Source organism: Orbicella faveolata, unplaced genomic scaffold (genome assembly GCF_042242905.1).
Source record: "Orbicella faveolata isolate gen_17 unplaced genomic scaffold, um_ofav_v1 contig_36, whole genome shotgun sequence".
Classification (NCBI taxonomy): Eukaryota; Metazoa; Cnidaria; class Anthozoa; order Scleractinia; family Merulinidae; genus Orbicella; species Orbicella faveolata.
Genome location: NW_028301565.1, coordinates 2,688,127 through 2,752,500, shown reverse-complemented (window position 1 = coordinate 2,752,500; position 64,374 = coordinate 2,688,127). Strand labels below are relative to the sequence as shown.

The 64,374-nt window shown below is 39.4% G+C and overlaps 2 protein-coding genes and 1 non-coding gene across 6 annotated transcripts in view; 2 read left to right on the top strand and 1 right to left on the bottom strand.

The window, feature by feature from the left end:
* Positions 1 to 596: 596 nt before the first annotated feature.
* On the top strand, positions 597 to 668 carry Trnaw-cca (transfer RNA tryptophan (anticodon CCA)). The gene has a single exon. It is a non-coding gene; the product is annotated as a tRNA-Trp (tRNA).
* A 7,705-nt stretch (positions 669 to 8,373) lies between these two features.
* On the bottom strand, positions 8,374 to 48,525 carry LOC110062004 (uncharacterized). 2 transcript variants are annotated; one of them, XM_020768880.2, is made up of 8 exons: positions 48,374 to 48,525; positions 48,215 to 48,274; positions 35,189 to 35,944; positions 29,421 to 29,627; positions 22,559 to 23,183; positions 18,246 to 18,666; positions 17,610 to 17,657; positions 8,374 to 11,250 (listed from the first exon to the last, which is right to left on the bottom strand). In XM_020768880.2, exons 3-8 carry the CDS (start codon positions 35,879 to 35,881, stop codon positions 11,229 to 11,231), a joined length of 2,016 nt encoding a protein of 671 aa, XP_020624539.2. In that variant the 5' UTR covers positions 35,882 to 35,944; positions 48,215 to 48,274; positions 48,374 to 48,525; the 3' UTR covers positions 8,374 to 11,228. The 2 variants fall into 2 exon arrangements, with proteins under 2 accessions (XP_020624539.2, XP_089131095.1); XM_089274969.1 differs by lacking the exon at positions 8,374 to 11,250 and having other exon boundaries at positions 17,416 to 17,657.
* Positions 48,526 to 58,622: 10,097 nt separating this feature from the next.
* LOC110061980 (A disintegrin and metalloproteinase with thrombospondin motifs 6-like) overlaps positions 58,623 to 64,374 on the top strand; it is a 25,770-nt gene continuing 20,018 nt past the window's right edge. For 2 of the 3 annotated variants that reach the window (XM_089275087.1, XM_089275085.1), the window contains exons 1-8: positions 58,623 to 58,775; positions 59,199 to 59,319; positions 59,912 to 59,990; positions 60,761 to 61,092; positions 62,054 to 62,243; positions 62,495 to 62,673; positions 63,713 to 63,799; positions 64,266 to 64,374. The exon at positions 64,266 to 64,374 is cut by the window's right edge and continues 16 nt beyond it. In XM_089275087.1, coding sequence (XP_089131213.1) covers positions 59,230 to 59,319; positions 59,912 to 59,990; positions 60,761 to 61,092; positions 62,054 to 62,243; positions 62,495 to 62,673; positions 63,713 to 63,799; positions 64,266 to 64,374 — 1,066 coding nt within the window. In that variant the 5' untranslated portion in view covers positions 58,623 to 58,775; positions 59,199 to 59,229. Of the gene's footprint in view, positions 58,776 to 58,860; positions 59,078 to 59,198; positions 59,320 to 59,911; positions 59,991 to 60,760; positions 61,093 to 62,053; positions 62,244 to 62,494; positions 62,674 to 63,712; positions 63,800 to 64,265 lie in introns of those variants that run through there. The other variant, XM_089275086.1, reaches the window with a different exon arrangement.

The window sequence follows — 64,374 nt, the reverse complement described above, 5'->3', positions numbered from 1 at the left end:
GTTGTCTTTCCGCCGGATGTTTAATGTTCTTAGAAGTCGGAACCCGGGTGGGGAATGAAGTTAGCTTCCGCATTAGTCTGAGTAAGCAGCCAGTGGCCTATACGGCACCTGGAACGATGGGCCAGAGAAGTTTGGCAAGGAATTCCTCTGGAGTAAATGAGGGCCTGGAGGGTACTCCATATAATGCACAATATGGGGAGACTCCGCTCAAAAAGCGAAAACGTAAGGATATAGGTAAAGAAAAGGGTAGGGACAACTGCTACGCTTTTTGAGCGGAGTTCTCCCCATATTGTGCATTCTATGGAGTACCCTCCAGGCCCTCACTTGTTCCAGGGGAATTCCTTGCAAGGGAAAACCCTTTTGAAACATCTCGAACAGGCGAACCTAATGACTTACTCATACAAGCACTTTTCCAGGAGCGGTGGCATCACTTTTGCCTAAAAAAAGTCTTTATTTTCTTTTCTCGGACACTTGTTTCACTTTTGCCGCACTAGACTTACATTCATTTTATGATCTATCACACCATCCCTACCATAAATCAGATTAAAACACTCCTACAATTTAAATTTAAAATCGTATACATCCAAAACAGACTTGACTCCGTGGCGCAATGGTAGCGCGTCTGACTCCAGATCAGAAGGCTGCGTGTTCGAATCACGTCGGGGTCAGCTTTCAATTTTTGCTATTATTTTGGTAACCATTTGCATTGAGATAAACGTAAAAGCAGTACTGAAAGGCGTAAAAATAAACTACTCGTCAAAATAGATGGAAAATGCAGTTGTGTTGAAAGCTTCTGTCTTTCCCCACTGTATGCTCAATGTTTTTAGAGGTCGGAACCAGATGGAATAAGTTACTCAGGGAGCTTGCGTTCTTTTATGCTGAAAAGGCTACGGGTTTTAGCCCAGACGAAAAGATTGCTTTAGCCTTATATAATGGTTAACTTGAGAATTCTAGTTTTAACTTAATGAGGAACTACATATTTTGTTCAGGATAACACAACTATCATCCTACCTGGCGACACTCGATTTACCGGCTGTTGGCGCCAAATTAGAAACTTGGAGACACAAAATGTTTTCTAATTTTCACTCTTTACAGTCTGATATTGTTTTTGGAATTATAAATTCTTTTTCGTGAGCATTTGATGCCGTCTCCGGTAAAAAAAAGTTGCACGACTTCAATGCTGGATTGAGCAAGCAGTCTAAGCGTGTAAACAACCTTAAAGTTGGTGGGTGTCTCTTAGAGGACAATGAAAAAATTGCTTCTGAGTTTAATGCTCATTTTACGTCTATTGCGGATCAGCTTAGGTCACTACTTCCTCAATTGAATTTTGACATATCTAAACTTCAAAACTTTGTCATCTCAAGAAAGGATGCTAACATCACTTTCTCCATTACAGAGAGCAAGATCATCGATTGTCTCAAGAACATTAGCTCAAACAAGGCCAGTGGTATTGATAATATCAGTGCGCGAATGCTGAAATTAGCAGCTCCTATTGTTGCTCCGTCCATTGCTAAATTAATTAATTATTCCTTCGTCACATCAGTTTTTCCTCAGCGCTGGAAGACTGCAAAAGTCACTCCGTTATTTAAAGGTGGGGATCCAGAAAACGTAAACAACTATCGTCCGATATCAGTGTTGCCGGTACTTTCCAAGGTAATAGAGAGGCATGTACACGACTCACTTTATAGTTATTTGTGTGTCAATAACTTAATTCATTCTAAGCAGTCTGGTTCTCGCAAGCGTCACAGTACAGAAACTGCTCTTATTGGAATTATCGACGAACTGCTGTTCAACCTTGACAGTGATCGCGTGAGTGGTATGATTTTAATTGATTATTGCAAGGCTTTCGACATGGTTGATCACTCGATTCTATTGCAAAAACTTCAAGCATATGGGCTTGACAACAAATCGTTAATCTGGTTTCGATCATATCTGAATGAAAGGCGCCAGTTGGTATCTATGGGTAACATAGAATCCCCTACTGCTTGTGTTCGCCATGGTGTACCTCAAGGCTCAATTCTGGGTCCCTTGCTTTTCATCGCGTTTATTAACGATCTTCCGCTACATGTGAGCTCAGCTCAAATTGACCTATACGCAGACGACACGACGTTAACCTCCGCTGCTAACTTTGATTCCGTTGATGTTTTACAAAGTTCACTGACTACAGCAATTTCTGAGGTCGACCAATGGGCAACAGCTAATAAACTTCCTCTCAATGAGAGCAAGATAAAAGTGCTTACCATTACTGGCAAGCGACTTTCTACCAGAATTAACCATGACCTTGCTGTAGTTGTTAATGGAAAACAACTGGAGAATGTTCGTTGTGCAAAGCTTTTGGGACTAGAAATCGACCAAGAACTAACATTTATCCCTCATATCAGGTGGAGAAGTTGAGTACAAAGCTCTCGCAGCGGATAGGTATTTTAAAGAGAATTAAATATTGCCTACCTCTAAAACATTGACTTATTTTCTATAACACTATGATAAGACCGGTAATTGATCATGTAAATGTGGTTTGGACGAGCTGTGATAAACATTGCCTTAACCGTGTTCTAGAGTTGCAGAAGAGGGCTGTTAGAGTTATTCTAGACGCCGATTGTCAAGCCTCCTCCGTCAAACTGTTCGATAAACTAAACTGGATACCATTTTTCGAACAGGCTAAACGAACTAAATGCTGTATTATATACAAGCGTTTACAGGGGCATGTACCAACCTATCTTAAAAGTTTACTTAAGCTTACTAGCGACACTCATTCACGGCAGACTAGGTCTGCCAACTTCAATATTGCTCGCCCTGTTATCAAACGTAAAACTGAAGGAGGAAGGACATTTACTGTGACTGCCTGTCAGGCGTGGAACAGCTTGCCGCTATCAATGCGGAAAATAGCGTCGCTTAATTCTTTTAGGAACTCTCTTTAAAAAAAATTTTTGAAGAACAGCAGCTTTTAAATCATTTTATTCTGTGATTTAGTTATACTTTTTGTATTTTAAATTGATTTTATCTCTTATCTATTGTATTTTTATTCGTTATATTATCTCATAATTATGCCATAGTTTTAACATCCGTATTGTACATAATTTTTAGAGGGCCACTGGTTTGTTAGTATTTTTACACTATTTTAGTGCTACCCTCTTTAAATAAAGTCTTTACTTACTTAATTACTTACTTACTAATGCTTTTCCTGTTATCATACCTTGAATCTACGACAGTAGAGATTTCCCGCCTGATTACACTGATTGTTTAAGGTGATTCCCTAGTAAAAGAACCCGCCATAGATTTCCGATGAAACTTGGTATGCTGTTGTCACAGGACAAGGAGATATTAAAAACGCAGTAAAAAGAGGGGGTCACCGTGCTTGTTTTCACGCCACAATGCTGACAAATACGGTTATTTAGGTGACTTTTGGTAATCTCCGTGCGCAACAAATAAGCTCGATTAGTTTTCAATGCAGCGCGTTATATCACACAGAGTTTGACTTTCTTTGATTGTTTATTCATCTTACGAATTTTTAACGCGGAATTTTAAGAGCCTGCTGAGGCGTTAACAAGCACGGTGACCCCATCTTTTTATTGCGCTTTTTTAATGGTCATATCATGAATGTTAATTATGCCAAGTTGCAAAAAAAGTTTGATAGTAGAACAATTTCAAGGGTCGGAATTACCTTAACTAAATTTATGGCTCCAATTGCAGAAGCGATCTTTTTACACAGTCGATGTGGGAATGCCGCGTCAGATTTTCATTGACATTTACTCCAAGTGATTTCGCAGAGGAAACTTGTTCAATCGGAACATTATTAATGGAGAGTTCGAGTGTATTAGATAGAGTACTGAATCTTTGCCTGGAGCCGATCAATATAAATTCCGTTTTTGTAGCGTTCAAGGTAAGTCTGTTAGACACAAGCCATTTGCTTAGTTTTTCAAGGTCGTGAGATAGACTAGACTGAATCGGATGGAAATCAGAACCAGCGTAATTAATGTGGGTGTCATCAGCATACATTCTAGGTATGCTAAATGATAGACAGTCAGGCGAATCGTTAATATAAATTCATATAAATAAAAGAGGACCAAGGATCGTTCCCTGTCGCACACCACATTTAAGAGTGGTGAAGTCAGAGAGACAGCCATTGACGGAGCACCATTGTGTGTACTTAGTCAAATACGATTTAAACCAATCCAGAATTTTCTCTTGAATTCCGCACCGAAATTAGTTATATCCCGTTAAGCCAGACTTAAGCAAATCACTTCAATAGCCAACATAGATCCATCCTTTGTCTCGGCCTCGATTTGATGCAAAGCCCCAATATGACATTGTGCATGCCGAAACACAAGTTTCTAAGTTTGAATATCTTATTACTCTATATTGTAATGTTCAAACTAATTACTTCTTTTTATTTGCGAGGAAAAACGAGAAAGAAGAGGAGAAAAACAATTATTAATCGTATTAATGCAATATTCGGTATTTTTTTTGTTTATTGAAAATGATGGTCACGTGACTAATCACGTGACGAATTTTTCTACTCCCAGATACTTTATAAGTTGCTTTTATATTAAAAAGCAAGAAATCTAGGCAAAGTACTCCGGAAAAGGCTTAGAAATAAGCATTTTAAGTCAGCCTCGCTCCCATGTAGGGGCCTAATATGTCATTTTTTGACATGCGTGTAGCGTGCTTCTGGGTGGAAATTTGGGATGGCTCCATATCAGAAAATGTTTACCTTATAGAGGTTAGTCATCCTGGGAAGTTTCATGCTTTTATCACAAAATGAACAATTCTGGTTATTTTTGGCTCTTAACAGCAGGACTACCAAGGCGATGAGCAGCAATAAACCAAGGAAATGTTATAAAATGTGTTTTTTTTTTTTCAGATCGTCCAAATACTAGTTTCAGACTTTGAAGAGAGGCCTGCCGGATTTATCACATCGTGATGTTTAAATGCCTGTCAGGCTTAAAGAGAAAAAGAAAGACGACCGGATGCTCACTTTGCAGTGCCGACGAGAAGACATTGAGGTCCGGAGAAGCAGCGTAGCTCACAAGTCCACAATCAGCCTCTTCTAGTTCTGAAGGTTGTCTTCACCTTCGAAAATGGAAATGCCTTCAGTAAGAAGAAGCAATCTATGCAACCTGAGTTAGCCGAGAAGAAACGCGATGCCACCGGTCCTAAACTGCTACTTCCTATTATTATAGTACTTGGGAGATCCGAATGCCAGACAAGATGTCCACAAGGGAAAGAAACTGAACATTAAAGTTGTTTTTGGTTGATTTTTATGTACACTCTTCGTATGAAAGAAGACTTTGCTGCTGTTGTTATTGTTTTTGCCATCATTGCAAACTCTCTGTGTTTACATCATATAAACAGAGAATTAATTTCCTTTAGCTTGTTGCCAAAATGTTACGAAGGATAAAATTTGTATCTTGTAGAATAAGATTTTAGCGACAACTAAATTTCCCTATTTGGTAAAGGAAACATTTTGCCCGATAGCCGGACTTAAATCAAATCCACACTCGAGTTTTGAATCGAGTTGGGATTGGAATGGATTCGTTTTAAGGGAGACCTTCTGATAAAGCTACTTCCTATGCGCCTTCCAGATGAAAGCCTATATGTGCTCCTCCAAAGTCAAATGTTTGCAACAGCTCAAATTACCGCTGAAAACAAATTAGCTTTGAAAAAATGTAAACATAACTTTTCTGTGTCTGACCAAGTTTCCAGATACTAAACAATTTTTTGTACGTTACGTATACAGGACAATCAAATACACAACGAATAGAAAAAAGATCAACGGATTCTTCTTTTGTATTCATCTTCTGTTTGATATTAGTAACTTCGTGGATGGTATTTCAATTTTCGTTGAATTTAAACCAGCAGTAAAACTAAAATAGGATCTGTATTCTGGCTGCGTTTTATATAAAGGTCCATAACGTCATCAAGAGTGTTCCTCTCATAATTGAGCTTCTTAGCCTTGGAAAACTTTCCAGAAAGAGAGCTACTCAAAGGTTGGTGATAAATCAAGAGAAAGAGCAAGCGAAACAAATAATGTAGAGTCAAGTTTTAAATAATAACATGGCTAGGAATCCTTGAGGCAAGATACACACCAATGCTATAACGTACAGTCGAACCTCGATTAAGCGGCCACCCCACAGGGGACCCGAACTCTATATCAGCAGTAACAATACATGTGCTATTATTTACCTGTGTTCCTGTGTCGTTTTGAGTCTCTTAGAAGGGATTTGAATGAAGAGAAGGCAGTTTATATTTTCGAATATTATCTCGTCTGCCGCTTTGTAATTATGACGCTCCGATTTTGTCTCAAGTTTCTATTATCGTCGTTAACTATTTACTCTCATCAAGGGGAGTAACGGCCGCGCGTTGAAAGAGAGAAGAGACAAGTCTTTTCTCCTTCTCTTCCCCGATGAGAGTTAAACGACGTTAATCGAAACTTGAGACGTAATCGGAGCGCCAGGCGAGATAATATTCGGAAATGTAAACCGCCTTCGCTTCATTCAAATCCCTTCTAAACGACTCAAAAAGATACAGGAACACCGATTCCCTTCAAGCAGAGGCTCTTTTCCTGGTGTTCGCTGACGGGAGAAAAGAGACCTCTGCATGGGTCGAAAATGGCTGAAGACTTGTGACTACTGTTGCGCATAATTAAGTCTACGTATTACTGTTTTCATGATTTACTTGTCACGAAAATACTATGTCCTTTAAAAATGACTCGCTCTCACCGATTGAAGTTACATTTTTTACCGTCGGGTTAGTTGCTTAGTGAGCAAGAAATCACGTCAAAACAGTTATAATAAAGGGTGTCTAGATTTTTCCAGGGCCGTAGCCATAAAAAAGCTATGGCTGAGGCAATGCCTTTGATTAAACTCTCTTCCTAGGTGTTTAGGGTGTTAATGATGACCCAAAACAACAAAAACGAAAAAAAAAAAAAAAAAAAAGAAAAAAAAATGACTGGGGCGAGTGCCTCGGTTTGCCTGTCACTGGCTACGGCCCTGGTTTTTATCAGTCGCCACTTTCAATTTCAGACTCATATCTGTCATCACTTTTCCCAAAACAAAGCCAAACTACGTGTATTAAATTTTGGATGACCACTTAAAGGGAGAAAGAACTCATCGGGACGATCAAAAGCTGGCCGCGCCCACTTAGTAGAGGTGACCGGTTGACAGGGTTTTATTTCCAGTATTTTAATGACAATAAAGTCTGCATACAAGCCAAGTGGCCCATCAGGCCGGCCCTTATACCTGGTTTCTGTAGCATGAAGCGACTAGGAGTATTTCCACGCCCGCCAGGATGGGATGCTATTCTAGCGCAGGGTTACCCCTAGTATTAAGTTCGCCGGTACCCCATTTATATACCTATGTGGAGAGAGGCACTGTGACTGTTAAGTGTCATGCAAACAACCACATACGATGTCTGGCTGCCCGTCATTTTTCTTTAAAGGGAATAAAAAAGGCTTATTTACGTCATGGATGAGTCCCGGTGTGAGATATGGAAGCCTAAAATCACCTGATGTTACGTGCAAAAACCGTTCTTTTTTACATAAATTTCTTTTCAATGGAGTCTTTTCGTTGTTAATCGTATCTATACCGAAATTCTCGATCGTGATTGGTTCTTTGCGCCCCTATTTGTCACGTAATCGGCACGCGATCACGTGGGCATCCAATTACAACTTTTTGTAATTTGATACCTGTAATTGGAAACGTGCTAAACGTCAATTACATGTCTGTTAGTGGCTTCCTTTCTAATGTTTCCTACAGCCTTAAAACTCATGACTTTTCCGTGCAAAAGTAAGTTCTTAAAAGACTTCTTTAATCTCGAAATTTGCGAGCTCGTCTGAATTTGAAATTACTCACACGACTACTCCCTGAATTGTACTCCAATCGGTCCGTTTATACATTTAATTATTAATCAACGATAAATAGTTCAAAGATTTGGAACAGGTCCTCACTTACTGTTTTCATATGTAGTGCTCCTCGGGGAACAATAGCTTCTAAAACCCAATACTTAAGATTTATTTATCAGGATAATCAAATTGTCAAACAATTCCTATGCTTGTCTGGGGGAGATTTGTACGAGTTTTCGAATGCCTACAAAACGTTTGCGAAATCTTTGCGTGTTTCCCTTGACAACCTATCTCATAATGTGGAAAGCGATTGTAGCGTTAGGCTTCAGCAAGAGATATGTGTGGCAGGTTTTCCCGTAAGCCTGCAAGTCTGCCGTTTAGACCTTCTGTTTTCTGTAAGATTGCGATAGCGCGTGTAAAACAAAAACCACTCGGTGATCAGATCTACACCCCAAAGGCTCTAAATCCAATATTAAAATGGTCATTTTTGAAACAAGAATAATACAATGTAATGGACATCCTGATCATAAATATTCAATTAAGCAACTGTGATCTTTATTGGCCATTACTAGATCTTGGGTTACATTTGATGTTGCGATTTTGCTAAACAACACTTGCATCAAAGACTACAAGATTTTACAATTACGAAACTATTAAACAATGACAATCATCCTAACTATAACAAACTACTCGAGCAGTCACAATAAGGATACATTAAACTTGGTACAAAAAGAAGAAACAAAGAAAATAGTTCAAAATCTACCATTCACAAACCACAAACGTGACCTTTTGAAGCCATTGAAGCGACCATCCGTTAAGATGACACTAAGATGAACGACGACAGGGAAAATACAACTATAAATTGAGCAGAATTGGTGTCTTATTCCAGGACGCAGTAATATTTCGTTGTTTCCTCTTTTCCAAAGTTGTGTTTGTTATAGTTATGACTGAGAACCAGTTACAGTACTTTTCGTGGTACAATTCGCTCTTTATTTGTGATTGGCAAATCAAACTTATGGCTGCTTTCCTATCGCCTGATTTGGCTAATTACTCGTATTATTATACATTGAACTCACTATCTCTTTTCTAATTGGCCGAAAGCGAACAGTGAATTTTCGATAATAGCGCCTGTGACGTCATCTAGCTGCAGATTATACAATAATCACGTCAAGGACACTCAAGGTCACGGGTAATCATGTCATAGATGACCGCGGTGCATGATTTCTAAGGGTAATCATGTCAAGTTCGCGCGCTTTGTGTTGCTTGCCGTCAGTGAATAAGCAAAAATATGACTTCCATTTTGTTTTTCGTTCAATGCATGATAAAACAATTATTAGCTACGGTTTTTGTTATATCCAGAATAATCAAGGTCTCGGTAAGGGTTATCAGCCTCAGCCTTCTGCTTCGGCTGATAACCCCTACCTCGACGTTGATCATTCTGGATATCACAAAAACCTCATCCAATAATTGTTTATAAAAATACAGACCGATTATTGTTGTTATTAATTGCGGAACAAATATAACTTTCGTACCGTCCCCAACTTCGCCGTTAGCCAATCAAATAGCTTGTCTACTGTCCTGAAGTCTCTAACCTGAAATTTCCGGATTTTTGGCCGACTTTGCGCATGGTAAAAAAGTTCGATTAAGTGTAATAACCAGCAATAGAAAACTGTTGAAGGCTGTTCTATCAGATTTAAAAAAAATAAACAGGAAGCAAAACAGCTAAAAAAATAAATCACCGACTGACCGAGAATGGAGCCTGCAAGACAATAATGAAATTTTGAAGCCAAGGACTTTGCACGCAATAATCAATAAAATAGTAATTCAAGGTGTTTTACATTGGACCAAAAATTCCGCAACAGTAGGAACGGGGCGAATGGTGGGGAAATTTCCTCGAAAAGGTTCTAAGAGATCCGTGAAATGCTAAGTTTCCGATGTGGGAACCATTCAATCGCTACATCCTTAAACTGGTATGACATTGGTCAAATTGAGGTACCATACCTCGCGTGGTTGTCATCGGAAAACGCTATTCTATGCACCACTGGAATTAAAGTTCCAGAAATTCAAACCGGAATTTTTTGTTAAATGTAAGACCTCCAGTATGTTGTAATCCTCCACCATGCACTTTCGACAAAAGAATGGTTCCATTTAAAGTAATTATAAATCATCGTGAGTCTTGAACATGCCCTTTTAGCGTCTATCTGTCATCCAATGTTGGCGATTATCATCAGTCCATGACCAGTGACCAGCAAGCGTCGTGTACATAAATGTATTCAAACGTGTTAGTTAATTAAGGCTTACCTAAATAAATGTGTAAAAATACAGGAAACCATGTATGGTTAAACAAAGCAATACATGTATATAGGTTTATGTTTGATTTTAACCAGTGGTTACGTTTAAAGCTTGGATAAACAAGGTAATATAGATATAGGAATATAATTTAATTGTAACTACTGCTAGCTCTCTAGCAATTAACTAGTAGTTTCCTAGGGTTGAAACTACCAGAACATGTCTAGCTAGCACGTTAACCCTAAATATTCCTTAATAATTAATACATGCCATAAACGCAGTGGCCAAGGAGTCTTTAAATCGAGGAACTTTCTAACTTTGAAGAGTTGTCATTCCCCCTGCTAACACTAAAATAATCAAGACGTGTGATCACTCTAGTCTGCGCATCCTGATCTAAATGTTCCCACGTTCCCATAGTACAACTGGAGACGAATTCTACGGTGACCTCTTCCTTAACACTGCAAGTGTTACTGATTACATACGCGAGCATTAACACTAAAGGAAAAAAATTCCTTCCTGCTAACGAAATCAATTCTGTTCTGAATATGCACCTGACTTGAATTATTGACCAACTAATCATAGTAACAGTGAAGTGTTTTTTATATACAGGAGCACCCAACGAAAACATTTGCTAAAAATCATTATCCTCTTCATTACAGACAAATATGACGCATTTAAGGTATTTTTGTTCGTTTTTCTCAGCGTCATGGTTACGACTGTTAAAAAAAACATTTAACTTTTCCCAGCCAGAGAAGCATAACCGTCTACAGACATGAGTTTTTTGTTGCAGATATTGCACCAAACCATCCGTCCTATGCGTTTAAACTGACACTCTAAACGTCCGTGGCAGATACTCTTTGGATCTTGCCCCAGCAAGCACCGAATTTCCATGTGTCAAATTTCAAGAAAAGAAAGTTTTCTCAGCGATGATTTCCCAGGAAAAAAAAGCCTACTTACAAAAGGTTAAACAGCCAACAAAAGTGTATCAGGGAAACAGATGTTTAAAGGAACATATTCGCTGGGTGCCCCTTTATGTACATGTACTGAGTAAGTGTAACTTAACTTCAACAGACTGTGGGTTCATCCAGCAGCGAAGCAGTTAACCACACAAAATCGCTTCGCTGGTCAAAGAAATAGATAAATATAAGCGCCTAGAAATACAATATGGAAGCTTGTAAATCACCAACCGTTGGGCGAGTGATTTACAAGCTTTTCGAGTGTTCTCCCAACATCCCAAGTGGTTTATTGCGCCGGTAAACACATAGAGAGAGTGGTCAATTGCTTAATTATAGTTCATCACTAAATTTTCTCCGATTCTTATCGGTTTAAATCGATAACTTGACGTGATAGTGTTCATCCGCGGAGAGACACTATCAACCCATAGTGCTTGTCCGATGAAAATACCCGGCTGGTTAGTACTCGTCCGTGAAAATTTTTCTGTAAACAAGCGGACTTAAGAAAACAGACGAAAACTCACTTAATACAATTTCATAAAAAAATTGAAATTGTGTTAAGTGAGTTTTCGTCTGTTTTCTTTTTCATACTTTACATTTGCCTTTCACGCCTTTCATCCAAAAAAGGTTAAGATGTATGAGTTATTGACCAAGTGTGAGGTCAAGATGGCTGGATATTGGCCAAGTTTTTTTTTTTTTGCGTGTTTATGGACCGAGAGGGAGTCGAGGTCCATAAACTCGCGAAAAAAGAACGAGGCCAATATCCAGCCATCTTGAACGAACAAGCTTGGTCAATAAAGGATTTATTATATGGCTTTCAGGGAAATTTTTCTTGCGGGACACGGCGGGTAGTACCGAGCGGGCAAGATAGCTCCATTTTGCCCGCTCGTGTAGCCAATCACAGCGCAGGAATTGATTCATCTTGTCCGCTCGCGGAGCTAGCCATATAATAAAATTTAATATGATTTTTGAACGGGTGGGCGGGAGAAAATTTATTAATGAACACTAAAGACAACAGAGTGTTTATGTCTCGGAATCATTGGTCTGATAGTTACCCCTTGGAAATTTGATGCTCTTAAAACTAGCATATTTGTCCTTGAAGCTGCTTCGCTTCTCGGGTAAATATTTGTTTCAAGAACACCAAATCTCCGCGGGGCTACCATCAGCCGACCCTTCCTCGAGAGAAACACCCCACTGTTTGGTTATTGAGCAGTGGCTGGCGGTCGCCTACATAATGGCGAAGTTTTCTCGTTTGCCAATGTTTCGGAGAAAGACTTAGCAATATCACTGGACATAAGTCAATTCCCAAAACACTAAACAAAGGAAATTGACCGTTGCGCGACTTAGTTGGTCCGACTTTATAACCTCAAAATTGTTCAATGAACTGATGGGCGCGCGTCAACGGCTGCATGCAAGTTTCAATTCAATCCCAGCTCGATTTTACTGGCAAAATCGCGAATTTTATCACGACTTTTAATGTGTAATAAAAAAAAATAGTAAACGTTATTTGATGGAAATTTAGTTGGAATTCTACTTAAACAATTCAAAATTATTCGCCCTCGATTGCTATGAGGTGATAGTCGGCCTCATCAAGTAGATTTCTAAGTAACCTTCGAAAATTGATGAAACATTATTTTGTGCACCTGCGCTGGATACGAGGTGATAGATAACAAACGAGGCGCGTAGGGCCGAATTTTTTAGAAACATCTCGTATCCAATGAGGTCGGATGGAAAAATTATTTTCTCAATCGACTGAATGATGTGGTACATTTTACAATGAGGTTGTGATGTGAAAGGGCAGGAAATTTGTTGCGCGCTTTTCACTTTTTGAGTTGGATAAAGCATTTCCTGAAAGCGAGTCAAGAGTTTACTTGTTTATCGGGCTGTCACTATCGATATACTACAATTTAGAATGGATCACGTTCACTGAGGTGTAATAGCACTCAGTCAGGTATTATGGCTGGTAACTATTGGCTAAATTGCGCGCGGACTGAATTGTCACTTGCAGCTTACAACCGGATCCCAGCAAAAAGGTGTGAATCATTAGACTGGAGTTAACTAAAACGAGCAGATTCCGCTTACTCACAATCTGGAACTTAGATTTCTAAAGAAATTCCGCGAAATTTAACTGAATAAGCGTCCGTTTGTTATTGTTCTGAAACAATGGGAAAAAAGTAAATTTTTCAGGGTTGAAATTTAGGGTTGCAAACAGGACATCAATTTCGTGCTTCGATTAAGATCTGCTCGCGTAGTTGTACGCTTAAGCTTTTGCATTTCCTCTGACTTATGAATAAAGCTTATAGGTAAGGTTTCGAGTTAATTTGAGAGTTTCTCAGAACAATACTTAATCAAATCTGTTTTCTATGGTTCCTTATTGTTTCTGATTGTTTGGCGTCCTTACGGAAGTTTTATGGATGAAGTGTTTTCAATTGTCAACAAATCTCGCTCGCTAACTTTTGTGCTGAGATGCTGCGACGATTTTCGCCAACGCCAAAAGGCCAATAAAATCATGTGCGTTTCTTCACTGACAGTGAGATTGCATACTGCGAAAACGAAATGGTCAAGGAATTTTGAGAACTCGAACAATTAAATCGAAATCGTTATTCCGGTTGATTACAGAAAGCGATACCTTAACTTTGTTGATTATCTCTGCTGTCTTCAAATATTTCCCTTGAGCTAACCCTTTAATATGTTCTCAAACATTTATCAATCTTAAACACATTTAAAAACTAGAGATATTGTATGAGTTCGATGTACGGATTTACATGAAAGTCCAATTTGTCATGTTTAGCTACAAAACACGCATCGGCGGGCGCTCTTTTTCATCGACAACCGCCAATGTTATATTTAGATTTTTTACACAAACAAAACTGAACGGTTTTTACAGACGTAAAATTATTGTTCCTTGATGAAATATCAAGTTTTGCTTTAAATTCAGGTGAAACTCCATCTTGCAAAATTTTATTACTTTTCGGCCGCGACAGACTCTACAGCTAAAGCCTCGCAAGCTTGTGGCAATAGCGGGGAAACTTTGAAGTTCTCAAACGCTGCTTTATCGAATGTATCCAGCTTTATTTTTACGTTATGAAAAATCTGTTGATCTTCAACGTATGTAAAGTTTAGAGTGGTGTAATGCAGAGCTCTCGTAAAAGAACTAGCGGAACACAACTTGGCCATGGTAAGCGGGACATACCTGAATTCGCCATTTCCACATCCCCCCATAATACACCTTGTTTCCCCCCCCCCCCCCCCCCCAAATTTTGCATAAGCAATGTCTTCAGTTTCTCTTGGGACGACTGTAATACCCAGGAGAAATGGGAAAAAAAGGTTATGCAGAATTTTGGGAGGCAAACAAGGTGTATTATGGGGGATGTGGCAATGGCGAATTCGACACTGTCTTATTTCACGACAAAAATTTGAGCAGCTAACAGGACGAAGATTCTTAAGCGAAATTTCAACAGACAAACGTGTTGCGTTGTGGGCCAAAAGCATCAAAAAAGTCTTCAAAATTGCGTCAGTGGTGGGTCAAAAATAAGGAAAGAAACCATGATTTCCGGACCGTTTTTTTGTCAGCCATTATCACACCGGAACCGCGGATGGAACGCTCGTGTCAGAGCGGACTGCCCGTTTCACCACCTCATCTTTTTACGCCCTGTTACAGCTGTATACGCGCGCTCATCAGCTCATTCAACAAGTTTGAGGTTTTTTTTTTTAAACATTTATTCCATGAGCCCGCGTTGGATACGAGGTGATGAATTAAATAGGAAACAAGACGCGTAGCACCCAGTTTGAAATAATCATCCTGTATCTAGCAAGTGTAAATAGAATACTAACTCTTCGAATTGTTAATCGACTAGATGTTGTGGACATTTCAGTTTGATCTCAACGAGTGATGGTGTGAAAAGGCAACAAAAGTTTTGAATAGTATTCACTTTTTGCGTAAAATCAGTAGAACATGAGAGGAAAACGAACGTGACAGAGTTTTGTTTTGAAATATTCTCCTACAAACTCCTTTAAAGTCGCCTATATTCCGTAAAATTTTGACAAAATGTTTACGAGAAGGTCCGAAGTAACAACGTTGCTGAGAATCTGGTGCATTTTGAAATATGCATAAAAGAGTTTACTTCAGTTTGCAGCTGTACATCATCAATACTTATAGACCTTTTGTTTGGGCGGTTGTTTTTCCATTTCAGACCACGTGATATTCACTAGAGAAATGTTTTTTTATCAGGAGCCATAATCGGGGACGGAGACCGTAAGTCTCGAGATTCGCGCGCACCTATGATATGGGACAATTTTTCTATTTTTAGAACAAATTGCAAATTGCGCCATCCTGACGTCATATATCCGCGCGTATTCACGCACATGTCAGGGGCTCTCGCGTGGATTTTGTCACGTTGCGTGATCAAATGGTGAGAGTTGAGATTCTCTTGCGTATTTTTCACAGCGATGGTAGGGAATAAGGCAGGGAATACGAACTAGGGCGCTTATATGTAGTTTAATGCTCTGAGCTAACGGAAAAGGTGGGTTTTTCAGGGTCGAAAACAAGACTTCAATCTCGCGCTGGGAATGAATAATAAGATCTGCTCACGCTAGTTGTAAGCTCACGCGTATGCTTAAGAATATAGCAAGAAAACTCTCTACTCTGGTATCGAGTTAATTTGTGAGTTTCTCAGACAATGTTTAATCATAACCAAAACCTGTTTTGATGGTTTCTTATTGTCTCTGCTTGTTTGGTGAGTTTGCAAAGGTTTTTGAAAGGAAAGTCTGACGCGTACAATTAGCTCATTTGCATAGTGCAGCTCGTGCACTTTCAAGTCCGAGTCGGTGTTTTCAATTGTCAACAAATCTTGACAAAGATTTCTTTCGTTATCTTTTGTGTTGAGATGCTGCAACAAATTTCACGAATGCAAAAAAGGCTACTAACATCATGTGTGTTTCTTCAAGATAAGCATAGTGAAGTTTTACACTGCGAAAATGAAAATAGATACGGAGTTTTTATAACTCGATCAACAAAATCGAAATCGTTATTCCGAGTTGATTAAAGAAAGCGTCATCGTAACTTTGCTGATTGTTTCTGCTTTATTCACATATTTTCAGCTTAGCTTTTCATATGTTCTCAAACATTTACCAATCTTAAACATATTTAAAAACTATAGAGCTATTGTTTGAGTTCGATGTACGCTTTCACACGTACGAAAGTGCGGCTGAAGTACAATTTGTCATGTTTTACTGACTGTACAAAACACGCATCGGCGGGCGCTCTCATTCATCGACAACAGAGAATTTACTGGATTTTTACACGAATAAAACTGAGCAGTATCTACGGACGTAAAGTTATGAAGCCTCGATGAAACATCAAGCGTTGCTTACAATTCAAGCGAAACTCAAACTAGCAATTATTTTGTTTTACTTTTCGGTCGCGATAGACTGACAAATTCCTCGCGAGCGTGTGGCAAGAGGAGCTATGAAACTATGAAGTCCTGAAGCTCTGCTATATCTAAATATATCCAGCTAGTTTTTTGCTGTGTAATGGAAAAGCTGTTAATCTTCAACATATGTGAAATTTAAAGTGGAGTAATGTACAGCTCATGTAAAAGAAGCATCAGTCGGAACACAACTTGGTCAGCGATATATATAAGCTTACAGCGGAACATACCTAAATTCGACACTGTCTTACTTCACTCAAACTGGAGCAGCTTACGACGAAAATACTTAAGCAAAACTTCAACAGACGTAAACGCGTTGAGTTGTGGGGCAAAAACATGAAAAATTTCGGGAATTTCGGACGCCATTTCCCCCGCGCGACATCCGCAAAAATCCTCGCAGCATGCACGCGCGTGTGCCGCAGGTGATGGCGCAATTTGTTCTAAAAATAGAATTATTGTCCCATATCATGGGGACAACCCCAATACTTGAAATGGCTCGCGCTTACGGTCTCCGTCCCCGATTATGGCTCCTGTTTTTTTATCCATCTTAAAATTATTCATTCACATACACGCGACAAACTGAAAAAAGAAAGCAAGAATTCTCGAGAGTATCATCACGTACATGGCATGAAATGGGACAACAAACCGTCCAAGCTAAAAAGGTGTATTGTATTGAACTCGTTGTACACGATGAGACTGGGGACTTGGGATCGAGACTCGTTTTAGGTCGTTGCCCCGACCATGGCAACAAATCGCAACTATGTAAACGAGTCTCGAGGGTGGAAATGCTGATGTAGCGAGAATTGATTGCAAAAACGAGTCTTTTGCAAGGCCGGGGGTCTCCCGGAAGCCTTGAGGGATCCAAATGTATCAAACCGGATATCGTCAACAAAGTAAGCAAATGTATAGCTGAGAATTGAAACGTATATTTACCTTTCACGCATTTTTCATGTATCAAATTTGTCTGTAAGATTTTGGGGACGAAAAATATATATTAATTTCCTTTATAGATCAAACTATGATAAGCCGTTTGTTTCCCGTTTTCCATGGACCAAAGACTAGGTGAACTGAAATTGTATGTATGTAATTTTGCCTCACCATGTAGCTGCTTTCCCGGCGCGTGATTCCTCGTCAGCTTTCAGCAATCTGTGAAGAAAAGTTTAAATCAAGTGTGCTAGAGCAACAAACATTTTATATTATTAAGTTATTTACTTCCAACGGCAGTTTATTACCATTTGAGCTCACTTTCTTTTTGTACTTAGTTTATATACCATGGAGACGATTGGGCTTTTACAAAGCATTTTGGTAAGGAGACCGAGTCAGATCAATTGATGCAATTGATGCATGAAATTAGAAGAAAAAAATAATCAAGTGTAAAGAGTTAATGTAGTAGGCTCTTGTGTAAGAAATAGAACGAGAGGTGACTTGTTAATGCAAATGAAACATGTGGATGTATTTGAGTAAAATTCCTATGTCCTCAATCCCAAATCACCGCATTTATATGCATCATTTGTTTTTATAATTATTCCTCACATTACACAAAAACATTAATAAGAGGCATCATAGCTCACTTGGCAGAGCATCGTTCAAGTGACGCCAAAGTCATAATAAGTATCAGTTTTCCCGGAACGCTTATTTGTGATCTTTTGCACGTTTATTTTTTCTTTTTCAGATTGGTTAACTTATAAACGCCACATTACAAATGATTTACAACTGTTACGAGTGAATGCTTACTCAGCCAGCAGCTCATCAAATTCTGTGTTTGTTTCCATGAGGTGCGTGTGACTCTCCTGCATTTCTAAAGCCCGAGTGGTTAAGTTGTGCTTCTTCTCGCGAAGTTTATTGATTTTTTCCATCTTCTTGGCCTCGGCATCTTTCAGCTTCTTGGAGGCTTCCTTTTCAAACCGTTTGATTTCCTTGTTGATTAGACCTCTGCAATCTGTGTGAAGTTTTAGCACATTGCCTCGCAGTTTTTTCCTCCAGCAGTCTACCTTGTAATCACTGATTGGAAAAGACTGTTTAATTCGGTCTCCCAGACGAAAGAAGCCTAAAAGCGTTCCGCCTAATCCTCCAGTACCGCCGAGAGCCGAAACTCCAGCTGTTCCGCCTGCCACAAATGGTATAGAATCTGCTGCAATCGCCCCTACCACACCTGCTGTAAATTGAGAGATAATCTTAAATTAGCGGGATCTACTTTAACACGTAACTTTCTTTTTTCATTTAAGTCGCTTCCTTGTCGCGTCGCAACGCCGGATTTTCTTAATTATCTGCTCTTGTATCCCAAAACGTCGACTTGATGTTTCGCAAAGCTTTGCATGGATTCCTAGCTTTAGGCGCCAGCTTCTGCTCAGAAATGACTAAGTGTGCTTTGTATCTTTTCTTTGCCTTTTCGTTAGAAAAAGGATTACTCTAGTTTCTCTAGCCCCATGGCGATCTTGTTTTCGGCAAATACCGACGATAATTGAACAATTCATTTGATTTGAAGGTCGTCTGAACTTTTGGCCACTACGTGGTTTTGTGCTAACCAATATTAGTAGTTTTAGCTTAAGGTTACAATATACCCTCAGGTCGGCAATTTTCTTCAAATTTGGAATTTTGGGTCAAAGTGGTGGTCGAAAAATAATCTCTAATTTCTGAAAAAAAAAATTGAAAAAGATTAAATATTGGCGGAGAAAGGGTGGTTTTACGTTTTCGCCGGAAGTAAAAGTTTACCTCTTGACTGACAGCCCTATGGCGCGTATGCAATCAACCGAGACGATTTTCGCGGGAATTTCCTGTACGGGTGTCACGAATTGACTACTCAGTTGATCAGCATTGTTGCTCTGACTACCAAGCATTTTTGGCCTCAGGTGTAATTCTATTAAGTTATAAGTAAACATAGACCACGTTAAAAACATGGACCAGTTCGAAAAAGCGAAAACAGCGAAGAACGAATGAAAATACATTAATGAATGAAAAACCGAAAGTTCGCCACGCAAATGAAGCTATAGCTATCGTATAAGGCGGGCAAAAAATTCGAGGTAAGAGAAATAAAGGTTCTGTAAAAATTTGGGACCTCTTCTTATGAGTCCGATATCGACGAATCGTTGGACTCATTGAGATCCATTGAAATATTATCCATGCACAGTTGTTCCGCCGCGCATTCTCTTATTTGTTTTCTTCGCTCAGCCACTCTGGCGTTCGTCTCCTTTTTCGTCTTCCCCATTTTGCCAGAGTGACCAGCTTCGAGAAAAACCGAGCTACAGAGAAATAATCTCTCCACCTTCGGCGCCTTGAGCGCATTGCGAAACACAAGGGTTTTTGGAGCTTCGCGCGTAAATTTCACCAGGAGGTTAACGGTAGTAAACTTTCCCTGAACTGATTGGCTTAGTTATCTGAGAACCCAGTTGAAGGCGTTTGTGGGCGGAGTTTGTTTGCGAAACAGATTTTTCTTAACGCTGTTTTCGCGAATAAATTTTTTGGCTTGAAGCAGACACTTTAAAGAGTTCTAACTCAAAGGGAATTTGTTCAACTGCCCTCAAATTTGGACAGTAGCTAGTTTAACATATAAACTACCAAAACGTGTCTGCGAATTGTTAATTTCGAAATATTTTTTCTTCGAGAGCGATTTTTGTACGATCACTCCACATTTTTTTAATACTATTTCGATAATGTTCTGTAACTTTTTACTGCGATTGAATATGGCAAAACGCAGACACGTTTTTTTTTTAGCGCATTGGGCCCTGAAACCGAGGAAAAAATTAACTTAGCGAAAAACAAAATCCGCTTTGACTTGTAGCTTTCGAAAGGTGATTCGGGCGCTCGCATTTAGTGGTCGTGAAAAATTCGACAATTCATTTTATTTTAAAATTATTGGTATAGTTTGATAGCCAGCTCTATAAGCTTTAATTTGATATAGGGGTTTAGATATCTACCGCTTAAACTGCACTCGCTACATCGCTCGCACGCGAGACACCTCTGAAGGTATACTATAACCTTAATATTCTAAAGCTAGAAGGAAGTCCCTCACTCATTCCTGCATGAAGATTTTAGTCTGATTTTGACAGCTTAGTTATTTTATTAGTTAGTTTATTTTACTCATAATTTAGATATTTCTACGTTTTTTATTAATTTGCCGTGAAACTGGACAATTGTCTTTTCACGCATTCTACCAAATCTTAGCGCGATCAAAAAGAGGAATTTTTGCGAATTTTTTTTTTTTTTAATTTTTCCGTCGAATTTGACTGGCAACAATAGCACCGGGCTTGAATGGGTTGTATAGCAATATCGAAATTAGAAGCGAAAATTTGAGGAAAGCGAACTTGCGTGAGCTTCGCAATATGCACGCATGGTGTTCAAATGCGACTTAATTCGCTACGGATCGCCGTTTTTATTTTTAGAATCTCGATTAGTTATTGAATTGCGTGTATTGAATAGATTTTGGAAGCGTAAAGCTCAGAACATTTTGACTAAAGCTTCGTTTCGCTGAGACAATAGGAAGCGTACGTTAATCTTAGTTGACAACCGGCGGTCGCCATGGTAACACAAATGCGATTCCTCTGGGCGCGTTCCATTCGACCAAAATTTCCGGAAATTCCGGTTTAAAATCGAATGGAACAGAAAGTTTCCGGAAATTCGTTTCGAAAATTTTGGTCAACCTCTCGAGGTTGTCCTTTTTTTCTGGAAATTTGGAAGTTCCGGAAATTTCTTGTTCCATTTAATTTGGCATTTCTATCCGGCATGAGTCGGCCCTAGTTGTTCTAGTCGCGAATTTTGCCTCGACCAAAGCTACAAGATGGCAGCGAGTCGACACTAGTCTGGATGCAAAACGATCTGTCACAGTTCGAGCCTGTTCCTGATTGCCTATCATCCACAAAAACGTTAGGATCTGATTTTGTGGAAAATTGTGGATTGGTCGTTCCGAATTTTCTCTGGGTATTCGCCCGCTTTGCATAATCTCCCGTGAGAAAAGTTCGCAAGTTTCTCTCATCACACGAAAATGAAGTTTGAATCGGTCAGGTAAATATCAAGGAAGAGTTTGCTTAAAATAAATGTGAATGCGTGTTAAACTTCTTTGCATGAGGCAGCGTACGGCATTTAGGACAGCCACTTCATCATGATCCTCCAGCAGTTTGTCGAGTAAATCTTGGCGGGAAATGTTCCCAAGCGGGAATGGAACGAGATCGGCCCTGCCTGGTGGAAAATACCGTTCCATTCGACATACGAAATAACGGAAATTTAAACCGGAATTTTTGGTCGAATGGAACGCATCCTCTGTTTACTTGTTGAAAAAAAAATTCGTAGGAAGTCCCAGTTTCGATCGTTTTTGTTCTGTTTTAATTTAAGAGACTTAATATATATTTCGCAATGAAATCATAACGCCAGCGTAGCAAAACTGTTCTGGTGACAATCATTTTTTATTAAATTTATATGAACAGAATGAGAAGGCTTTCCCTGTTCGAACTAGAGCTTTTTTTTTTACCGTTAAGCCCCTCTACGATCAAAAATACGACCACAGGACCCGAATAGTAGAAAGGCTTTCTCGATAGTTTTCTAGACGTCTTTTGCATTTTTTTTTTTCCAGTTTCCCCTGCGCAAGAACCTTTTTTGATCAAAGCCTCTCCTCCCCCGCCCCATTAAAGATATAATGTTCTACCTCCTAAAGATATCTTACTTGTTACTGAGAAATGAAAATTTCTGGTTTTCACCAGGCACATGATTTATCACTCCAAAGAGGCTGGTAGGGGATATGTAATGGGAATGGGATTGGGTGGCATGCACTCAATTCGTTCTGTAATCATTCGGGCGACTAACAAAGTATGATTACAAACCAAATTACACGACACTGGACCCTGTGCCAATTAATCATTACTATATATTGGGTACATACTCATTGACAACACTGATGTAGGCGCCTAATAGGTCTTACGCGTATCATATACGTTTCAGACACATTATTCGTCTTCCTAGGTAACTATAACCATATGACTGTGGAAAATCTACACAAAATATTACCATTACATATCCCCCCTCCCATCACAATATGTTCATATCAGAGAAACACTTACCAACACCTGCACCTGCAACGAATACTCCACCAAAAACTGCTCCAGCCAATGCGGCTGCACTAAGGTAGTTGTTTGTGAGATACGCATTTGGATCCCGTTTCCAATCGTACTCCTTTTGTGATAATCCCTGTTTTTCCCACGGTGGAATCTTATCCGACACAAACTCATTCATGTTTAAGTCCCACTTATGATCTTCTGCCCATTTTTTGAAAGCACTTCTTATTTTATTTCTTTGCTTGGCCATAGTGTCTCCGGTGTATTCGTCTACCTTGGCAATAAATTCCGCGTGAACCTCATCTTCTGGTTTACCTTTTCTAACTCCGTCTCCAAAATCTTTCAAAAGCTCGTTTTGTGTGTCTTCTTTAAAAGCACCCTCGTTCAATTCGTCTGCGCTTTTGAAACTACGATTCATCTCTTCCAAAGAATTCTTGCATTCTTGCACGGAATCTGCTTTCTTCTTTATACTAGCTGCCGTTTGTTCTTTTCTGGCGTCAACGATGCCTTTTAACTTTCCAGCGATCTCGATTGATTTGTTATTTACGGACTTTGCCTGCTTTATTAGAGATTCACCTTTTAATTTAGTTGCACTAGCTGCTAGTTCACTCTCAAACTTTTTAAACCCCTCCTAAAAAGAAAAGACACAGAACATGTTTACCATGTTTTACCAGTTTGTAACGTGTTCCCTCCTAACGGAACTTTGTCATCTAGCACCGAAAAGTAAATTGCACATGAGTCAATGCTGCAATAATCACAGTATGAATGAACCGTTCATTCATACAAGTAAAACTAGAGCATTTTCAAGATCATGCAGTTTGGTAAACCTTATCCAGGATCAACGGCTTAGAAAAATGTTTAGAACAAAACTGAGCTTAATACCTCTTCTTTAAATGCCCTAGTGTACCTAAGCGATCAGATCAGTGTGCTGCATAGAATGAAAAAATGGCAAGGAGCAGTCGATGATGTTACACCGTTTTCGGCCATTTTCATTACTGTTTTGCGTCTTTTGACTCACGGGATTTCAAATTTAGCGCTACAAGCGATGGAAAAGGTCCCGGATGTGTCGCGGAATTCTGCGCGATGCTCGAAGGTGGTTCTGATTGTGTTGCAGGTTCAATTTATAAGCGTTTGGATGAAAACCAACGGTTTTAGTTTATATGGTATGAATTTCGCTGGAATGCCTTGTGAATAAACTGCCTAAAATGCCCGGGGGGAGGGATAATCCCTATAATAGCCTATAGGGGGGGTGGCGCCGCCCGAAAGGGGTACCTTTTACAGGCTTCAGGTATGAAAATGGGCACGATTATACAAGTACAAGTATGGGCACATGAAAGGGTAGGGAACTCTCTCATTTAGTTAGTTTAAAGGGCCTTTAATTCACATGTTTCGAACAGACGCACCATATGGCCCTGTCATTTATTGCAGGTTTACACTGTCACGCAATGAAAATAAAATTAGTAACCATTCAAAAAATTAAGTCAAGAATCTGGGATATGATAAATGATTGATATATAAACAACCTCGCCCAGATTTAGATCTGTGTGGTTTTCATTCGCGCGTTATTCAGAAAAGTGTTTTACTCAAATTTATAGAGCTTTGTATGGAGACGCCAGCTTGGTGCCCTTCCGAGGGGCCCTAACATGGCGGCCGTAAAATAACAGAAATATCTAGGATTGAGTTTTGGCATTGAAACAAAAAAATTATACTCTAGAGTTCCGAAACATTGAAAGTAATAATTCTTCTAGTGCAAGAACTGTTCAGTTAGCTAAAACTTCAGCATTAATTCCCCTTTTGACCTACGCAAGAGCCCTCTCGGGAAGCCATTTTAAAGTGACGCAACACAAAAACTTGGAAATTTAAACGTCCTCTATTAGAGGTTCTTCCATCTGATCAAAGCAAAACTTTAGAAGAATTGGTTATTATCAATTTTGGAAAATGATAACGTCACATGAAAACCGGCAATTAGGCAGGACATGAAGATGACAAGAAGACTTCCTTTTTTGGCGACTTATTCTTAAAACGGGCCAGTTATTAAAGTATTTGAAAGGGGCACCTTTTTTTCAATGAAAGGTATACGAAAAGGGTACCGTTTCTGTCAAAATGGTATTCAAAAGGGTAAGGGGTTGGACCTCAGGGCGGAGCCTCCCCGCTTAAACCTTTGTAGAGTTGTTGCGTTCCCTAGGACTCTTTGTAGCACAATGCATGCACCTCTCACAAGAGCGTACAAGAGAACAGAGGGTAAAAAAGAAGTGAAATTCAAAAAAGCCGTTTTGATGTGAGTATATGATGCGTCGCAGTGTTTGGCATTGTGCCCAAGTTTTAGCAAGATTGTGATAGGATAAAATCCGCGGCGAGGACTCGATGAAGGCTCGGCGCCAAGTAAGACGTCGCTGGTCTCTCAGGAACTCAAGCCGGTTTGTATGAAAATTATTTTAATTGCATAGCAGATAATGCTATGAGCTAAACAGACCAAATGCTATGTTAGAAGATTCAAAAAGTTAAGAAAATGTCCCAAATTAAGCCTTACAGATGACAAATTGTTTGCTTGCTTACGTTTCTTTTGAATTATGGTAGACGTTACGTGTAGATACTTGTGGCGCTTTTATTCTACGAACTTGACAGAACTTGGCATGGACCCACGATGGCAGTCCCATGGCTTCCCGTTCTTAGTGGGCAGACCAAAATAGCTAAGGAGCTATATTATCCATCTAAAAGTTTGATCTCGATGCACATCGGGGCCAAATAATGTAAACAGGATTATTGCCCAGCAATGTGAGTCACGAGCGCTTTCTTAATCACTGTGGCAGGCTGCAAAATTCTGTTGCAAAATACTTCAAACAACAGTTCCGCCTCGCTTAGTCCAGGACTGTTTGTTAACTTTCACATACAAATGTCATCTTCTGACGAGAATTCATCTGAAATTTAATCATGGTTTCCTCGATCTCGTGGTAGCATGAAAAACGTTTTTCTTGTTGGCCTTCGCATCTCACACAAAAAAAATCACTTGCAACATGAGGTATCAGTTCTTTCCGTTGATCTTTACTTTTAACGACGTGTTCTTCGATTCCAGCGCAGTTTCGCTTCAGTTCAAGAAAGAAAACATGTTTCAAATGCCAGTCGTTTAATTTCACATAAAGAGATCACGGGTTTTGGCTGTTTCAGTGCAGTTCTGGGCCAATTTTTGGTAGGAAAAATTCGATTTTTCCTGCTGTTTTCTACAAATTCTTGGTTTCCATCGCGTGTCAAATGCAAGGGTTGAATTCATTGTTGAAGAAAAGGAATTTATAATTGCAATAACATATCAGATTAACAGAAGGGAAAATTTGAACGTTTTGTGTCTCCAAGCTTTAAAAGGGAGGGTTTCACGGCTTGGTGCATGTCTGTATTATTTATTCGCTTGTGCACGCTTTTGACATAGGACCAGCGTCAGTAAAATCCACTGAAATCTTCTTAAAAGTTTGGTCATACGTCATTCTGCCACGACTAACTATGGCATGTGATTACTGAACTACATCTGAGTTGGATTTTTAAAGCGATAACACTGATAAGAAGCGAACAAAAGCATTCTGATTTAGAGACATGCGCCGAACCATGAAATCCTCCCTTTAATTTGGCGCCAAAAATGGGTCGCCCGCTTTCGGCAACTCGCTCTTCCATCGCTGTCGGAGTCTGCAGCGATATCAGACTCATTATTTCGTCATGTACTTAATGCGGATAGATCTATGTAGGTAGGGATAAGATAGGATAGGTATTTGTACGTATTTGGACCGAGTTTTCCCCCTTCAATTTATAGCCCAAGCTTGAAGCACGCAGGCCATGAATCAAAGGGAAAAAAAACGAGGATCCGTAACTTACAGTACGTACCGACAAGACGAACTTAGTAGGAGATTTATTGTATTTCTATGGTGGGTCGGACGGGTGCTATAGACCATTTCTAGTCACTTGTAACGGCTCTAATGACTGACTTACGTCAATGCAAAACGACTGATTCAATTCAAAATCGTTGCTATAGTCGAGGAGGAGAAGCCAGAAAACGTCGACCACGTAGCACCCCCACTACACAAAAGGTTTGACCCTTGATTATGATAGCCTGATACCTATTGCTGGTTTTCAGTGTCACGCAGTTCAAAATAGATCAAAATAAAAGTCAAAACCGGTCAATAGATAAAGTCCAGAATCTGGGAAATGAAAGAAGGTAAATATGCAAAGACTCTCGCCAAAATTCTGGTCACAGCAATTTTTCTTATGCGAGATATGCGGAGAAATTTTTTACCCAAATTTATAGAGATTTGTATGGAGACGCCACGCTGGTGCCCGTCCGTATGGGCACCAACATGGTGGCCGGAAACCAACAGAAACATCTGTCACTGAGTTTTGCTACAAAAGCGTGAATGTATCCCTCGAGGAACTCAAAAACATTAAAATAATACTTTTTCTAAGACATGAACTTTTCAGATAGCCAAGTTCCCCGAAATAAGTCACTTTTTTAACCATCATGACAGGTCTCTTGGCCGTCATGCAAATGCCGCGTCACGTAAAAGCTTAGAAATTCAAGCTTAGTGTATCACAAAACCACTCAAGAACCCATTCGGGGCGAAAATTTGTATGAATATTAGTTTTCAGCTGCTCTTGTACATCATTTAAGTAACATCTCAGGGAGATCAATAGTTTTGTAGTTCGAATTTTGGTGACGTCATGTGAAAACCAGCTATAGACATTGATAGGTCAGTCAAACCCACAAATTGTGGAGTCAGTGGTTTGCTACACGTCGATTTTCTAGAGCGTGGGAGTGCTTTTCATTCCACCGAAATGAGCATGCTCAGAAAGGTTTTCAGCGATATCTCCAGTACTATCAGACCAAATGATATGGAATTTGGAGAGGACTTCGGGAGAGAAATCGTTTGCAACTGTATTTGCTGTGGAAACCGTTACCGTGGTAACGGTTGTTAAGGGATAAAAGAAAAACACCTGAATTTTCTTAAATAGTCACAAAATGGATAAAAAAGTTTTAGGTCTAAAATTATAATTATGCAGAAGGACCATGTTAGGTTTAGGTAGGCTTTCGACGTGTTATCCCTAAAATACAAAATAGAGGCAAAGAATGATAAATGATGACTGTTGTGACAGCAAGAAACTATGAGAACTGTCCTTGATGGTCCATGCAGAGTGACCTATTATTTTTTTCCCATAGTTTTGAAACATTACATTGCAATTTAAGGCTCTATCTCACTCACTCTCACACACTAAGACACCAGTGGTATTATAGTTCCGTGAATTGTGGAACTCAGAGCGATTAGCAACCTACAATTCGTTGGGGGAGGTGTGGGTATGGTATACTTTTATGGCAAACAAACGACTTGATCTAAAACCGTTATATGTATTTATGTAATTAGCCTCAGGCATCATACAAAAGGTTCCCACAGACCAAAATAATTTACATAACGTCAACAACATGAGATAAACATCATTTTACAAGCCTAATGGTGTTGGTTGCCACTACATAGGTTGATTCGGAAACTGGAATCAGGACGTTTTAGAATTACTCTAAATAATGACACAAAGAGCTGTCATGTCATTATTACCATTATATTTCTGACCTTTTGCCAAGAGGAGGCCATGGCCTCAGTTTCTTACAATGATGTGATGATGTGAAGTCGAATACTTTCCTATGCAGGGGGAAGACCCTCATTGGGCTGTTTCTTCTGGCAAAACACCCAGTACCTATTTTAGAATTCAATTTTTCGTTAATATCACGATATGAATCTCACTTGCGAAGCAATCCATCCTGTGTGTTGAGTGGCATATTTACTGGGGTTAGACGCAATTGTAGATCTGAATATATAAATGACAAAAAATGAGGATAAATACACTATCTAATGATATCATCTTGCCTTACGTCATCTGTTGTTGTTCCTCCTCTTGATGAGGGAGCGTACAATGATCTTATAAAGGATTCTGCACGTTTTGCAGCCTCTGGTTGTTGAGGTACCTGCTCTCTTAGGCCTGAAGTTACATCTCTCCTCCAAATTTCACATCATTTGGTTTGATAGTACCGCAGATATAGGTGGAACGAAAAGCACCCCAATCGACGTGTAGCAAACCACTGAACCCACAATTTGTGGGTTTGACTGACCTCCACAATGTTTATAGGTATCAGGCTATCATAATCAGGAGTCAAACCTTTCGCGTAGTGGGGTTGCTACGTAAGGCATTTTCTAGGTCCATTTTGGGAATCTCCTCCTCGACTACTAAGTCGTTCGCACAAACGTTTTAACATTTGTCGTCAAAATTTTACGAAAACGGAAAGTAAAACGGTTTATTTGCTACGAACATCAAGAAAACTTGGCGATAAATTATGAGACATTTTGACGTCAAAAACAGCGTCCAATTTTAGCGGACCGTACAGCAGAATATGACCCGCTAAACTAATTTGACGAATCGTAGCGCGCGTAGTAACTGAGAGATAAAATAATGGTCTTAATTGCGCTTAGAAACCAGCCGACATGGTCCCAGCAATGAAAATTTTGTGTACAAAGGAAACGCCAGCCTTATAGTACTGTATATGGCATTCACTTAGACTTACTTTGACTGGATAACCTAAAGCAAGGATACACAAACATTGTTGTGCTTTGTCCACTCCTGATTGGGTTGTTCCTTTACGGCTTACTAGTAAAATAAGTAGGGAAATTCTTGCTATAATAGTCGACATTATTCTTTTTTTTATCCTACCCCAGTATGTCTGCCTGTTTTCTTTATAAGAGAAGTCTGGAGAATCGGATCAAATTTGGCTGTTGGCTTTTATTCAGGCGTAGTAACATTCAGTGCATAATAACATACTGTAAAAGAACAGAAACAAAAGACTTACGTAATTGTTGTTTTCACATCTCACATCAACAAAGAACACTTCGCATTGCTTCTCCAAAGCATCCTCGAAATTCTGTTTGCAATCTTTGCGTGCTTGTTCCAAATCAACCGTATCTTCGCTTTCTTGTGCTTTTCTTGTACATTCGTCCCATTTCGTAAAGACGCCGAAGGTATACTGGCAATTTACTTCTTTCACTAGCCTTGTGACCTTAGGGTACAAAGAATAGTCGTTAGACACAAAGAAAATAAGCATAAGCGCTGGGTTGACCATATCTTGTTTATAAGGTGTCCTTTGTACTATGCCCTGCTCGAACCGAGGCTCTAGGTTCTGTTGGTATTTTCGCATTCCGTTGTATTTAATTTTATGGCTTTGCTATGTCATAATGGTAAAGTTATCGCTTTTTAACTTTTTTTTGTCCCAAATCCCGGACAGAGCAAGTCCACTTCATTAAATGGAGATAGCTGTAATTGGAAAAAGTAAATTTCGTTCTTGTTTTAAATCATTGAAATTACATGCAAGTTTTCATATTCTCCTACAAAATCCTGTGTCACATTCCCATGTGAAAACAGGAAATATACAGAAGTGCTCCCATTTGTTTCCTATTTTACAACAGTTTTGTCGTATCTAATTTACGCATTCCTAAAAACCCCGTTGCCTTACAGTAGTTTGAATAGAATTCCTAAAGAACGCAGTTGAAGTCTGCATAAATAGAGAATATAACACGGTGGCGAGAAGTTGTCATATAGACATACTGATGTCCAAGTTTTTGACGATTTTCCGAAGATTTCTTACCACTTCCGAAAATTTCCGAACATTTTCCAAAACTTGTCCGAAGGTCACACGAACGTTGCTGAACATTTTTCGAAAATTTCCGAAGATTACCGAAGATTGCCAAAGACTTTCGAGGAAGACCCGGAGATGTTTAAATCAGACAACAAAGAATTTAAGTACAATTTAAGAGACAAACTTAATATCGGTGAAATCATCGATATAGATAGCGAGGAAATTCGTTGAGTGTATTCGACAGAAATTCTCTCAAATACAGCAACGATCAGAGAAGTAAACTCGACTGAAATTGACTCATTTTTTGCTTAAAATTGTATAGAGAGAGACACAGGATTACGCGCCATTACAGCGAAACAAATTCTACACGGATCAGCCAAACAAACTTTCAAAACTTCAAAAAAACTCAATTGAATTTACTTACTGCAGTGACTTTCCTCGCCATTTAAAGGAGAATAGAGATAAACTTGCGTTGACTGATCGTCGACCGAAGTGTAAAAGGGGTGAAAGATTGACGATTACCGCTAATTCGTTCACGAAAATAGATCAACACGACGGATTCCGCCCGCTCCAGGAACCAATCAGATTGCAGGATTTGTTGAATTCCGCCCGCTCACGAGCCGAGAAAAAGATAGAGGATATTATCTTTTTCTCAGCTCGCGAGCGTACGGAATTCAACAAATCCTGCAATCTGATTGGCTCCTGGAGCGGGTGGAATTTTCTCATCCAGACCGCCACAGCCGGCGGAATCCGTTGAGTCGATCTATTTTCGTGAACGAATTAGCGGTAATCGTCAATCTTTCGACATTTTTACACTTCCATCGACGAATAATCAACGCAAGTTTATCTCTCTTCAACTTTAAATGGCAAGGAAAGTCACTGTAAGTAAATTCAATTTAGTCTTTTGAAGTTGTAAGAGTTTGTTTGGTTGTTTGTAGCTCGTCGCTGTAATGGCGCGCAATCCTGTGTGTCTCTCTGTACAGTTTTAAGTAAAACATGAGTCAATTTCAGTCGAGTTCAGTCCCTGATCGTTGCTGTATTTGAAAGAATTTCTGTGGAATACACTTAACGAATTTCCTCGCTATCCGCTACTCAATTTACGGTAGAAAACTCTGATTTCGAGTGATTCGCAACAACTGACAGAAATTGTTTTTGTAGTACAACTTCAATCTTTACACGAAATTTTACACCGGAAAAACACTTTCGGAGAACTTAACTGGTGAACTAAATAATAATAATAATAATAATAATAATAATAATAATAATAATAATAATGGCATTTCGGGCAGTATATCCACAGGGTGGCTCTTCGCCTGCCCGATGCTAACTAAATTTACAATTAAAAAGATATCTAAGAATTTTAAGAATTTATATCTATATGTAAACGAGATAAAATTGTGTTTTAAGATATGCTAAAATAAATAAATGAATAAATAAATAATTAAAATTATGCCAGGTGTTCTAAAGCTCTCTTAAAAATAATGTTTTTGGTGTCTTTACAAAATTTAATATAGTCTTGGCAGCACCTCACGTTGCTGGGCAACGTGTTAAATAAACTTGCAGTCTGGTCCTGTAGAGTATTATTAATTAAAGATCTCTCTAACTGAATGCTGTTACTAGATCTTGAGCATCTTTCGTGTTGAAATACATTAAGTTTCAGATAACTTGGCCAATATGGGTTGTGAAGGGCTTTGTGAGTTGCCTTAAGTAGGTTCCATTCGCGTTGTTCCTTTACGGGAAGCCATTTGAGTTTCGTAAGGATGTCTTCGGATGACACAAATCTACCAAGCACAAAACTAGCTGTAGCCTTTTGTACTCTCTGGAGACGTAACATAAAGTAGTTCGAAATAAACCTGTTCTTTAATACATCTTTCTTTGTCTAGTATCTGACTTTCTCGCTCGTTCGCTGGTTAGAATTTTTGCGAATGGTTTGTAGACGGCGCGTAAGCCAATTCAATGACAAAGTTGCGTAAACAAACCTACTTGTAAGCCAATTTACCCCAAGAAAAAACGATAAACATGTCCGGCTTAGGTTGGTCCGTATAGTGAAAAACTGTGACCTCGGGCAGCATTTTCAATACCTCGGTCACAGTTTTTGACTATACGGACCTCCTAGCCGGCCAATAACATATGTATACATGGGTTCGCGTAGGTATGGAATTTCTCTTTGAGTGTTCAACTTTATATCTCACGAGTGACCGCAGCTGCCCGAGAAATTCCATAGCTACAAGCAGCCATGTATTATTTTTTTTATTATATAAGCATACTAATGACGACTTTTTTGACGATTTTCCGAGGATTTCCGAACACTTTCCGAAGATTTCCGAAGATTCTTCAAAAGTTGTCCGTAGGCCAGACAAACGTTACCAAACATTTTCCAAAATTTCCGAAGATTATCGAGGATGTCCGAAGATAACCGAAGATTTCCGAGGGAGAACCGTTTCGATCATACAGCAACACATTTAAGTACTTTTTAAGGGATTATGTAACCATAGCAATGGTGATCTTTTCACTTGTGAAAATATCGTGTTATTTTCACCTGTGAAATAACATCTTATTTTCACGTGTGACGACACCATGTTTACGCGCAAAAGCTCACCTGGTATTTCAATGATGTTTATATAATAAAATGATTTATTCATCATATCTTACATAACCCTTTATTCGAGACATTGCCTCTCTTCATAACTGGTTTATTAGTGCGGGTGCTATTTAGATATCTATTATATAGACAGGAGTGCTTAAGGTGGCCGAACAGAGTTTTCAAGTGCCTATGCCTGATTCACCATTACTTTTAAACTATTTATGCTTTGGCGCCCGTTTTTTGCAAGAGTCAAGGTTAACCGCAGAAGAGTTTATTCTCGCATTTTGGCCGAGGTGTGTGCTGTTGCCAAAAGCAAAGGGGCTGGTTAAAAGCAAGACTTAAAAAATGGTTTTTGTTTATTTAAAAGAAATCCAGTCGTTAGATTTTTTCCATCATTTGCCCACTACAAATTGACATTAAATCCCTTCTGTCAACACTGTTCTAATAAAATTTTGACATAGACGATTTTCGTAATTCGCCGTAAATCGTTTTCACTGCATGTTCTGTATTATTAAGAATTCCCTATGTCAAAATTCAGATTTTTTGTGATAGATCATTCACATGGTTCCTGAACTATTTTTTTGCCAAATATCTTGAAATTCTAACGACTGGATCGTTAGAAATCGGTAAGTTTCTCCAAAGCAATCGGTCTCAATTTTTCGAGCAACTGCGTATGCGCTGCATTTAACTGGGTTCTTCCGGTTTCTTTCGGTAACAAAGCAAAAGCCTAGAATTGCTGGGTTCTTTGAATAGTTAGCTTTTCTAGCATATCTTTGTAATAAAAGACTACAGACATCAATACACTGCGTTCAATAATAGAGAAAAATAGCACAGATAGTGCGGATGTTGAGTAAATAGAATGATCGCTCTATTGACGGCATGTTTGTTTTTGCAATTCTTGTGCGCGCGCTGAATTGCATCAGCAAAAGCGCGCGCGAAAACTGTGTTCGGCCACGAAACCACATTCGGTACTCGGGTGGCGTATCCTCACTAGTGGAGAAATTGATGACTTCACTGATCATGTTTGACACTTAAACTGTACTTAAATTTGTTGGTGTATGATCGAAACGTCTTCGAATCTTCCTCGAAAGTCTTCTGCAATCTTCGGTTATCTTTAGAAATCTTCGGTAATCTTCGGAAAATATTTGAAAAACGTTCGTGTGGTCTTCGGACAATTTTTGGAGAATCTTCGGAAATCTTCGGAAAGTGGTAGGAAATTGGAAAATCGTCAAAAACGTCGTTATCAGTATGTTTATATAATAAAATAATACATGGTTGCTTGTGGATTAGTGATGGAATATCTCTTCTCGATCGTGTTCAACTTTATATAGATAACGAGTTGAACACTCGAAGAGATATTCCCTATCTATGCGCGCCCATGTGTTATCCTCAATATATGTATCGTCGTTATTCATCATGCTCAATCGCGTTCTATTTCATGACTGACTTGCGACCAAGAATATGTATTTTTCTTCTCAATATTTGCATCATTTGAATGCGTACGCGTTGGTATATTATGCTGTTCGTCTTGAAATCCTATCTTCTGTCTCCATGGTTACAAAAGGTAATAAGTGGATACCCCTGTCAATATATACTTTTTTGTGATATAGGGAGCACTCATACGACTCGTGTGGGCAAACACTTATTATTGGTTGCCTATTGTATTTTTTCCCTTTTCTAATCCGTCGAGTAGGAAGCGTATTATAATATACCTTAATATACCCTATTGTGCCCGTTCTCGACAAAGCCAATTAATTTATTGATTTATGTAACCAACTGATTATTGTTGTATGCATAATTAGACGAACGATGAAGACTTTCGGGTACGAAAGCAAACAAATGCATCAAGGATTGAATACATGTTTGCTTGAGACCCAGTAAATGCCGGGTACCATACATATAGACGATTAACTAAGCGCGAAGAACGCGCTGGGAGAATATCAGCGCAAGATTTTGACAAAGTTTGAAGAAAAACAAAAATTTTTACGCCTACATTATAAGTCAACTCTTTAGTAAAGGAAGCCGTTAAACTACAAGAGAACGTTAATGAGTGGTCGCCCGGGATCATTCCGGACACTGCCCTGTCCAATACTTGGAAAATATTGGGCTGGTAATAAAGGAATTTGATTAATTGATTTTAGTTATTGGCCCTATGGACTGACTTAGTCTTATTATGATACAGTTTGCCAGTCGCTTCATTATACAGAATTTGGGATAAGCTCTGGCACCTCTTTGCCACTTCGCCAGAGGCTATGTTTTAGCCTTCTTAAACTAGCACTTCTCTGAACGTATGGTTTTGGAATATCTGAATAACAGGATTTTAGGCAATCAGCAAGCCTTTGCGCTATTTTCTCTGCAAATGCAATTCTCTCCAGATGGAGCAAGTGCATGTATCACTTACTGTAGCTTTTGATGGGGACATAGCATCCATGACGGCTACAATTATATCTGCTTCTCTGCACGACTCGGTGACAACTTCGTCGCTTTTAGCATCCTCTCCAAGACCAGGTGTATCAAACAGGACAACATTAGGCGGCAGATCTTTACATAGATGCTCAGGCCAATTCACTTGGACAACGCTACGAGGGCCAATTCCCAAGTCCTTCCGATCTTTGCTATGTTTCTGGCCACTCATTTGGCTGAGGAGATCCATTATAGCCTTTTCGTCTTTTGTTTCTGATAGACACCTTGTTTCGCCTTTTTCTCCTGTTACAGTAACACTCCATTTTTCCTCTCTTGTAATGCAAACTTTAATTGAGCACATCGTTGTCTGCATGAATCCAACCGGCAGGCGACGTGATCGGAGTAAGGCGTTTATAAGGGAAGATTTGCCGCTGCTGGTAGCCCCTACGAATTTAATAAGTATTTCCTCGGACGCCACTTTTTCCTGTACTTTCTTTAATTCAAGCTGTATTTCCTTAAGGCATTTGGTTAACTCAACTAAATCTTTACACTCCTCGGGCGTTGCTAGCTCTTCACGTAGTAGCTCGCTGTATGACTCGCAAATATGTTCAGTCTTGTCAGTTTCCCCCTCTAACTTCTCTGTTAACTTCTTTACCTTTTCGGCTACTTCTGTAAAATCTTTCCACTCCATCAATGACAAGAATCTTCTTCGTTATATACCTTAATTTCTCAAAGTATCGTTCTCGTACAGTAACTGCAACAACAAGAAAAATCCTTTTACTTTAGTAGTTTTAAATGAACTCAAGAAAATTCAATTACTCTGTTATAATTAACATTACAGGTTTACCCTCCTCTGTTTCAAATTAGTATACCAGTTTACTATAATTTCCAGAGGTGAATACCGTAATTTTCCGAAAGTAACGAGGGTCGTTACTTTCGGAATTAGCGGCGTTTGGGGCTCGCTACTTTCGGGGGGTCTTCACTTTCGGGAAGCAGAAAACGTTATCTATATTTGATTCGGCTGAGCAGGTTTTAAGGAATAAAAGACGGAAATTCGTAAAAACAGCCCTTTAAACAGTAGCTGAAATTCTTCGTTCTAATTTAAATTTATGCTCTTTATGTCTAGACCGTGTTAATGGTCGGTAGGAGTGAAGAAAGTTTCTATTTCAGGAACCACCGGTATATGTTAGTCTACTGTATTAATATCTTAGTGCGCTGGTCGAGTTCTCAATTTTAAGTTTAAAACGTTCGCCTTGAACTGCGCTCCTGTTCAAAATGACACAGTTTTAAATTTTAATTTGATGGAAATTTCCTGTAGGTACTATCAGTTCTGTTGCTTGATGAAAGTTTGACGGGTTTTGTTTTAAAATGGGGCAACATGAATGAATGAAGCACGAAGTGACATTTCACAATACCTCGTGGCATTAGCGACACCTTCACTTGTAGAGTACGTTTAATAAACAACTACAGTACCGTACGTAGCCTTCACTTGACTATCTATTAGAGAAACAAATACACTTTTGAGCCATTTGCTCACTACTTTCAGGGTTGGGGGTTGGGATGGGGACGGGTTCGCTACTTTGCGGGGGAGTGGGGGAAGGTGGTCGCGCGCGAGCGGAGCGCGCTAGCGGAGCGCGCAAGCGGAGCGCGCGAGCGGAGCCCCATACCTAAGCACTTTTAGAGCTAAACGTTTGAAATTTTCTTTTGTTTTTAACCTCCAGTAAGCGACCACTTGACAGATAATAGAGCGTAAATTGAATGATAAGGTGGTTTATTTTTTTCTCAAACATCTGAGCGGGCCGGAATCCTAAATCCTCGAATTTGATTGGCTAATCATACGCACGTGACCGGTCCAGCTTTTTACGATACGGCCCACGGGCCGGATTTTTTCTTCGCTTCCTAAATTTCGCTCCTAAAAGTTAGCGGTAATCGATCGTCAATCTTTTGCCTTTTTTAAACATCCCTCGACGATTTTTCAACACAAGTTTATTTGCGTTCACTTTAAAATGACAAGGAAAGTCACTGTAAGTAAATTCAATTAAGTGTTTTGAAGTTGTGAGAGTTTGCTTGGTTGTTTGTAGCTTGGTGCTGTAATGGCGCGTAATCCTGTGTTTCTCTCGCCGTAAAATTTGAGTCAATTTCAGTCGAGTTTACCTCTCTGATCGTCGCTGTATTTAGGAGAATTTCTGTGGAATACACTTCTAGGACCTCACAATCTATTGAAGAAGAGTCCCAAGTTGTCAAAGCTACGAGAGGCTTTGTCGGAGACGCGGTGGCCTCATGGTTAGCGCGTTCGACTCGGCTGGATCGAGCGGTCCGGGTTCGAGTCCTGGCCGGGGACATTGTGTTGTGTTCTTGGGCAAGACACTTTACTCTCACGGTGCCTCTCTCCACACAGGTGTGTAAATGGGTACCGGCGAATCTAATGCTAGGGGGTAACCCTGCGATATACTAGCATCCCATCCAAGGGGGAGTAGAAATACTCTTAGTCGTTTAAAGCTACCGAAACTGGGATAAGCTCCGGCCTGATGAGCCACTAGGCTTGCATGCAGACTTTACCTACCTCTATTAACTATGGTCTAGGACCTCACAATCTATTGAAGAAAAGTCCCAAGTTGTCAAAGCTACAAGAGCGTATTCCTCCTACCCTGAGGAGGGATTCACAAAAACATACCAGTCTTTTGCAGTCTGTAGAGACACATGGATGCGGGTAAACACCTAATGAGGTTAGACAGAGAAATGCCATGGACAGCATCAAGATAAAATGGGTTGAAATCCCAAACGTCCTTTAGTGATTATGATCCACACGAGAAATCTGATAGGGATGGGTCTGAAAACATCATGAAGAGGAACCCGCTTTTCTGAGAAAGTGAACACGTATGCGAAAAGAACATTCCTGGAAGATGAGGGGACAGGACGAAAATGTAGTGGATGAGTGCGGTAAGATGAGACTGCAAGACAGTAGTGGCAGGGGAATGTCCAGCAAAGAAGAGTAGCTTGCTGCAGACAAAATAGCCCAGTACTTTAGCATGTTGTTTGTGATGTACAGAAGTGCTTGACTAGCCATACATCAGGCTGATCTGGGTCGGTCTCAAAATGAAGCAGAATAGATCTTGACCAGGCTTGCAGTACGATGACAGTACTACTTGCCAGCTACTTTACCATCCACCATGTAGAGTATGTAATACAGTCTTGTGACCAGAAAAAAAAAAACATTACTTATTTTACAGCGCTATGGAGCTATGGATGTACACAGGAGGTGACTGAGCAGAAAAGAAAACGGTAGCCGAGAGCCACTCAAGCTTCTTGAGTGCCTAGAAAAATTCAAAAAGTTCAACCAGGCCAAACCTTGCTAAACCTAAGGCGCTGGTGCCGTGTACGTTGTCATGTCTGCTCGCTTGGAACCTCGGTTTCAGATGATTTCAGCTACCAGATCTTCTCAAGGCTCAATTTTTTCTCAGAATTTTTTTTTTTTTCACACATCTTGTTACTCGCAGACATGCTATTATTTGCAATTTTTTGAGCAAACATCTTTGAGGTATAAACTTTATCTGCGGTTAACTCAGCATAGGAACTTTCAGAAGAAAAACGCATTTTCATAATAGCTAGCTAAAGCTCAATCTTACAGTTCAAGTATTGAACACGTGTTTACCAAGATTTACTTGCATGCCTGATGCAGCAAAAATCAATATTTCGAGGGTTTTTTGATCTCGGAATGAGGGCAAACAATAATTTTAGCAAAGAATACTTCTCAGGATTGATGAATTTGTATGCCGAGTGTAAAGTAAGAGTTGACAATAATCAATTGCAAAATAAAGTATTTGACCTGTGATGATTATGCAGGGTTTCAAGAGTAATCTAAAAAGCCACATATGCTGAGAAAAACTCTCATCTAACTACTCAATGTTTTAGAATTAAAATATCATGGCCGTTCATTCCCGTATTTAGATTGTACGAATAGAATTTAGGTGTTTTGCACTGTTATTTAACCCTTGGACGTACAAGCTAACTCGTATTCCCACAGTGGTACAGGGGAAAGTGGATGGAATCCCCTTAAGTTTTCGTTAAGTTAAGGTACAGCGGACTAAACTTACATTGATTAGATAGCCCTGAACTTGTTCTACGAAATGATGCCATATTCGTTGGTTGTGACGTCATATAATGTCAAATGACGTCATTTGACCCGCCATCTTGGATCCGCCATCTTGGATTTTACTTTTTCTTAAAAAGCCAATAAATAACTGAAATTGATAGAAAATCAAGCCAGAATACGTATGAAATGTACAGATTGGTGAATTTCTGGAATTTCATGAAGAAAACTGGAAAAAATACAGAATTATGTAAAAAAAAGTTGACTTTTGGCCCAACCCACATGAAACTAGCGGCTGCCATGGAAACGTAAAAGATGATGGACACACAATTGACATGTTAAAATATTTGCGAAGGATGAATGAACAGCTACGAAATGTTCCAGCCCCTTAGATTAAATCGTCCTCTTAAAATTTTGTAAAAACCTTATTGGGGGATGCATATGGCATCCACCCACCCATCCCCCTTGAATGTCCGAGGGTTAAGGGATATTGCAAAGAGTTTTGCATTCATTGAGCTTCCACTGCCCTAAATAATATTCAAAGACTTTGTTAATGGCATTAACATAGAAATAGCTTTGGTAAACTGATTCTACAATATCTAATATTTTTAGATTTCGCCCCTGTCTCTTTGTTAAAACTAGTCTCTTGTCATGTTGTTTGAACAGCTTTTGCTACCAAAAAATAACAGATGTCAAAAAATTTATTCTTGATTTGATCAGGCCAAGGATGACTCTAAACTTTGATGAAATCAGTTTTGATTAAGAAAGTTGGATTTAAGGAATATTTGAGTCAGAAATTGAGCTAATTTGCCTTATAGCTAAATGTTGCGTGACATGGGTAGGAAATGACAATCCTTCATTGGCACCTGTCACTTCAAATGACTTGAAACTCCTGATGTGAACTGAAATAGGTCCAATCTTTATTTGTGTGAGATACCAGTGAAATTCAATGTATTCTGTAAGCAGAAGTGGTGTCTAAATTTGATGCTTGTTTTAGTGACGTTTTTGAGATTTTGGGCAAAAAACCAAGAGGGGGGGAGGGTGGTCTAACTCCTAAGGGAAAAATCCTAAAGTCGATCCACTTTGTCTTTTAGAGTTTTTGGGTAGTACCTTCAATCTGGTAAAGTTTCATCCAAAAAGGAGAGGTGGCATGTATCACCACTGCCTGGTCCTCTGGTAAACTCGGTCTTAAGTCTTTCTTTCCTTACAAAGATCGTTTTAACCGCTCCCAGAAATCGAAGATTGTCTACAAAGCCAGTTGCGGGGATTGTGATGCTTTCTACATCGGAAAAACCAAAAGAAGATTGTATAACAGAAAGACGGAGCACTTCAAAGCTCTCACTCATGTTTGTCACGCCCCCGCTGCTGCCGCAAGAATTTCTGTGTTTGCTTGAAACCTCGAATTTTATGCGCCCTGAAAGTGCTGGAAAATCGCAATATTTTCCCGCGTTACCGAGCCAGAGGAGCCTGGGTCGAAAGTCAGTCTATATACTAGACGTCAAACAAGGAGATTCATTTCGCTCTTTGGTGATGTTTTCAGTAAAGTAGCTTGCACGAGGTGTAGTAAAATGCCGACTACTTGTGTTGCCTTTAATTGCAACAACGTTTCTAACCTTGAAAAAGGTATAGCTCTCCATGTAATTCCGTTCTTCGGCGATGATCGCGCCGAGGTCCGTAAAAGACGTAAAAAATGGGTTGATTTTATCAAAGCGAAACGAGCGCATTGGAAGCCGACAAAGCATTCGGCGGTGTGCTCGGAACCCTTCAAGCCGTTAGATTTCAAAAGATATTTTTCTGGACTTCCAGGAGCAAACTTCAAACCCACGCTTAAAAAAGATGAGCTTGGAGTGAGCGTCTTTCCAACGGTACATGCTTCATCTATAGTACCACAAAAGACCGAGAGTGATAAAAGTAAGGGAGAGCGGAGAAAGGTGAGACTGATCACAAGCCTCTCGTTTGCCATAATATGTCACTTTCCCTTTGAATGCTAAAAGACTCTTAGTTTAACGATGTCTTGCACATGTCTTAATCCAACTTCAATGTCTTGGTTTTCTAAACTTCCAGACTTTAGCTGAAGTATTACAAAGTGTTGAAGGTGACGATCGTGATGCGGGACCAAGTAGTGTTACTGACCCGCAGCCAGCGAAAAGAAAGCATGGGGAAGAAGAATCTCCATCAGCGAGAAATTCACCTTGTGCTGAAACGAACGAAATGTCTACTGTCGATCAGCAGTCAGACGCACTGGAACAAACGGAGCCCGAATTGCCCGCAGAACTTGAGGAGAAAGAAATCGTAGCTAACGAAGGAAAATATTGGAACGAATGCTCCAGTTGCAATAGCATGATGAGCGAGGGCAAGCAGCTGAGAAATACCGTAAAGACGTCAAGGGAAAAGTTTGAGAAGAAGATGGAAACACTAAGAGCGGCTCAACTGAGACTGAAAGGTATGTTTAGCATTCAGACGAATGATTATGGATCTTCATGTATTCCCCGCCATTTTGAAATATGGCGCGGGATGCCTTAGGGTGAAATGACTGGTGGTGAAGTATTTCTATTTATGTGAAGGTGAATTAATCAACATGACACGAGCATGGGACAAAGAAAAAGTCTGAGTCCCCGACAGGAATCGAACCCATGACCTCCCGAACACCGGGCGGGCGCTCTATCCACTGAGCTACGAGAACTCATGGAGAGCAAGGTCATTTAACTGAGTTCATATATGACAAGTGTCCTGCATACTGCTAGGATCAACACTATTGAAGTCATCGTGAGTAGTGATAAGTTAATAAAGATGGTGAATTTTAAGCTCGGTAATGAAATGTGAAGGTGAATTAATCAACATGACACAACAAAGAAAAAGTCTGAGTCCCCGACAGGAATCGAACCCATGACCTCCCGAGCACCGGGCGGGCGCTCTATCCACTGAGCTACGAGAACTCATGGAGAGCGAGGTCATGTAACTGAGTTCATATATGACAAGTGTCCTACATACTGCTAGGATCAACACTATCGAAGTCATCGTGAGTAGTGATAAGTTAATAAAGATGGTGAATTTTTGTCTTTGTTAACTTATCACTACTCACGGGTCAGCATTTTTGTTGAGATTCAAGGCTAATTATCTCGAAAAAATGCGTGGCTACCCCCATTTTTCTTTGTGGATTCCAATAGCCCTTGCAAAGATCTACTTTTTCCGCGTGGTCCTAATCTGGGGCAAAAACCTTTGTATTTAGTTGGCACCGTCCTTAACAAATAAGCCTCGACTGTGCTCTGTTCTGTTGTAAAGCAAATAGGAAGCGGTAGAGCAGGAATGAGGTGTAGGGGAAAACACGAGACGTAGTCGAGTGCTTCCCCCTACTTCTTCAGTGCTCTACCGCTCCCTAAGCGGTAGAGCTCAGACATTTTCGGTCTCGAGTGGCTTTTGAAAGAAGTTCGCTTTTCAATTTGATTGAAAATACGGATATAAAAGTTTCTAGTTCAGAGGAATCCGGCCCCATTGTGGTTCAGCACAACGTGCACTTTTCCGGTGGAAATTAATTCAGTGACACACTCGGCTATCGTCTCGTTTGCCACTTTTTACCACATTTCGACGTCATCTGTGATCTATTACTGAACAGACGTACGGCAACATGGAATCTATTTGTTGAATAGATTTATTTCGAACTACATTATGTTAGTTGCATTTAGTTCACCAGCTAAGTTCTCCAAAATCGTTTTTCCGGTGTGAAATTTTATGCAAAGTTTGAAGTTGTTCTACAAAAACAATTTCTTTCAGTCGTTGCGAATATCAATAACTCCAAATCAGACTTTACTACCGTAAATTGAGTAGTAGATAGCGAGGAAATTCGTTAAGCGTATTCGACAGAAATTCTCTCGAATACAGCAACGATCAGAGAGGTAAACTCGACTGAAATTGACTCATTTTTTGCTTAAAATTGAACAGAGAGAGACACACAGGATTACGTGCCATTACAGCGTCGAGCTACAAACAACCAAACAAACTCTCACAACTTCAAAAGACTCAATTGAATTTACTTACAGTGACTTTCCTTGCCATTTGAAGGTGAAGAGAGATAAACCTGCGTTGATTAATCGTCTATGAAAGTGTAAAAAGAGCGAAATATCGACGGTTACCGCTAATTCGTTCACAAAAATAGATCAACACGACGGATTCCGCCCGCTCCAGGAACCAATCAGGTTGCAGGATTTGATGAATTCCGCCCGCTCACGAGCTGAGTAAAAGATAATGAGCTGTATTTGAAAGGAGCTACAGTTATTTACGGCTCTGCAGAAAGATTGCCTGAACTAGCATTAAAGCTGGAAAGACTGAATTGCTCCCACTGTACTCCGAGTACAGAACGGATTCATTAATCATTTTATTTACATAATTTGTAGGCGCATTTGATCATATTCACACGCCAATTAGCACCCTAGAAACATCAATTATTATTATTATTATTATTATTATTATTATGATGTTACAACAAGCTTTCAACTGATCACTCGTCGGGTGAGCTTTGTAATTGTTGAGGGTCACCGGCTTCGCTGAGATGACCGCAGATCGCTATCTAGCGAACGAGCGTTACTACTTTATATGTAAGTTCTGCTTGAGCATTTTTAAAAAAACAAAGTTTCTCATCATAAATAGAAACAGCTCAATTGATGTTTTCTGTCCTTGCTTCACTTCTAAATTATAATTCTGCCTTGGTAACAAATACAATGTCTTTACTCGAAGCATACGTTGAGAATTTGTTTTTTTTTTCTCTACGTGGTTACTGTTTTGTCTGATCTAGCAAAACTTGTTTTTTTAATACAGTTCAAACATTTCTGGTGTTCTGTTGTTAACAATGCCCTCCATGCAGCTATGTTTACTGCAAACAAAGAGCTCGTTTCCAGGGAACGTTTAATTAGGATCAAATTCGTCAAAATTCGTTAGCAAAACATTGAAATTCAGCTTACAGTGCATCTGAACTCTGATAAAGCACGCTGTTTCAACCAATCAGAGCGCGTTATATAAAAACTTTAATATATAGATTTAGCCAAGCCTAAAAGCGGAGCTCCTGATTGCAATAACTGACCATAAAACAAAAAGAGACTTATTTTTTTACTTGGATCAGAAACTCAAAAAATGATCAGTTAAAAGGATGTAACTGTTTAGCGTGTGGTTTTGCTATTTTATTTCAGTTAAATTTTAACAAACTATTACCCAATAGGCCTAACCAAGATTGTAGAAATTACGTACGGACAGGAGTCACAATCGAGGACGGAGACCGTAAGCGCGCCATTTCTAGTATTGTGGCTGTCCCTATGGTATGCGACAATTTTGCCATTTTTAGAACAAATCACACCGTCGCGTGCGGCACACGCGCGTGCATGCTGCGAGGATTTTTGCGGATGTAGCGCGGGGAAAATGGCGTACGAAATTCCCCAAATTTTTTATGCTTTTGGCCCACAACTCAATACGTTTATGTCTGTTGGAATTTTGCTTAAGTAGTTTCGTCGTAGGCTGCTCCAATTTGAGTGAAGTAAGGCAGTGTCGAATTTAGGTATGTCCCGCTTTATATCACTGACCAAGCTGGGCTCTGCCCCGCATTACTCCACTCCAAATTTCACATATATCGAAGATTAACAGCTTTTCCATAACACAGCAAAAACTAGTTAGATATATTTGGATATAGCAGCGTTTCAGGACTTGAAAGTCTTCTTCCTCTTGCCATACGCTTGCGGGGATTTCGCCTGAGTCTATCGCGACCGAAAAGTAAAAACAAAAATTGTAAGTTTGAGTTTCGCCTGATTTGTAAGCAATGCTTTGCTTAATGTTTTATCAATGCCCAATAAGTTTACGTCTGTAGATACTGCTCAATTTTGTTTGTGTAAAAGTTCAATAAATTGTCTGTTGTCGATGGATAAGAGCGCCCGCTGATATGTGTTTTCAGGTACCATCAGTGAACATGACAAGTTGGACTTCAACACTTTCGTGTGAAAACGTACATCGAACTCATTTAATATCTCTAGTTTTTAGATATGTTTAAGGTATGAGAACATATTAAAGCTTAGCTGAAAATATGTGAATACAGCAGAAATAATCGGCAAAGTTACGATGACGCTTTCTTAAATCAACTCGAATAGTAATTTTGTTGGTCGAGTTATCAAAACTCCTTGTCTACTTTATTTTCGCAGTGTAAACTTTCACTATGTTGAAGAAACACACATAATCTTAGTAGCCTTTTGGTGTTGGTGAAATTTGTTGCAGCATATCAGCACAAAAGATAACGAAAGAAATCTTTGTCAAGATTTGTTGACAATTGAAAACACCGACTCGGACTTGAAAGTGCACGCGCTACACTATGCAAATGAGCTTCTTGTATGCGTCAGACTTTTCTCTCAAAAACTTTTGCAAACTCGCCAAACAAACAGAAACAATAAGAGACTATCAAAAGCAGGCTTTGGTTATGATTTAACATTATTTGAGAAACTCACAAATTAACACGATACCAGAGAAGAGAGTGTTCTTGCTATATTGTTACTAAGAACAAACGCAAAAGCGTACGCGTAGGCCTACAACTAGCGCGAGCAGATCTTATTGTTCATTCACAGCGCGAAATTGAAGTCTTTTTTTCGACCCTGAAAAGCTCACCTTTTCCATTAGCTCAGAGCATAAAACTACAAATAAGCGCTCTGGTTCTTAGTCCCTGCCTTATTCCCTACCATCGCTGTGAAAAATTTGTAAGAGAATGTCTCAACTCTCACCATCTGATCACGCCACGTGACAACATCTACACGGGAACCCATGACATACGCGTGGATCCGCGCGGATATGTGTCGTCAGGATGGTGCAGTTTTTCTAAAAATAGCAAAATTGTCCGATATCCCAAGACTTAAAGTCTCCGTCCCAGATTATGGCTCCTTTTAATTCTGAATTTATCTTAGCGAATATAGCAATTTTAAGTAGTAACGTTGTTGTAGAAAGTCGTGCGTTTTTATCATGAGTCTCAGGCTCGGGAGATTGGGCAACCACTCCCCACGTTTACGACTCAAAATAAATTTATCTTATCTTACCTTACCTTGGTACGTAATATATCAGGGACTTGTCAAGAGACTATTGTGCAAGGAATATGTCAGAAGAAAAGTCAACAACGCGCCAGGGGTTAATTTTGCGCCGAAATTTTGCGTTTGCGAGTACTCCCTCCCTCTCCCCCAGAGAAATAACCTGACTTGAGCCCGCTATCCAATCGGAAAACCAGTAACTGGTCAGCGGTCAACTCCAAAAACTCACGCAACTTCGATGAGCTCGAAGCCCGAGCCTGCGAAATGGTTACGTGATATTGATCAGCGGATAGCTTGTTTTGAGAGCTGTCAGTTAACAATAACGTGGATGCCCAAAATCAAAGATGCAGCTATGGTAATGGTGCTACTCTCTTAGTTTTCAAGGTATTGGCGTACGGACGGACGGACGCACGTACGTGCGGACAGTCACGTGACAACCAAAATTTTTCAGATCGATGAGGTACCAAATTTTCTAAGGTATGAGGCTCCGCTCGCGTGCCTTCGGCGCGTAGGAGCTCCGCTATTATAATTTGAACTAAAAAGACATCCCGTGTTTGTGAAACGTGAAGCATGAAGCGTGAAGCGTAAAAAGAATACTTCATTTGCAATTTTGCTAACTTTATTTATGCTCTTGATTAAAGACTATCACCGTTTTATGTGCAACACCAGTTGTTCATGGAGGCTTTTGAGTGAGTGGCCGCTACAAAAGTGAGGACATCGTACACTCGCTCGTGGTTTTGCTTTGGTCGTCTCGCCGGTTTGCGTCGTTTCGTTTTGGTTGTTTTGCTTGTTTCGATCGTTTCTGTTTGGTTGTTTCTGTGGTTTCGCGCGTTTCGCCGGTGTCGCTCGCTTGTTTCGAGTTTTAGTACATGACATCTGTATTGTTGCAAACTGTTCCTCATTTCAGCTGTGTTTTACCCGAGGTAAGTACAGAGGCAAGCGCTCAGAACTGATTCGAAGTTCCAGTGAAATAATTCTCAAGGAAATAGTCAGATTAATTCTCGATTAGCCCGAAGTATGATATTCATCAGTTTGTCCAGGTTTGCTTAAGAATACTTCAGTGTTAATCTTGCGATCACGAGGAGATACGGGCCCGCGACCGAAGTCAGCTGTTAACCTGAGTATCGATCCTCTGAGTCATGCAATATGTTTGCATGTTACAATGAAATAAATACAGAGAATAAATATTCACCTTTTGTTCTGGTATACTGCTACGATATGCATACGCAAACAAGCTAAGCAACGCGCAAAAAACTTGCTCGTAAAAGAACTACGCCACATTCCTGGGGGCTGACCATTGAATTTTCAAGGGTTGACGAGGGAAGGGTGGGTGATTCGAGTGAGCATGAAGTTGATTTATTTTTGGACCCAGAATGCTCGAGATATATTTCTCTCAGTCGTGTATAATCTTCTTTTCTTAACATAACGGTAGTATGTAATTTGTTTGGTCTAAGAGCATTTTGGATTAAGTTTTTCGTTTACTTACGATTGCCTCAACATCCCCCCCCCCCCCCCCCCAAACCCCACTTGGACAACACATTTCGCGCAGCTTGAAAAGCCAGCCAGCGTGAAAGACCATCGAACAGAGGTAGGTTCGAGAATTTGATGAAAACATTTAGGTCGGGTAAATCCGGCAAGTTCGACACGATGACAGAAGGAGATACCTTTTTTGAAACTGGGCATTCTTTTCAATAACACTTCGATGTCTTCAGTCGAATAAATCTCAAAGTACTAGCGAATTTTTTACTGCAATTAAAACCTCACTGCATATTATTTTCGTAGCGTTGGAAACATGTCCCTTGCCTAATATATCCCACATAAACATGGTTAATCTGAACAGTTGCCTTGAGGTTATACAATAACGTAAATTAAGATTACCCATAATACGTACCTGAACTACAGGTAAATTCCTAGCTGGGAGTTACAGCTGGGTGAACGATCAGCATATATTCTAATAGAAGTAGAGAAAATAGCCAAACTTGAATGTTAGATTTGTCTTTTCTACTGAGAATAAGCGTAAACCAGTTATTAAATACAAAGTTAAAATTACCGCCGATCAAGGATCCAGAACAATCAAAATGGTTTAGCTTAAGAGCCAGTTGCAGTCTTGCAAAGTGCTTTTAGGAGCAACGCCAGCATTACAAATAAAAGTCACATTACCCCTCCAATTATGGTCCGACATTAGGCAAGAGCAGTAGTCTAGTTATTTCGGTATATAGCCTGGAGGTTCTGGCGGCTCGCCAGTTTGTATGCTAAATGACTGTTTATTGCTAAACCCTATATGGACTTGCTAGGCTGCAGCACAATCTGAGTAAAATCTTTTAAAGTGCTAAAGTGATATATCACACATCTTTTTTTGCAATAATTTAAAGAAAAAGAAGGCAAACCATAAAATGTGATATTTCCATAAGAGTGTTAACGTTTATTTTTGGTTTAGTGAACAGCATGATATTTTTGATTTCATTAAAATCCAAGAGAGTGTTAGTCGCCTGACATACATGATGAACCAATCAAAAGCTTATTTTTTGAAAACTGTTCACGTGCGAGCCACGTTTCTGATCAATGCAAGGATGCTAGCGTCTCTTTCATAACAAACTCCCTTTCAAGATGTGTTAATCTTTGATCGATTGATTCAATTGTTTGAAGCAGTGCTTTGATTTTGTTAAGTAAAATACACTCCAGCGTTCAAAACGCATGGAATACAAAGAAGACAGAATATTTGTGTTAAAATATTGAAAACATAATAAAGGAAAATAGTAAGGTTAATGAATAGTAAAGTTGTGGTGGTAAGGTATCTGAATACACAAACTTTAACGATTATAAATTCAAATATAAACGGACTTTTGACGGGAATAAAGAATAATGAAAATTGCATGTTTTGGTTTCGCGGAACAGAAACAATTCAAGCGTCATTTAAATCGTCGAAGCAGTTGTCACATTACTCTAGATGGGAATTAGATGATGGCTAAACTAGAATTTATGTTCAGACGAATCTTTAAGCTTGTGACAAATGATGCATACAAGGTGTTCAGTCAACCAAAAGTAAACAAGTCTTGAATACTTTTCAAAAGTATCGAATGAATTGCATAAGCTCAGTCCTGCGTTGGTGAGGTGTTTGTTAGAGCAAAGAGGATTAATATTTCAGACATTTTTCCTGGAAGATAATTTATATAATATTTCCTTGGAAAATAAACCTGAACACTGGTTTTCCCTGGACTCAGTCGCACTGGCCTGCTTTTGTTCCCCATATCACCGACTTTGCTTGCGGTTGTAGCAGCACCGAGGATGAACTGCTTCAGCTTCCAGAAACTTCTCAACAGCGTCGACGGTGACCCACTCAATACGTTCAGTGATCGATTTTTGATCATTGTTTGCAGCCATGCCGAAAATCTTAGGTATGCCGATACCAAATATTGAGTTGAAGGTTGTTTTAAACACAAGACGGCAAAGACATGGCACCTTCAATATCCTCACGTGTTGCGGTGATCAAGTTTATTATCAGACAAGCGTTTCTCACGAAGCTTGTTCAAGATGCAGTGATTGACTTTTGTGTCAAATAAGCTTGCATTCTCGTCATCTTGCTGTGACGTTAACTTTACACGGTCAAAACACAAATTTTGGATATTGCAGACCATGAAACGTAATAACCGACAACAGCTGAAGCACGTGTGGCCTCAATAAAAATATTCTCTCTCGCTCGGGTAAAAATTTCCCCATCGGCTTCGCTCGTAATGAAAGGCATAAAGGGAGGTGTGAATGGCTAAGAGGTTGCTGTTTGAAAAACACATCAAACATAAAATCAGCAACAGTGTGGCCAAGAAAGTGCACGGCACAGCTCCTAGACCCAATAAATCTGCTGTGTGATCATTGAAGGAAAACAATGGGAGGTAGAGTAAAATTTACCTTTATTATATCAGTTCCCTGCTACTTTTCATGTAACAAGGATTAATGAGGTACAAACTACACTATATACCATCTGCGTCATATTCAAATTTCTAAAATTATTTATTATTTAAGTGTGTGCTAAAGGATTGATAAAAGACTAATCTGAATAAAACATGCAAAAAGCTAAAAAAGTGATTTAGGGATGGTGGCTCTTAGCCTATTGTAAAAAGTTGTGTCCTACTCATCATTATAAAACAATCATTCGAAATGGGGATCAGTAAGCCCCTTTATGAGTATAATAAGCATTTCACGCTAAAACGTATTTTAGGTGTATTTGAAGGTAGTGCTGTTCTATGGCAACGTGTTATGTCATGAGATGAAGACTACGGGTCGATTATTTAAACGAAATCGATCTAGACCGCTTTTACGAAAGTCGTTGTCTAACTAATGTTTAAAACGCGAAAAACGATTATTAAAACGTTCTTTCACCATCACCGCTTTTAGATTACGTCTACACACTGAGTAAGGTACTATAGCGAGTTAGACCTACTCACAAGTAAGTTTGGACGCTGTTTGCTGAGCAGCTAGGTTGACAGTGAGCCATTTCAAAATGGACGGACTACTGTGTCACGGAAAGTTCAGAGAGGGTCTCGATAGAGTTAACCGCTGGCCGTAAAACGTGCCAAAAATTTAGCCGTTAGGCGTGCTAATTGGAAAATGTTAACTGGTAACCGTAAAACAATTTTAGCCACGAAAGTTAAAGTCTTGAGATCTCTTGCCAAGACTTCTTTGTGTCTTGTCTTATGGTACTGAAGTGAAATGAAAAGCTGGGGAACTTCACATTCTTATGTTATCACCTTTTTCCATACCGGAATGGCCCTAAAATCGTAAAAACTCAGTTTAAAACAATGCTAGTTAATTTCTAAGATTCCTTTAAAATTTAAAAACGTTCTCTGGTTAAAATAGTTTAAAATTACGAGCCAGTCTGCAATCCTTGACAAAGAGTGAATAAATTGCGCGATCGTTGAAATATTGTGACAACAGGTTTTTCCCTCTCTGAACTCGAACTGGGGGAAAACGGGCGTTGAGAGGCCTAACTGGTTGGACGACTGCGCTTGACTCGGGAATTAGCTCGGAGCAACTCGCTTGCTACGGGAGAGGAACTTGTCACGGGTTCCAAAGTATCGTCGGATCTGCTACAACGGAAAACAGGACACTCAGAGAACTTGGAATTCACACGTTTATTCTTCTTTCTTCAACTTCGACAGAAATGGTAGATGTAAATCGTAAATCATCGAGCGAGATGTAAATCGTGTTACAATGAACAGAGTACTTTACTTATACTAACGCAATACACGATTGCATCATGTAAGAAACAAAGTAAAGACGGCTGAATAAAGTCAGCTTGAAACTAATGACAACCTAAAAGGCATGAATAGACATCTGAATAGAGTCGGCGTCATTGAAATCGTCAACTAACTAAACTCAGCTTTCAAGATAAATGTGTCAATAAGACTTAACAAAAGTTATATGCGTAGGCTGTATATTCAGCGTAAAAAGCTGCATAAAGATTCATTATTTTTGGAAAATTGAAAATAGAACAAAATAGCTTTCTTTATATATATATATATATATATATATATATATATATATATATATATATATATTTTTTTTTTTTTTTTACTGTGCAAAACCGTAGTTTGAACAGCGACCATCTCTATGCGAGCGTATTGAAACTTATTTACTTAAAACACAAGAGAGATTGCTTTATCGCAAGTCACTGTTTGTTTAAGTTCCGAACATACAAGGTGTTTCACAAATTTTAGCCAAACAATGCTCCAACAAAGTAGAAGTCCTATTTTTAACACCATTGCTATATTTTCCCCTGACAATATATACGATAAAAAGTGTGAAGTGGAAAAACACACAATAAGGACAAAAAGATACCTGTGAGCAAATAAAATGCTAATATGGGCTTCATAAAAGAATTGAGTATTGTTTAAGTCAGTAATGGTTTGAATTATTGTCGGATTCATTTGTGATTGCGGTATGCCAGGATTCCAATGTTTTCCTCACGCTAAAATTTCCCAATTTTGGATGAAGATCGAGAAGGAGTCTTACGCTGACATCAATGTAGCAAGTTCCGATTGCTTTGATATTTTACGCAACTGGAACATTGTAGGCGATTTATTTGGTATTTCTGTGTTTGTTGCATGCACAGTAATTCACAAAGTTCATTTTTTGTCACTTCCTGATAATTTGACTGACACTAAGAGAAAGTTTTACGATATTGCACACTTTCAAGTTGTGATCGGACCATCGACTGTACCCACCATATGCATCTTGAGAGATGTTTTGGCTTACTAACGCGACAATTTTCGTGTCTACACTTAGGGTTGCGAACAGATACCGCGTTTGGCAAATACTTTACATCATCCCTGATGATGCCGTGGATCGGTGAAAGCTTGGATTTTAAAAGATTTTAACATCAATTTCACAGTAGTTTCAGGCTTCATTTGAACTTTTGTCAGTTTTGTTATTTAAAAATGCTACTGAAGGTCAATATCCAACGATTACTTTAAAAATTGCTTAACGGTTATCTATAGACAATGTCTTAATCGCGAATTAGCGATAAACAATGGCTAATTTAGACTTCGCTTACTAAATAACCGGCCCGTATTTCTTAACCAATGATTGGGTATTTGTTTGATACTACTATTTGGCCCAAACTGATAAAGAGAATTAGAAGTGACGATCCACGCACCAAACACAGGTGCTTGAACTCCTCCCAGTCACCGAAGGCCTTCTGGGTACAATAAAGGAACCACTTACAGTGATAGCAGCTCCTGAAACTTCTCATTTACTTCTTGTAAGCAGACGGTACTCTTCTCGAAATCCGCACTCCATTTGTTTAAGTTTTGTACGTCTTTTTGCAGCGCTCACCTTTCATCATTAAACTCATCTGATACCTTCTTTGCCTCAAAGGAAAATTTTTTCAACGATCCGATCTGATTCATTTATTATCGGCCCTCTGGAATTTATGATATCTCTGTAGTGTTTCCCCAATTCTCCTTTAAGGGTTTCTTTCCAGCATTTTTGCTTCTTTTGAGTCATAAGTTTGTCTCCGAAGACGAGTTTGAAAAGCATTCCTTTCAGAGTAGTCATTCCACCATAAAAGTATGAGAAACCGAGATTAGCGGCTGTGGCTGAGGTCATAACAACTGCTAGTCCCTGGAACAAAAAAAAAACAAAAGAAAAGAAAGAAAAAAAGAAAATCAAAGTGACTGTGAGCCACTCAACTTGGAAAATAGATCGTCCCGTAAACGGGGACAATGCCACTGAACTGAACTTTTAATTCATAGGTCATATAACAAACAAGACGAGTCCGAGGATCGTTAACATTATTGTTGAAAACAACGTTTTCGTTTATTCCAGCTTTATTACAATGCAAAACGATTGTTACAACATAGACTTTCTTCGGCTCTATTTCAGAGTCATAGTCATGTGGTTAGCTCAAAAAAAGTAGAAAGCTTATACAGGTATTTTCCCGGACCCACTGAAAATTGCTAAATTGATCCCACCAACAGGTGAACCAAGAAAGTCAAAAATGTTAATAAAATACAGCTCTTTGAATATGAATGTTTGTTTTTACAGTGACGTTGAATTTTTCACATCAACAATCAACATAGTAAATGGTTTGAACCCAGGAGTATCAGTAGCTCGTATAGTGTGATCGTCCGGGTGAGTGTAGTTCTGAAAAGAACTGTTGTTGGTGACTCAGTGAAGTTTCGACAACCTGAGCGGAAGTCATCTTCAGAGTCAAGTAAATAGTGTTTGTCAGTCGATGATGTTATAAGTCTGGTACGTTGAACGTGATTGGTCAGTGTAGCCATGATGGTATTGGTTGAAAGACTCGTGCAAAGTTTGTCATCGGTCATTGGTGGGTTTTACTATGTTACTATGTTACCATTTACTATGTTACGTTCACTTGGACGACAGAGCGAACGACTACATCAGTTCGGTATGTACTGTCAGACGAATACGCTACAACTTTGGTTCAACCACCGCTGCAGAAACCAGGGTCTCGTTCCGGCCGGAAAGAAGGCTTTCTAAGCTAAGGAGGCTTTGTAAATTACTCACCTTTACTATTTTTTTCCTTTTGCTATTTGGCTTCGTCTAGAGGTCATTCTGATACCGGTCTATACCCGCTCCAAGGTCCTGCGTCTTTTTTGACCTTCTATTTCTTCAAACGATTATCGATATCGAACACAAACGCAGCTAGCTCCGGAAAGTAATACTTTCAGTCAAGATAGGGCTTCAGTCAGTGGATACACTAAGAAAAGTGAGCGAAGTAAAAGAAGAGAGGGATCTGGGGTAAAGGCTCCTCTCTTTTTTCTTTGTCCGCTTCCTAGCTTCGCGCAAGGTTTCTTCACAAGAGCAAGAAAACTGATTTACAGGCATCAGCAGTATCGACATATGCGCAATGAAAAGTGTTGTGATGTGTTTATTTTGTGGAAAGTTGTTGAGGTATAAAAGTACTATTTTAAGTGTAGATGAACGAATCATGGCACTAAAAGTACGTGTTGCGGTGACGGTGTTTCGTTGACTTTTCTTGCGGTGATGCGGTGATCGTTAATTTTTTTGCGGTGTTGCGGTGTTCAGAACTCCCCCCTGTCCCCCTCCCACAGTGACTATACCTTACATTAAGGACACTTCTGAGACCATCTCACGGAACCTACAGCCCTACAACATTCGTGTAGCCCACAAACCTACAACTACGTTACGACACTTCCTGACCAACGTGAAAGACAGAGACGAACCTAACAATAGACAGGGAGCAGCTTACAAGATCAAATGCTCCGACAGCCAGCCTTCCTACATTGTTGAGACTGGCAGAAACCTTAACACGTGACTGACTGAGCACAAACGAGCCACGAGAAATGGTGATGCCAACAATCACATTGCTGTACATCATCAACTGACAAACCACAACATTGATTGGGACTCTGCTCAGTGCTTAACCTACAGTACAAACTATTTTCAACGACTGACTCTGGAAAGCTGGTACACTAACCTAGAACAAACGCCTCTTAACAGATGTCAACAACTACCGGCGCCTTACAAACGACTTATCCATGACGGAAACGAAACCGACAAACGGCCTATTTGACCAACAAAAGACGGATCGAAACCCACCAATGACTGATGTCAAACTTTACACGAGTCTTTCAGCCAATACCATCATGGCTATACTGACCAATCACGTTCAACACTATCAACACTATTCACTATCACTATCAACACTATTCACTTGACTCTGAAGATGACTTCCGCTCAGGTTGTCGAAACGTCAGTCACTAACAACAGTTCTTTTCAGAACTACACTCAACCGGACGATCACACTATACGAACTATCAACAATCAAGGAAGGAAGTAAATTTAATTAAATGTTATCCTGTTATTTTCTCATAATACGTGGTTGAACGCCATCTGCCAATGTTACAGGCTTGCTATAACTTTCAATATCAAGTTTTAAGTTTAAAGTGGTCACGGTCCATTGTTATGAATTCTACTAAAAATGTGACGTTGTCCCATCGTTCAACGACGGAGATATTTATCGGAGCAGTTATTCTGGTCATTTTACTGTTGGGTACGTTTCTTGGAAACCTGCTTACAAGTTTACTATTTTGATGGAAACCTCGCCTTCGCACTGCTGCCAACATCTCAGTAGGCGATTTGCATGATGGTGTCATTTGACTACAACTACCAGAATCCCTCACTTTTCCTGTTTCTTATGCTAATCAGGGCAATTGTTATTTAAACCCCCCCAAAATTTAAATAATAAGAAAAAAACAAAAGGAATTCTGGTAGTTGTAGTCAAATGACGACGTGCAAATCTGCTATTCTATTTTTATCGATAAGCGACGTTCTGATGGCCGGCTTGGTCATGCCTTTTCGTTTGTGTCCTTGATCAAAGGAAAATGGCTTTTTTCCTCCGAAGCTTGTACATTTAATGCGCTCCTTATTCACGTTTTACTGGGTGTGATCTTAACTACAATGACATGTACAGCAGTAATCCGCTACTTGTGCGTGGTAAAGCGTACGTTACACCATCGATTTGTAAAGCCGAAGACCGTGGCTATTGGCCATATTATGGCTTTTAAATGTTATTGTACAATCACTTTCTCTCCTCGTTTCTTCTGGACACGGAATCTATAATTCAAAAGTGGCTTACTGTTATGACTTTCTGCCTGAGAGAGACGTTGGCGACACAATGAACTACAGCAGTATAGCTGGTGCTGTCATCTTAGGCGTGTTAATTTTCTCGGCATGTTTCGAAGTGTTTCGCTTTGTCTCCCGTCACAACCGCACTGTAGCTTCAAACTTACAGCAGGGAAATAACTCTCAGATAGAAGAAGCTGAAATTACCAGAATTCTTGGAATTGTAGCCTTGGGGTTCCTGGCCTGCTGGGCTCCGGTGATAACCATTCAATTCATTGATATTCTCGGACGCTACCGATATGATCACCTCAGAATGTCTACATTTGCATTCCTAATTCAAACGATATACATATTTGGTTGCAGCTTTATAAACCCTTTCATCTACGTATTTACAAACAAAAGGTTTAGGAAATAATATTTTGCACTGCTAAGTTCTTTGCTACCTTCAGTCGCAAAGATTGCTCTAGAAGAGGTACTTTGATTTCAAGATTTCGATAAGTAATGTATTCAAATTTTTTTCTATATACTTAGTTTGAGTAAGTCAGACTGACGCTTTGATCTTCTTCTATAACCTTCCCGTTATCAACACAAAACCTAGCTAAACTTGGGACATTACGTTTGGAGGATGGAAGTGTTTGTAAATTACAAAAAGGAACTTTTGTTACAAAAAACCATGGCAACCAGTTCTGATGTATATTTCGTTGCCAGGTTACTCAACTTAGAAACTCGTTTCTACGGGCCTGCCTCCATATGGCTAATGGTGGTGCTGTTCTGGCCTTGTTACCACCAGGTGCGCTTCATATAAAGTTCAAAATTGCGTCACACTGTAAAATCAGAGATTTTAGACAAATGTCACTGTCGATCGAGGTGGATCGAGCAAGATGCTCATGAGTTTGGAAAACAGAAGCGTCACGACGAAGCTCGCACATGGATAGAACTTAAATAACAAGAAACTATTATCATAATAGAAAATCAAGTTTAGTTACTGCCCGCTTTCTCTTCACCCCATCCTCGATTAGAAAGCCTGTTCACAGGCTATTCATTTATTCGTTCTTACAACGTCCTCCTTTGGCACACAAAAGTAATAAACACACTGACACTCTACTATTTCCAACAGCTCATTCTATAACCGTTCACGAAATTTTATTCAGTGTGTTATCGATGTAGTTTACTCCCTCAATACTGTGTCTAAGGCTCGAGAAGTCTTTATTAACGCGATGTACTTCGATTTTTTGCAGATTTTTACGGAAATCATGATTAATAATTTTCAAACATCAGACAAGAATAGAGGATCCAGTACACATTGGATACATGAGGTCATTTTGTGTGCCTTGTACAGTGGTTTTGGCCTCTTTCCCCCCGGAATCGGATTTACGGTTGTTTTACATCATTTGTAGTCTACTTGCATAAGGCTTGCAAAATCCAGAACTTGTAAATCTAATCACCGTTAATATTATTCTAAATATTTGAATTAGTACTAATTTGTTAGTTTAAATGGAAAACCAATGAGTTGCAAAGATTAGCACCTCAGTGCTAATAAGGTGAATTGCTTTTCAACACTGAGAAGCTAAGTGTTTTCACAGGCCGAATCACATTTTGCGGAAGTAACTAAATTTCCCCCTAAACATCTATGGTGCATTGCCAATCTCAAGCTTGCTACAGTGAATTAAATGTAAAAAAAAATGTTTTGCATAGATTTTCTATGATCTGTAAAATCTCGGCTACTGAATTATAACGAAGAAATGTTCTGAATGAACATCACCGAAATCATGGTAACCATCCACATCATATGAAGAAAAGAATAAAAAGAGTTTTAGACTCCACCGAATCGAGTAAAATGACGGTTATCAACATAGAAATGATATGATATAAGAATTTCAAATTAGGGGTTTGAGCCATTTTTTTTACTCCGAAAATGTTTTTCGTTGTCTAGGCTTAAGCCTCAAACCGAAATACCAATAAAAATAAATTAGCTTCTGAGGAAAACATTTTTTGTTACTCTACCAATGTAGATTCATTTCGTTGGTTTTTACTGCAAGGCGTTTGAACGCTACGGAAGATCATGGCCTTAGTTTAAATTTTTGATAAGGCTTCATCTTTTGCTGTGATGCCACCAGCAAACTAATAAAATTCCACCAATCGTATTCGCCGTAACAGGTCAATGTGTCATAACCACGAAAAACTACCAGTTTAGAAACATAGGGATAGGAAAAAATAACAAACTGAAAACCATGCCAAGCTATGAAAATATCGCGGCATTTTAATACAAGAATACAAGAAGTTTTTCAAAGTTTTAATCCTGCAGGGATAAAAAGGTGATTTAGCTAGCACCAAGCCACTCGGAGGTAAGCTTGTACCACGGCTGTCACGCCAAATAAACGCCTTAAATCACTCGGGCGAATCAGAGCGTTTAGCCTGCTGTTATTTTCCGATCGATTTGTTTGGATTTGTTTCTCTGTGTGTGTTTAACATATCTTTGTCGAGGGTCACGATTCGAGTGTTAACTTAATTTAATTTTCAAGTCGCCACAATAATATAGGGAAACCGATAAATTATTGGAAATAGAGTATTTTATACGATTTCAAAATAACTGACTGGGGAGAGTGCTTCGCACGAATATGAAATGTTGCTAGGATGAGGGTGTAAGGTATTGAAATCTTTTAATTATTGGGCAGTGAAGTTTTGATTAGTAAATATTATCTCCATATTTTTCAAATCGACAGACGTATCGACTAATATTCTGTCTTTTTGTCGATTTTATTGATTAGAAGAAGAAACGTCGTTTACACTTGTGCCGCTATGGATGGTGGGGGAGAAAGATGTTTCAAGATCTTTAAACTGGTTCTGTGCTTATGTTCATTATCCATTGGTGAACTGAACAAAACGCATGTAAGTACATGAGAGTTTGTTCATGATTACCATCAATAGATAGACCGGTTTGTATGTGAAAGTTATGTCGAACGGCAAATCAATTCCTCATGTTTGGTGTGTTCACGAAATTATTCTAGTAACTAATTTGTTGAGTAAACTACCATGCATTATTACATGCCTACGGTGACTTGATAATAACACGGTAGTGGAGAAACATGGTCGAGGCTCAGGAAAAAACAAAACGTGTTTAAGTGGAACCAATGTGGCGTTATTGCTAACCTTCAATTTACACGGCGCTCTTGACGAAAGTAATCAGGCTAGAGCTTTTGCTCCCAGTGAGTGGAATGGACATTGACCGTAGGCCGTGATTTTGCATTGTTTCATTTAACTTGCCAATTATGGATAAAAGTTCGCTTGTACAGCCACTGTCCACGACTGCCATAGCAACTATATGGTGAGACAAAGTGACATGGTAGGGCCTCGTCCTGTTTCGGTGTTTCAGTGATGCGATCGGTGTTTCGGTGTCCAGTTAAGATTAAAACGGTTAGGAACATAAACATTCGTAACGATAACACTAATGGCTGTATTTGTTTTTCACTTTTTGATGCAGCCTTATTCCCACGGCATCCATAGACATATGACAACCAGAGATCTCTCCCGCTTGTTTGGAATAGATTCCCATAACGACGGTAATGTTCCTTTTACCTGTTTACCATTTAACAAGTTTTAAAAGTTAATTATATCACACTGTGATTTCAAAAGGGTGAGGCCACATACTGGGTAAGTTGGAGCTCGACGGTTATCTTTGTTTGCGAACGACATAAAAATGGAAGTTAAACTTGGCCGATAACTTTGCATTAACACACCCAAGCACTTTAATAGTGCAAACAGAAGCGAACGACAAAGATGAAAGCCTGGGGAAACATATCTCACGTGGCTTGGAATTTTAAAATAACTGGGGATCAAGACAACTACGTGCTTGATGAGACCTAGAACCCATTTCCTGTCGTTTTGCCAACCCGCCTTTCTTACCCCATCTACATGATTGCGTTCGTTCTGATCTTCTTAAACAGCTGGAAATAGAGCCCAGAGGAATCAAGACCCTGTTCAGATTCCCTTACCCTGTAAATCTTGGCACTGGACCCTGCATGCTATATAAGGAACATACCTATATCAACGGACATTGAAATGTTTACTGCTTATCCACTGCCCGGCCCCTGAGTTCTTTTGGACAAATCCTGATTACATAGGACTTAATATTATATAACAATTATCGCTTTAATAAGTTCAAACAAATTTTTTCAACTCATTTCTTAAGTTAGAAATTGGGTTCGAGCCCCCTAGTTGCAGATTGTCCTATCCCAATAGTCTTTCCAATCTGGCATCATTATAAGTAAAGGGGGTAAAATAATTTAATATCTGAACCTTATTACGTGTTTCTATCTTTAATCACCTTTAGTACCTGAGTACAACGTTGTGCATCCAATTCAAGTGGACGAGGAAGGCAGCATCGTCTCTCACGAACTATCGTATCCGAGAATACGTATTCGCCGCTTTTCAGAGGAGGTAGATCACAACGAAGAAGTGCATTTTAAGGTGTCAGCTTTTGGAAATGATCTTCATCTCCATTTAAAACGAAACAGGAGACTATTAGCACCTGCGTTCAAAGTGGAGGTTTTAGGAAAACATGGAAGAGTTTTAAAACGGCATACCATGGAAAATTGCCACTACGTCGGAAGAGTGAAAGCTAGATCAAGATCAACAGTAGCAATGAGCAATTGTCATGGACTGGTAAGTGCACGCAGCAACTACCACTTCTCGTCTATGCATTTCTTCCCCTTGGAAGTAACTGTTAGGTCTGTATGTACAATTAAGGACACGGCAAGACTGAGTATTTGGTCAATAAAGGAGGAGAACAACGACCTAGTTTTCGTCCCCCGCTCTATCTCTTAATCTAGTCGCTGCTTGATTTGTAGCGCAGCTTCACCAAGTTCAACTCCTCGACTACGCTAATTTAATAAGTTGACTTGTGTAACTTTTTTTGGCATTCGGCAATCTTAGTCATTGTGTTCTCAGTTAGTAGCATAGTGCACAATACTACGCAAACAAGGGATTTCAGAGTTCAGTTTTGTTGCTATTTGCATTGGACAATCATTCACGTCATATCTGAATGTAAACCGTCTCAACTTTCACTAAGTATAGATAACTGTCCATGTGGTTTAGTTGAACTGCCAAAACGCTTCCAACCGTTTTTGAATTGGATAAGCTTTATAGTGGAGACCATCAACCAATCAAAAGGCTCAAATGAAGTCAGCAACGAGGATCGAAAAGCGTTCCAGTGTAAGCCAAGTGTTCAAGGGCGCCTTGTCCCTTCGACCACAAACTCCGGGACTCTAGAAACGAGGGTTTATGGTAGGGAGATTTCCTGAGAAAGTTTCTGAAAAATCAAAAAAATTATTGAATTTTCAAACTGCAATCCAGGTAACCGAAATGTTTGCAAATTCCAGGGGGATTAAAATAAACTGGAACAGAAAATTCTCGGTGAGACACTTTCGAAAGTTTGGGTATAATGCGCGAGGTTTTCTGCTTTTCTCCGGAAAATGTTGTTCCATTCGCTCTGGAAGTGTACGGCAATTCAAACCGCAATTTTTGGCCTCACGGGAAACGCCACAAACAGCTCAATCAAACTAACGCGGTCGAGTCCTACAATTACGCATTTCTGATGTCTTTTCACGCTCTCTTTTTGCTTTAGACTGGGTTAATTCACACAGAGGACGAAGCCTATTTCCTGGAACCACTTCCGACTCACTTGCATGACAAAGTAACTACTAATGGTAGAAGTAAACCTCATATAATTTATAGAAGAGCTGCTAACCTTGATAAAAGACAAGCCCTTAATGCCGCTAGAGAAAAGAGGGAAGTACATGCTTGTGGAACCGAAGGTAACACTTTTTTTGTAACGATCATTTCTTTTCAAATAGCTTTGGCTCGAATGGTTTTCAGTTTTCAGTTTCGAAGGCTGGCTTGGCTGGCCGAAATATGGTACACATGTTGTATCTGTGTCTGCTTTATTATTCTTCTTGGCAAGTAAATTATAGACGTTCAATTTTATGAATATTCATGCATCTCTTTACACACTGTCCCCAAATGGTTGTTTGATGCATAAGTGTATATATATAATTCGTTTGCACAGATGACCCAAAAATTCGCCTAATACGTTCGTTGAATGATACGCAACCCTCGCAAAGGCACGGACCAGCTGGGCCTGGAGAAGAGAAATACATAGAGACCTTGGTTGTGGTTGATCCAAAGATGACGAATTTCCACGGAGAAGACGCCGCGAAGCAATACGCGCTGTCCGCATGCAATATTGTAAGTAACAAATACAATTCCAAACTGTACAATACAACTCTATAGTATTTAACAAATTAATGAACGAAAAATAAAGCATGCCTCAAGACTTAGATTTGAAATCTCCTAGGTAAGTGAGCCAGCTCATACTTGCAGAGGCCTGGGAATGGGTAGAAGGCTAAGACTGCTACGAGCCAGGCTCATCAGGAGCTTATCCCGGTTTCTGTAGCATGGAGCGACTAGGAGTGTTTCTACTTCCCCCTGGATGGGATGCTATTCCATCGCAGGATTACCCCCAGCATTAAGTTCGCCGGTACCCATTTATACACCTGGCTAGAGAGAAGCACCGTGAGAGTAAAGTGTCTTGTCCAAGAACACAACACAATGTCCCCAGCCAGGGCTCGGACCCAGACTGCTCGATCTGGAGACGAGCGCACTAACCATGAGGCCACCATGCCTCATTAAGGCCTCGAAATGGGCCTGATCATAATCCACGTATCATGTTCTTGGGCAAGGAACTTGATACTATGATTGAATCTATGTTTAAAAATGAGTGCCGCAGGCAAGATAAGGAGTACATGAATTAGCTAGGATAGGTGTTGACCATATGTGGATCATTTGACTTGAGTTAGAAAGAATCATGATTTAAGTCGATTTATCTGATTTTCTATGATATTATTTCAGCTTTCTACAAAGCAATCGTACATCAAATTTCTCTAAAATCTTTATACAAAATCTAGTACAAAATATCCCTTGGAAATCATCCATAAAATTGACAAATTTTCAACATTTCACCCAAGCCAACTTTCAACATTTGATAGTCAGTACCAAAATCAAATCGCTGTACATAAGTGGAAGAGTGTAACATTCTCTTTAATTTAGTTTTTCCAACTCGCTTGGTTGATAAGTGAAGAGCATGTTTTTCTCCAAATCTTTGATGTTGCCGTTGCTGCGTTTTATTCGTTCATCTATTTCACCATTTGGATAAAACCAGGGTTTCGACAGGGTATATTCCTGTTCATCACTGTGTCAACAATTCATCTTCATCTTTATTGTTTAGGCCTCAAACCTTCTGCGAGATGGAAGCATTGGCCAGAATCAAGTGAATTTTGTAGTTAGGAGAATGCAGATTCTAACAACTCCGCAGGTAAAATAACTATATTATATGTTGAAATGCTAATTCTAAGTTAAATGTTTGGGGAATGCCACGAGATGAGACCAACTCATCTGGCAAATTTAATTGGAACATTGCAGAAGTACTTGTATCCATTGATATTGAAGGTCGTTGTTAACTTGTAAATTCATCTGGCATCAGGGCAACAACGATTTTGATTTTTTAAGGCTTATCAATCTCATAAAATATGAGTGGACCCAAGGAACAGTGATTTCAAGTTGGTTCTTTCTTCTTCATAAATAAATAATATTTGATCCAAAAGAATAACGAGAACTACTGTTTGATGCCGTTTCTTCAATGCACACTTACCCCATATTTCCTTTGCCAGTTTTTAAACCAAACGTCACGTTATTAAAGGGGGTGTTCTGATTTTAGTATTTGTGACAGCAAAGTATTAGTTCCAGCTGTCAGTCTAATTTTCAGTATTTTTATTCATTAGTCAGGACTTGTTGTTAACCACCACGCAAGCAATACACTGGAAAGCTTTGGCAGATGGGCGGAGCGGAATAACAATCCTTTGGACAACGATGAAAATCACTACGATTATG

Bases quoted from the DNA above. Each gene is read 5' to 3' on its own strand.
- LOC110062004 (XM_020768880.2), bottom strand. From the start codon at position 35,881: ATGGAGTGGAAAGATTTTACAGAAGTAGCCGAAAAGGTAAAGAAGTTA. The intron at 29,628-35,188 runs GTAAGTGATACA...TTGTACCCTAAG, and splicing joins TGTCCCCATCAAAAGCTACA to GTCACAAGGCTAGTGAAAGA. The intron at 23,184-29,420 runs GTAAGTCTTTTG...TTTTCTTTTTAG, and splicing joins GATGTGAAAACAACAATTAC to GAGGGGTTTAAAAAGTTTGA.